The sequence below is a fragment of the Zalophus californianus genome, chromosome 1, assembly GCF_009762305.2.
Source record: "Zalophus californianus isolate mZalCal1 chromosome 1, mZalCal1.pri.v2, whole genome shotgun sequence".
NCBI classification, from domain to species: Eukaryota; Metazoa; Chordata; class Mammalia; order Carnivora; family Otariidae; genus Zalophus; species Zalophus californianus.
The window spans coordinates 121,442,632-121,514,720 of record NC_045595.1 but is presented as its reverse complement, the minus strand read 5'-3'; the positions used below and the strand labels follow the sequence as shown (position 1 = coordinate 121,514,720).

The 72,089-nt window shown below is 37.2% G+C and overlaps 1 long non-coding RNA gene across 1 annotated transcript; it reads left to right on the top strand.

Annotated features, from left to right (window-relative positions):
* Positions 1-39,808: 39,808 nt before the first annotated feature.
* On the top strand, positions 39,809-71,841 carry LOC113917960. Its single transcript, XR_003518399.2, has 3 exons — positions 39,809-39,920; positions 69,252-69,430; positions 69,535-71,841. It is a non-coding gene; the product is annotated as an uncharacterized LOC113917960 (long non-coding RNA).
* The last annotated feature ends 248 nt before the right edge of the window (positions 71,842-72,089 follow it).

Below are 72,089 nucleotides of genomic sequence, written 5' to 3'. Positions count from 1 at the left end.
TTATCTAGTAATAGAAAAGTACCCTATTTAAATTTTCATTGCTTTGTTTACTGTTAAGCATGAATAATTTTTTCATGTTTATTGGCTGAGATTCTGCTTTTGTGAATTGCCTATTCATGCCCTTTGCCTATTTTTCTACTGGCCATTAATCTTCTTTTTCAGACCGATTCTTTTTTTTTTTTAAGATTATTTATTTATTTATTTAACAGAGAGAGAGAGAGAGAGAGAGAGAGAGAGAGACAGGGAGAGAGGGAACACAAGCAGGGGGAGTGGGAGAAGGAGAAGCAGGCTTCCCGCCGAGCAGGGAGCCCGAAGCGGGGCTCGATCCCAGGACCCTGGGACCATGACCTGAGCCGAAGGCAGACGCTCAACGACTGAGCCACCCAGGGGCCCCTCAGACCGATTCTTAATAGCGTCTTACATATTGGGGTTATTGCTGGTCATTTTGTAAATTAATGATTTTTAAATTCATTTAAAAAAATTTGTGGCATCCGAAATTTCAAGTAAAAAATGGCACAAGTTTGTGTGGGGGGAAAAGGGTGGGGGTACATAAAGAAATAGGATGGGCCTTCGGGAAAATCCAAAGTATCCAAAATATTATTTGAAATAGTAGCTAAATTACAACATGAAAGAGTTAGGTTACACATAAAAATATATTTCCTAATAGTTAACAGTTTAAAGTGTTGGCCATGTTCTAGAACAGGATGCCAAGATCTTCTTCTGTGGGACTTTGCAAATGGGTTTCATACCTTTCTGTCTGGCTTGCATAATGTAAAGGGATGGGCCAGATGACTGCTCAAGATGTACCTTTGCCCAAAGTCCTTATTTTCTTTTATTTTCAGATAGAAACTTGAGATTTGTAAAAGCCCTAATTCAGGGTTCTTTTAAGTTAGTTTACTAACGCTATGTATACTGTCCTTCCTAAAAAATGAGAGATTCTAAGCTGTATTTCCAAGCTTTTAAGAACACATAAAAGTAGCTCTGTGTTCCACTTCTTCCTAATACATAAAGAATGACTATGAGTCATCTTCCTAAGCTTTAATTTCTTACTGCTCTCTTGTGGCCATTCAAATGAACTGTCCAGATTTTTTTTTTTCCTTAACAGATCCTATAATGCTAATAAAAAAAATTTTTATCAAGCAGAGTCATCAAAGTTTGTGTAACAAATTTAGAGTCTCTGACACTTGAACATCAAAGTCGCAAAATAATTCTTCATTTTATTACTAAATACTGGGATGGGGTTGCAGAATAGGAAAGGCCTGAAAATTTCTTCTTTTTATTTTAGTGAAACCAACCACATTGTGATTCATCTATGAAATCATCAAAAGACTAAAAATTGAAATAGTTCTGGCTATAACTAAAATAGTTATTTTACCGGAAGGTAAAATAATGCAATTCCCAGCTCCTTCCTTTCCTGTGGCTTGGGAAAGGAGGGAGGGTCTTAGAAGGATCTAGGTTCAGCCATTATAATATGAAACAGTCTCTTTTTTAGGACCAAATAACGCATGGTTGGCTAAACATTAGAGCACAAATAATGTATAGCTAAGCACTACAATTATTCTGTTACATTTTGGCCACGTAATACTGCCCACGAATAGACAGGGCCCAGGAATGGCCGTGTCAACAATCTTAAGAAGACAAGATGAATTGAAATGCTTTATTTGTCCGGGCTGGAGCATCAGTCAGCAAGTTATGATGTTGCCTGACAAACCTCTACTTCATTTGTCTTCGAGTCCTGTGACCACGTCTATTCAAACATGGTAGGTTCTAAGTGAGATTAGTTGCAACTCTGCCATAATTAGCATATATATATATATATATATATATATATATATATATATATATATTGATAGGCATACCTCATGTTATTGCACTTCACAGATACCATGTTTTTCCAAATTGAAGGTTTGTGGCAACCCTGCATCTAGTCAGTCTTTGGGTGGCATTTTTCCCCACAGCATTTGTTTACCTCGTGTCTCTGTCACACTTTGGTTATCTTCCAGTGTTTCCAACTTTTCCATTATTATTATATTTGTTATGGTGATATGTGATCAGTGATCTTTAATGTTACTATTGGAATTGTTTTGGGGTGCCATGAACTGCACCAATACAATATAGCAAACTTAATCCATAAATACTGTGTGTGTTTTCACTGTTCCACCAACTGGCCATTTCCCTATCTCCTTCTGCTCGGACCTCCCTATTCCTTGAGACACAACAATATTGAAATTAGATCAGTTAATAAGCCTACAATGGCCTCTAAGTGTTCAAGTGAAAGGAAAAGTCACATGTCTCTCACTTTAAGTCAAAAGCTACAAATGACTGAGCTAGTGAGGAAGGCATGTCAAAAGCCAAGACAGCCTATAAGCTAAGCCTTTGCATCAAACAGCCAAGTTGTGAGTACAAAGGAAAAGTTCCTTGAGGAAACTGTGCAGTGGACACACAAAAGATGAGAAAACAAAATAGCCTTATTGCTCAGATGGAGAAAGTTTGAGTGGTCTGGACAGAAGATCCAACCAGCCACAACATTCCTTTAAGTCAAAGCCTGATCCAGAGCAAGGCCTTAACTCTCTTCAATTCTGTGAAGGTTGAGAGAGGTGAGGAAGCTTCAGAAGGAAAGGCAGAAGATAGCAGAGGTTGGTTCATGAGGTTGGAGGAAAGAAGCCATCTCCATAACATAAAAGTGCAGGTGAAGCAGCAGGTGTTGATGTAGAAGCTGCAGCAAATTATCCAGAAGATCTAGCTAAGATAATTCATGAAGGTGGCCACACTAAACAACAGACTTTCAGTGTAGATGAAGCAGCCTTATACTGGAAGAAGATACCATCTAGGACTTTCATGGCTAGTCAGGAGAAGTCATTGCCTGGCTTCAAAGTTTCAAAGGACAGGCTGACTCTCTTGCTAAGGGCTAATGCTGCTGAAGCTAATGGTCCTTTCCCATTCTGAAAATCCTAGGGCCCTTAAGAATCATGCTAAATTTTCTCCGCCTATGTTCTATAAATGGAACCTCAAAGCCTGGATGACAGCATGTCCCTTTACAACATGATTTACTGAATACTTTAAGCCCACAACATGATTTACTGAATACTTTAAGCCCACTGTACAGAAAAAAATGTTCCTTTCAAAATATTACCACTCGTTGAGAAAGCACCTGGTCATCTAAGAGCTCTGATGGAGATGTACAATGAGATTAATCTTGTTTTCATGACTGCTAATACAATATCCATTCTATAGCCCAAGTATCAAGGATTCATTTTGACTTCCAACACTTATTAAGAAATACATTTCATAAGGCTATAGCTGCCATAGATAGTGATACCTCTGATGGATCTGGGCAAAGTAAATTGAAGACCTTCTAGAAAGGATTCACCATTCTAGATGCTATTAAGAACTTTTGTGCTTTACAGAAAGAGGTCAGATTATCAACACAAACAGGAGTTTGGGAGAAGTTGATTCTTTTTTTTTTTTTTAAGATTTATTTATTGTTTTTTTGAGAGAGAGAGAATGTGAGCATGAGTCAGGGGAGGGGCAGAGGGAGAGAATCTTCAAGCAGACTCCCCACTGAGAGCAGAGCCCAATGTGGGGCTCAAGCTCACAACCCTGAGATCATGACTTGAGCCAAAATCAAGAGTCAGATGTTTAACCAACTGAGCCACCCAGGCGACCCATGGAAGAAGTTGATTCTAACCCTCATGGATGACTTGGAGGGGTTCAAGACTTCTGTGGAGGAAGTAACTGCAGATGTGCTGAAAATAGCCAGGTAGAGTTAGAAGTGGAGCCTGAAGATGGGACTGAATTACTGCAATCTCATGATAAAATCTGAACGGATGAGGAATTGTTTCTTATGGATGAGCAAAGAAAATGGTTTCTTGAGACAGATGTTACTCCTGGTGAAGATGCTATGAAGATTGTAGAAATGCACAGCAAACTATTTAGAATATTGTCCAAATTTAGTTGATAAAGGAGTGGCAGGGTTTGAGAGGATTGACTTTTAATTTTGGAAGCTCTACTATGGGTAAAGTACTATCAAACAGCATCACATGCTACAGAAAAATTGTTCATGAGAGGAAGAATTAATTGATGTGGCAAACTTCGTTGTTGTTTTATCTTAAGAAATTGCCACAGGCACCACCAGCCTTCAGCAACCAACACCCTGACCAGTCATCTCCAAAGAACAAAGCAAGACCCTCCACCAGAAAAAAGGATGATGACTCATTGAAAGCGTAGATGATAGTTAGAATTTTTTAGCAATAAATTATTTTTAAATTAAGGTATGTCCAATGTTTTAGAGCTGAACTCAGAGTGTCCAGGGTTATGTGACTTCAACCAAAATATATTGGAGCAGCATCTCTATGACAGGTCCTAGGAATACCAACAATAATCACCTTCCCCAAAGACATAGTCTCATAGAGTTTACAGTCTACTGTATGAAACAGACAGGATCCATGAAGGATTATAAAACTATAAGCACGATAAATTCTACATAACAAAGAAATATGAAGAGTTTATCTGGTCAGTACAGTTAGATGAGGTTTTCTTGAGGATGTGATGATGCAACTAAGATGTCAAGATGAATAGGAACTAATGAGGCAAAGAAGAGAGAATATGCAGAAGGACCGGTGTGTGCAAAGGCCCTACAGTGGGGGGAGGGGAGCAGGAAACTCTTAATGAAATGAAACAATAGTCAGTGACTTGGCAGTAAGAAAGCAAGAGGAAGGGTGAGATGATTTAAAGCTGCTGAGGTATTGTTTTGTGGGCTCATTGAAGGGGTAAGTTTGTCTTTATTACAAAAGTGTAAGAAAGACATCAAGATGCTCTAAGCAGATAATGTTAGCATGTCCTTGTGTTTGAATAGATTGTTCTACTTGATGTGCTGAGAGTGGAGAGACAAGATGAGAACAGAGCACTTTGAAAGCTATTGCAATAGTCCAGGTAGGAGATAACAGTGGCATTGATGGGCTATAAGGAATACCTGCATCAAAAGATATGGGAGGTATAATCTTCAGGACTTAGCAATAGATTGGCTATTGGAGGTGAGGGTGACAGAAGTCTTCTGGATGATTCCTTGGCATCTAGCTTCAATAATACATTGACTTCTGGTTATATTTATTAATACCAGAATACCAGAAGGTGACCAATTGGGGGAGAAATACTGAATTTAAGTTGTATGTGAAATACACAAGTAGAGATGGCAGGAAGATAGGTGGACATGTCAGTGGAGAATCCAGGGGTGGGGAATCTGTCATGAAAATATATATTTGAGTGAACTTGGTATTCTAGTGTGTGAATTTGATGAGATTTCTGAGAATAGAAAACTAATAAAAAGAATGGAAATGGTAAGTGAAACTTGAAGAACTTAAACATCTATTTATTAAGTAAAAAATAAAGGAGAGAGAGAGAGAGTCTACATAGGTGAGCAATAAAAATTATTGGAGAGGATAGAGTAAAATAATGATAACGGGGGTGCCACATGGAAGATTAGGGCTAACAAAGAAAAAAAATGGTTAACATATCAAGCAGCTTAGGTAACAATAAATAATAACAGCTAACATCTGTAGCATTTAATATGTGTCAGACATTTTCTCCGGGTTTTACATATATTAACTCCTTGAATACTTACACCTGTACTATGACTGAGATGCTATTATCATCCCCATTTTATGGATGAAGAACCTGAAGCACAGAGAGGTGAAGTCCCTTGCTTGAGACCACACTAGTAAATAGAGGAGTCAGTAGTCAATCCAGGGCAGTCTGACCTCGGGGTTCTCTACTTTTTTGCCATTATGCTGTTCTGCCTCTCCACAAGTCAAAGATAGAGAAAAGGTGTCTTTGACTTGAGTGACGGGGAGGTCAGTCATGACCTTAGCACAAAATGTTTGACTGGAATGATAGGTCCAGGCCAATAGTCATACTGCAGTGGATTGTAGAGCTGGGCCAGGGGAGAGGTGAAGAAATGGACGCTGCATTTAGATACAGCTAGATAAACAGCTGTTGAGAAGCATGGCTCTGAGAAATAGAGTTTGAATCAGTCCCCAGATAGAAGCATGCAAGAGGCCAAGCAACATTGGAAGACTCCAGAGACTAGGGGTCGTCTCTTTCTAGGCATGAAACAGGTGTTCTGAAATGCACAGTCTCTTAGTTCTATTTTAGAGTGAGACAAAAATCACTGGGTTACCTCTGATATTACATTTCTGAGGTTAAAAACTATTTTTTTGCGGGATGCCTGGGTGACGCAGTTGGTTCAGCATCTGACTCTTCGTTTCAGCTCAGGTTGCAATCTCAGGGTTGTGGGATTGAGCCTCATGATGGGCTCCATGCTCTGTGGAGTCTGCTTCAGATTCTCTCTCCCTTTCCCTCTGCCCCTCTTTCTCGTGCTCTCTCTTGAATAAACAAATAAACTTTTTAAAAAACTGTTTTATTCATCTTATTACTCCTATTCCCAAACTCCCACACTTATTACAGTGCTTTATATGTAACAGAGAGAAATGGGGGTCTGGGGAAAGTCACTTTGGAATTAAGGAATGCTCCCTTGTTCTCTATTGGCTATGACTTTAGACAAATCCAAATCTCTTGGTTCTTTAGTTGTAAAAGAGGAAAAAACAGCCTCCTCTCAGTATAGTCGGTAAGGTTAAGAACAAAAATACTTTGCTTACGACACAATTCTATACAAATGTTAGATGCTACTATAATAAACTGTTATTGAAAGAAGGGAGGAAGGAGAGGGGAAGAGAGTGACCCTGGTTTAAGAGTTCCACCATACTAGAAGAAATCTAAGCCTACAAAGAATGTGGGCACACAGTAGATGTCAATAACTACTTGTTGGTGAATTAACTGATTTTTCCATTTGGGGAGGGCTAGAAACAACAGCATGCATCCACGGGGATCGGAGAGAGATCACCCTGACCTTTGCCTGAATACCATTCACATGCGCACAACAGCCAACAGGGCGGGAGGGGGAGGAATGTCAGTCTAGCAGTGGTGATAGAACAGGCATTTAACATAAATATTTGTTGATTGATTGATTGAACTGGGCATATCATCAACATTGCAGCACAAAATGTTTCGACAAGAGATCTTGTGAGATTTTATAGGAATAAGCTTGCCAGCATTATGGCAGGCAGACATTTCCTGAACAGTCACACCGCAACCCCCCCCCCCCCCCCAGTGAATTGCCCACCAGTGCCAATTAAATGGAGTTGTAGTTAAACCTTCAGGGTGGTAGAAAATGATCTTTAGGACAGCTTAGGATTCACTGGGGAGTAGCCAGTTCTACAATGCTATCGTTTCACACATAATTTGAGCAAAAGGTGAAGGAACATGAGAAAAAGTTGATTGATGTCTTCACAGACTAGAGATGCTTCATCAAGAGCAAGTCTGAGGTTTAAGTTTTTAGAAACAATGAGACTCATAGCTCTTTCAGACATTATGCAAGGTCCTCTGAAGTTTTTCTTCAAGTGCACACAACTCATTAACCTATTTTTTGAAGTATTAACTTCTCAAATAAACAAAACAAACAAATAAGAGCAACAAGAACAAGAACAAACATAGCAAATGAACCAAAGGGAAGAAAAATGCAATTAGGAAAGAGTCTGTGTCTGTGTTTAGGTCTTCAGGACCTGACCATGTTCATGCATAACTATTGAGAATTTTCCTCATTAGATCTTTAGAGGAGTCATCATTCCACATGCTTTTGCACCCTAGAACATGACCAGATCTCCCTGACCGCGTTCCTGATGTCTCCAAGTGTGAAATCACAGGGATGCCTGGCAGGATCAGGCTCTAGAACAGGTCAAAGTAAACCGCGGGGCTTCTGTGCAGTTGCTGGTAGAGGTAACATTAAAGGAGGGCTGTTTTTTTTTCCCCTTTCTCTTAGATACACACATGCTGTATTGGCAGGGACCTTTGAGATACTGCTTTTTGGAGCCCAGAGTCTCACGCTGTGCAAATTTCACATTGCAATGGGACTTTTTCTCTTAGCACATAAATAGTCCACTAAATTAATTTAAGTCTGGAGGCCTGAAATGAAGAGCTGGATATAGTCACATAGCACCAGTTGAATGTAGGACTAAATATTGTTTGAAATATAACTGTGATGAGTTTTAGAAAGAAAATTTTAAAGAACTGGTATGTTACTGATATGTGGGTAGTCAAGCCCCTAAATGCCTTTGCAAAAAATCCTTGACTATACCCAGCGACCCCCATAAAGACAACATCCATATCTCTTCTTGCAGGTAACAGACACTGACCTGGGACTTCCATGTGCTGGAAGTTACTGGTGGAATCGCTGCTTCTTCTTAACTAGAGCTGTTAAATCCAGCTCTTTAGGACCCACAAGCTTTCAGGACAACTCCGTCCTCTTCTAACAATACTGCCCTTTGCTTTGCTCAGTCCTGAGACTTTCTCTTTGGCTACAGTCTCCCGTTTGCCCCCATCTAGCTTGGCAGTATTAAATTTAGCTTGCTCTTCCCCTCTTGCTATCTTCTTATTTTTTTTCTTAACATATATTATATTATTTATTTCAGAGGTACAGATCTGTGATTCAATAATCCTGCACAATTCACAGCGCTCGAAGAATGAAGGGGGGGGGAATCGGAGGGGGAGACGAACCAGGAGAGACTATGGACTGAAAAACAAACTGAGGGTTCTAGAGGGGAGGGGGGTGGGAGGATGGGTTAGCCTGGTGATGGGTATTAAAGAGGGCATGTACTGAATGGAGCACTGGGTGTTATATGCAAACAATGAATCACGGAACACTACATCAAAAACTTATGATGTAATGTATGGTGATTAACATAACAATAAAAAATTTAGCTTGCTCTTATTTAACTCCCACCTGATGATTCCACGTTCTCCGTATAAATCTGTGCTTCTTTAGAGGAAAGAGGAAACCACCCCTACTTCCATTTTTAAAACCAGATAACTAGATGATCTATCACATGCATATCCAACTATTAATGTCAGCTTTGGCATAAACTGTGTCATTTCTTTTCCACTCAAAAAAACAAAAAAAATGAGGCACCAGATGGTTAAGTATCTGCCTTTGACTCATGGCATGATCACCAGGTCCTGGGATTGAGCCCCACATCGGGCTCCCAGCTCAGCAGGGAGTCTGCTTCTCCCTTTGCCCTTCCCTCCTGCTCGTTCTCTCTCTCTCAAATGAATAAATAAAATCTTTAAAAAATATAAATTAAAAAGAACAAAAAGTCACCTGAATGAAAAATGATAAGAAAATGGCACGAGCAATCTTATAACCCAGAAGGCATTGAAACTGCTTTAATTAATAAAGAAACAAAAACACTAGTAAGCACTGGTATTTTAGTATCAGTAATCACTGGTGACACACTTCACAACTGATTGCCACTGTGGCTGAGTACAGTTTCCTAAGACAGTTGCTGGAGAGGGAGGTTTGAATCAGAATGGGAAGTTAGACCAGCTGATAGCTTAGTGTCTCTGTGCTCACCACCTTCTTGTGGTTCTCGCCTAGGAAGCCTCAAGGAGCCAGACTAAGGGGCAAAAGCAAGAGCTCTATATGTATGGGCTGTACAAGAAGAATCAGGCAAGACAGGGAAACAAGAATTTAGGCAGACTCTGACATTTCCATGCCTGGCCTGGGGTCGTTTATTTTAGCTCATTGCTCTCAAACTATTATTAAATTATTTTCCTAAATAAAAATGTGCTCTAGTGAATAACATTAATCTATTCATCCTGATTATAATTGTGCCAAGTACTCTAAATTGCCACTAAATACTTTTGTAGTACTTTTACTCTTATTCCAAACTATACATATATCCAAATATTAAATGACTATTTAATAAATATTTAGAGCATCTAGTACATTTTAAATTGTACCCAAGTTCTACAGATGCAGCAGTGAAGAGAACTGGTCTCTGTCATCACAGAGTTTACATTTTTTAATGGGGAAATAAATAATATAAAAAGCAATTGTAACAAAGTTTTATAAGTGTAATAGAGGGTAAATATCAGGCAAAAGAGGCAAATAGCAGAAGGCACCAAATCCTATCACCAAGAGAGAGTCCCATGACTACCTGGAAGATGCGATAACCAAGCTGCCATCTGAGAGATGACTAGGAATTAAGCAAGTAAAGCGTCAGAGGGTAAGATAGAGAGTTCCAGTCAAATGGAATGCCATATGCAAAGCCTCAAGACAAGGGAGAGATGGTGCATGCAAGGAACCAGAAGAGAGGATGTGTGCCTGGAGTCAAAAGTTCAACACGGGGAGTGGCAAGATTAAGTAACAATCTGAGATGTAAGACTTCTAAGACATGCTAAGAATTTGCATTTTATCCTGATGTCAATGGGAAGCAGGTGAAAACTTATACATGTGGTAAGATTAGATTTATATTTTAGAAAGATCTGTTGGACTTCACGTGGAGAATGCAGGGATTCCTCACTTTTCACATTCTCATAAGTGGAGCTCTTGGGTGTGAGACTCAGATAAATTTTTAGATAAATCTCCACTCTCCAAACTTTTGCCAATCCCTGAAACCAGACAGATTCAGAAAACCTAATGTCTTTCTCTATCTGAGCTCTTGCTGTCTAAACTGGAGAATCAAATCTATTCAGAAAATAGAGAATGTTTGTAAAGTTAAGTGGGGCGATAATGGAGACTGGAAACATAATAAAGGTAGTAAAAGGGTAATAACCTGAGGAACTGAGAGATATTTAAAAAGCATCACTAAGCCATCGGGGTAGATTTGATATAGGGGGGCAAGTCCAGGGGACAGAGGCGGAATGAAGGATGATGCACAGTCATGACTATGGTGATAAACACCATGGGGTTTCTACAACTATGATAGGAAACAAATGAGTATGAGTGGTTTTCACTGAAATGGAGTTTGGGGATTGTGAGATGTAGACGATTATAAATTCTGTTTGGAACCTACTGAATTTAAGGTGTAAGAGGGAAATTGAAGTGGAACTGTCCAGTAAGCAGTTAGATGTTTGAGTCCGAAGCTAAGGAAAGGCATCTGAAGACACAGAATTCCTAGTTTATTGGCTTATAGACAGTGTGGTGGAGACTTCTAGTTGTCTACTAAAACCCATCCTCCCACGCCCTGTTTTCCCTGATATTATGCCCACTTAAAGTCCGCATTTTCCAGCTGTCACCATGGAGCTGTGTGGTCATTTGACCACATTCTTACCGGCAGAGTGTGAATAGATGTAATGTATGCAACGTCAGGCCATTTGTTTAAAGAGTAGTCCCTGCTCCTGACCCTCCTTGTTTCCTTTCCCCCAACTGAAGACCCTAAACTTAGTAGGGACCTAGCTTCAAGCAGCAGACAATGACTATCCAGATGGTGCAGGGATGCAGAGCAGCAGAATAAGAGAAGCAGGGTCTCTAAGTGACCACGTAGAGCAAAGCTGCCCTCCTAGACCATGCACATCTTGGCTCTTTGGTGAGAGAGAGACAAACCTCATTCTTTAGGTCACTCCTTTTTTCCCCCAGTAGCTTAACCTTCACCCTAAAGAATAGAAATGGGAATCCTGTGAGAGTATATTAGATATACCAGGGAAAAGTATGTAGAGTAAGAAAAGAAACACTCTATGATCAAACCTTACAGAACACCAACATTGAAAAGTAGACAGACTAGAATCCTGAAAAGGAGGGTGATCAAGTTTAACTTAAGATATAGGAGGACATCAAGGTGTACGTCTCTTCATAAAAGCTTGGGAAAGAGTGTTTCAGGAAGAAGAGAGCAGTCACTGGTGTCAAGTGATACCAATAGAGCAACAACATAAAAACCGGGGGGTAGAACTCTGGGGACTTAGCGTCAAGGAGACTACTGATGACCTCAGTGAGAATAGGTTCAGAGGAGTGGTGGTGTGAAGAAATGGCAGAGAGATGAAGAAATGGAGACTATAAACCCTGGCAGGATTTTAAAGAAAGTTGGTGTGGCAGGAAAGAGAGAGATGGAGCCACAATTCGAGATAGAAATGGGATGAGCAACTAATTGCTAATATTTTCTGAGAGCTTAGGGGGCGCCAGGTAATATCCTCACTCTTTACACATACTTTCCCATTCACACTCACACTCACTCACAGCTACCCTACTTAATCAGACTACTATTTACAGAAAACCAAGGCCAAAAAAATGTCAAATAACTGCCCGAGGCCCCACTAAGTTTTGGAGCACCCTTCATCATCCTCTGCTACAACTGCTGGTCAAGCAGCCCAGGCATCTTATATGCTTCTTTTTTTCTGTGCCTAACACTTGGATGCTTCCTGCTTTAAGTATTCTTCCCGATGGTAAGCTGAATTTTAAAATTAGGCCCAACAAAATGGCTAACATCAAGGCAAAACAAATCAGTTGCTCCCCCTCAATGAAAGCCCAGAACATTTCTGCTTGCCTTAGTCTCTGAGTGCTGGCTGGTTAAAGAAGATGTTTTCCGATGTCCTGCATTGATAATAATCATCATCATTTGTGAATCACAACATGAATTTAGAGTTGGTTTGGGGGTTCATTTGACACTGCTCGCCCTGGATTCCGACATTAATAAGCTTGCTTGTTTGTTTGAAGTAAGTACCAAGGGATCTAAAAAAAAGAACTAGAAAAATGGAGAAAAGGGAGTTCTTGGAAGCAGTGAGGGCCTCCTTGCTGTTGGAGAGACCATGAATTTACTGTGGCATTTATCTGCAGAGTTATGTGATTTCCTCCACCTTATGGTCAGCCGCTGAGGTGAATATGCTGGGAAGGGTGGTGGCTATCTTCTAGGCTTGGGCTTCTGCCAGTAGATGATGGAAAAACAATGAGCAAAGAAGTTAGGATATTAAAAACAGAGTAGTTGAAATGATGGGTCATGGAACTTAAGCTGTGTAGGAAAGGATATGGGAGAGCTGATCAAGAGAATGAAGCAGGGTTAAGGGTTTTGAATGTAAGCTTCATGACAGTAGGCATCTTTGACTTCTTGCTTTACTCCAGGAAATCCAGTGTCTCGAACAATATAAGGTACCGAGAGGGCTCTCATCACTATTTGTTAAGTGGCTAACCAATGAGACTGAAGATTAAAGTATCAGAAATGATTAAGCAACACTCAGAAAATAAGAGTTCCAGGTCAAATAATTATATAGTCCGAATTTACAATTTAAGAGCTAGAGTAGTTTCAGGTAAAGATCAAGTTTCCAGCTTTACAACTTGGTGGTGGGCCCCAGAGGGCTCTGCATGGGAAGATAAGTCACTGGAGGTGAGGCCAACATGCAGAGAGCTCAGGGTTTCTTTGGGTTGAACACACGTCTTTCCAGGCCCTCAGAATGATAACAGAACCCCTGGAAGGGAAGAGAATTGCAAGCCCAGGTGTCAAGGCAATCAGTAAGTGAGAGGGAAAGATTAGAAGGTCTGAAGCCAATGCACTGTAAAAAACAGAATGGTATACAAGTCACAGATGAAAATTCCAGCTAGCTTCACTTAATAATAATAATGGTTAATGTGTTCCATTCACCTGGCTAAAGTGGCTGACAATGGATACTTTATAGTTTGATTTACCTGTTTTCATGGTCTAAAATGAAATATTGATTGCCCGTCTGGAAAATTATTTCATTCTGTGCCATATGACATGAATCTTGCTTTTTTCCCCCTCATATGCCAAAATTGGATGAATCTATAAAGGCAAATTTATTTGATGCTAATGACCTATCAATCAATTAAAAAAAAACCTCAAGCCAGTTTATGAACATGGATATTGTCTAATCTTTGAGTTTTTGATATTTGTCTGATGTGTTCACAAATCTTATTCACTATTCTTTCTAGATGAGAATGTTCTATTTATTCTTTATTTTCTTTGCAATGGCATGCATAATTTCTCTGCAATGGCATTCATGTCAAATATCTTGTGTTGGTCATTTTATTTTTTACTGTTGTATAGTTTTACTTGATGTAGTTTGAAATTAACTTGGTTTAAATTTGACAATAAAATATTTCCTTTTTAAATGATAATTCTATTTTGACGATATTATGTAAGTTGCTAAATATTTTGTTGCGTGTCTCGCAACTCAAATTTATCTCAGTTTTTTTTTATAATGTCCAGAAACTGATAAAGATCGTAAGTTCCTTTGCTTGCCTATCTGGAAGAGAAAATGGAAAATTGAGGCAATCACACCAATAATTTAGGTATGTAAATCACTTGGCTATTTCATTCAAAAGTAGTTTTTTTTTTTCCACCTGAGTTATCTGTATATTTAATTCTCCTCATTCCTCTCCTTTCACAGAGAGACAGTGTATGAACCAGAAGTTAAAGAAAAAGTTTCTATTACGTTGGTTAAAGAATGGGTGGAAACGTTCTAACGTTTGTGCTGTGATGTGTAGAATGTTTCAGAGCCAAGAAAATATTAACAGAGAATTCTTTACCTTGATTCTCAGTAGCGAGAATTTAAGAACAGAATCCAACCAGTGAGTAAACCATTTTGGAGAGTGTTTTCCTGCTGAACTCTCGATTCCTCCATCGTTGTGAAGCTGAAAGTCACCAGAAACTCTCTGATAGCTTGTTCCACTATTCTCTATGTTCTTTTCTTTTCATTATTTCAACTATGCTAGTCAAATGAGTTTCCATGGCCCTGTCCTCAAAAATTGTACAGGGCATGATGGCTTGTTTTGCTTGGCAAAATTCTCTAGAACGTGATTCATTGTCTGCAGGTGATTCATGGTTAGGAAATTAATTCTGAACTCTGCCAGTGATTGCGGTTGATTAAAGTCCAGAAGTCCCTGCCGTCTATTCACTAGCACTCTTTGTCAACTGGAATATTTCTATAATAAAAAGGGCCGAAAGTAGATGTGCTTGATGCATGGAATTTACATGCGTGTTTGCATCTTTTGAAAGAGCTACTCAAGCCTACACAATTTTAACACTTGGCATGAAAATCATTCTAAAAGTGTCTGACTGAATGAATCACATTTTACAAATAAATATCTGTCAAATGGTGCAATTACTTCAGATCCAGTCATTAAGCAATAAAATAAAGCAGTAAATAGGATACATCTGCTGCAAAGTGCTATAGAAATGCGAGTTTCCTTCTCAAGTTACTTGTCTTTTAATATTTTAGCCTAATTGGTGGAATGATTCACTAGAAACATCAAGCATTCAATGTAATCATGGCACCAAAAAAGGAGGGAAAAAAAGGCTTTCTAAACCAGTCAATAGGACAAGAAAAAAACACCCACTTAAATGAGCACAGAAAGCAAAAAAAGGCCGATGGGACCTAAAGCATTCCTGCTGTGTGCCATCACGGGGAGGGCTGTGAAGCCAAGGACCACACATCCTTTGAGAAGTAGTTAACTGCATGCAAGTTGCCATCTAGTTTCCTTCCGTATCAAAACAGTTGTATACATGCAAATAAAGTAAATCTAAGGAGATTATTATCTTTGTAAGCCAACTGAAATGCAAGTGCTTGGTTTTTGTTAGATGAAGAAAGTAAATAAATAAACAGGGATGATACTAGATTTGCAATTCTCTACCACTCTAAGTTTATCAGTGGTTCAGGGTTCACATTCAAAGTCAGGCCAGGCAATGGTTAGGTAATTGTAATTATGATCTATTGACATATGGATGGACATCATGAAATATTAGGTCTTCTTTCTCCAGTCGTTCTCCTTTCTCTATGAATTATTATGAAAAGAGACAAAAAAATAGGAAACCCTGAAAATTCAGTTTGGTGAAATAGTTAAACTGTTTGTTGGGATTTGATTATAAAAAGTATGTTTTTGTTGTAACTTCAGAAAAAATAAACAGAAGAAATTAAAATTCATACCTAATCCTATCATTCAAATAACTAATGTTACTGCCTAAGCATCTTGGGGATTTTCTACATTTTTCATTGTATATTCTTATGCCTGGACCTAAAGAGGTTGTCTTTGTTTCTATTCTCTCTCGTGTACCTCTGTCACTACCATAAAAAGTACATGCTCAGGCTAGCCCGCTGTTCTAAAGAGGATGAGAAACATGTGGAGCAGAGCTGTTCCAGTCAATCCACAAGCCTACAGTGATGCACAAATGCATGAGTGATAATTAATGACTGTTGTTTTGGGTGATTTGTTATGCAGCAATAACTAAAGATGCAATAAGCATATATAAATGTGTATGAGTGTATATATATGTGTGTGTGTGTGTGTGTGTGTGTGTGTGTGTATTTAAATAACATATTTAACAAAATCAAAAGCATAATGTCCTTTAATCTGTTGTTGTTTTTTTTCTTCAGTTAATATATGTCCACCCTTATCTCACGTATATGTGAGGTCTCTGAATGCACATACTGCTGTATGCCAGTGACTGGCCAGGATCTGGCCCACAGTTAAGAACTAAACAAATATGCAGAGACTAAATTAAAATGTTTAATATCATCATTTTAATGGCTGCATTTTATTCCATGGTATATAGGCATATATCATGATATTTCCAACCAGTCCTTTATTTTAATTTTTGTTAAAATTCTTTTACAGACTTAGAGTTTAGAGCACATTTTGTTTATTTTCTTAGGAAAAATTCTTAGAGGCAGAATTTGGGGGCCAAATATATAGAAAGGACAGCTGTTTAAACAAAACCTTTTTTTTTTTATCAGCATTTTAGCAATCATAATTTGGCAAAAGCTTCCCCCCCTTTTACATCTAACTTATTTGATTCATCATGTGTCCTTTCTAGATGAAGGTGAGGAAAAAAGTGGTTTTGGATTGTGCTTGGTGCAAGCCAAGTTTGTAAGTGCACATGGTTTCCCCTTAAAAAAAAACAAAACTGTAACCACTTCCTGTATTTTATCATTTTCTCTTTTCTGCTTTTGAGGCTTCCTTTCATGTCTGGTCAGTAAAGGTCTATGAAGTTTCTATTACATGTGGGGCGCTTCACCCACCAAACTCTTCTTCAAAGGTGCTGCTCCCTGGCTCAGTTCGTCCCCAAGCAAATACATGGTGTAGCAGAGTGCAGAGACTATTAAATACAGAGGTTGAAAATTCTGAAGATAGAACTTCTCACAGCCAGGAGAGTGGCCAGCTTACCTGCTTTGTGGGCACAATGCCGTTGTCTAGTTTGAAAGGACGTTTCAGTTTGGACAGGTTTTGTAGCAAAGGCCAGGAACTTGATGAGAGGGACAGAGAACTTATTAGCAACCCTAAGAGAGGATAGGCACACTATCGCGGAGAGACTTACACCCACACCATTATACTGAACATAGCCTTTTACATGGGCCATAATTATGTCTGAACCTCTTCCTTCCTCATCTCTAACAATCATTCTACAAAGCAGACTTCACAGTGAACAAAGGCACTTGCTCCCCCACTTTCTGTGTAGTACCTATTCAAAGTATAATAGGCTTGTCAATCCAGGGTAATGTTATTCCCATATCTTGCTAAGCACTATATTTATTATAAAACATAAATGATCGTAGGCTGACAGATGTGTTTTTAGTACAGACATGAGATTTTTAACTATGCCTGATTTGTTTTAATTGATGTGTATTTCTATAGTTTGAAAAACTTTTGTTGGTTGTTTTCTAAATGTCACTAATTTCTATTTTAATGCTGATATTATGTTCCATTCAGGGCTGTAGCTAAGGAAATATAATCAGAAGAATTTAATTCTATCTTGAAATAGGTATGTGGTTTGTAAAGATCAAAAGGGAAAAAAAAGAGGGGGTAGGTTTTTTTTAGTTTCAAATAACTGTAATTTTGGCTCATTCTTGATATGAGAATTGTCTTGGGCTAATTTGAATATAAACTCTTTCAACAGGGTTGAGACATTTTCTCCAGGATCAGAATTTGATTCTGCACTAACAGTAAAAGCTGAAAGGATTTCTAACTATGCCCTACCCCCAACACACACCTACAAAGAAGGTCATGGCTTGTCACTCTTGTATGAAGTTGTGTTCCTTGTAAGCAGTCTAATTCAAACCAAAATTACAGTTGGAAGTACCATATTTCATTAAAGATTTTATGATTTATCCACAAACTTCAATTTAATAATAAAAAAAGCCACTGGATTTTGAACAAATTAGAAGGGGAAAATGAAAACTAATACTCTCTATTTATGTTAGAAAGATTGGAGACATGATTCAGAGCCTACCCTCATCCCCTCCCCCACAAAAAAGATCAGATTTATACATACATTCAAAATAATATGAATAATTGAGCAATTATTCAGATATTTGGTCTGATACATTCAGACATATTACATAAAAGTGTTTTGGTACTTTTGGGCTTGAATCATTGAGGTAATTGAACCAATTCACTATTTCACTTGGCCTCTGTAAGTGTAGTAGTACCTTAATTATAGTCTAATTTACAGGATTTCTGTTCCTCCACAGATACTTTAAGAATACTGGATTTCAAAACAAGAGACCTGGGCTCGATTCCCTTTCACCCTTATTAGCCTGGTGACCTTGGACAAGCCACTTTCCCTCATTGGATCTGTTTCTTGATCTAGAACAAGACTATACTGCATACCTTACATATTTCATGAAGTTGCGAAAAGGCTAAATAACATAATAGGAAGAACTACCATTTATTGGTTATATGTGATTTCATTTCATTTTCACAATAATCACAATTGTGCAGAATAACTGATGTTTAGAGAAATTAAGAACTTTGCCAAAATCACGCAGCCAGGACTGCACAGACAGACTCAAACCCCAGACTTGGATTCTAATGTACTTGTTATATGGTCTCTATAGTGAGACAAACTCCTGCACATACATGAAGGATTATTTTTCATACGATTCCAGTAAGTGCAGTGAACCAGGCAACCTACAATGAGTTGGAAAAACTTCCGTACTGATGGGTATTTAAAATTTATAAATTTTTCACCTTTCTTCAGCAATGATTCTAGGACACTTGAACAAATGGCTCTTAATGGTGTCGCTGTTGGGGTTGTAGCCATATGTTCATGAAGGACATGTGAAACCTGTTAGCTTTGGCACCATCATCAATAATAACTTTGCCATTTCCCTCAGCTTGGGAAGCAATCCCTGGGGTTGGATTTGCTAACACCAGCATGAGGTCCCTTATCTAATCAGAGCTAGACCTAGCCATATTTCAGTGCATTTGACAAGGAATGATGTAATGGTCTTAGTTGAAAATGAGATATGCATTTGACATTTGAATGTCACACAGTAATATGATTGTCAACTGAATTGCCAATAATAGGTTTAGTAAAAGCATACTTAAAATAGGGTAATGGTTTTACTCTAGAGCTTTTTTCTCCTGGTCACCATGTTACGTACCCACACACATGTATGTATGTGTTGACACACTTATATACTCACTTATCTATGAAATAATAATGATATGCCTGTGAAAACAACCAGGTTGTGTCTGTTTTAAATATGGAGAAGTCGCTATTTTTCCACATCCAAGATTTTCCCACATACTGATGAAAAAATAAGAAATCTTCCTGTTTGGATTCCAGTGGTGAGAATTTCCCCATATGTTCACCATCTCTTTACCCTTTAGATATTCTGAAGGCAACAAAATAGTACATTCCATCCTCTGTAAATTTCCACCAAGCTTTCTCATCACAGATAAGGATTTTAGGTTAATTAACCAGAATCCTACACAAAATGTATACAGAATAGGCTAACTACCATTTGCATAGCTTAAAAAGAAGAAATATTTGCAACTGACAAAGAGAATATTTGACCTTTCTAGAAATAATAGATAAGGTATAATTTATAGCACAATTCCATGAAATATAGAAATGCTACATATAGGCTAATTTTACATTAAACTATTGCTAGGAAAACTGCAAACAGAGGTCAATCTTTGACAGATCTAAAAATACAACCATGTGGATCAAATTTTCCAGTCACAACTTCATCTCTGTAGATTTTCTTTCATTTGTAAAAATCTTGCTGTTTCTGCAGAGGACCTGATTAGACTGTCCACTTTAGTGCTGAGCAATGTATTTCTGAAAATGAGCTTTAGCCTGCAACAATGCAGTCTATTTGCTGTGTGTTTTTTTAATCTATCCAAGACCAGCTTTTAGGCCTTACATTTCAGATTTGACAATTTGCCTTCGGCATAAACTTTCAGTGGCAGCAACTTGAATTTTCACATGAATAAATAGTATTCCGGTTAAGAACTATATCTATATAGCCATGTCATTGGAACATACATTTTTAAACCTCTTCTAATGATTAACATACATTTCCATGCATTGCTTTCACTGAGTTTTGGCTTGTGCCTCAGTAAAAGGGAATAATATTACCCACTTTCACCTCAACTCATATAGTAATGCTTTACAACAACTGAGCTAGAAGAAGATGAAACAGATCTTGGAATATTTTACAGAAATCTCTTAGACAAGCTCGTTTTATCAAGGACTCAGTTTTTCACTAGGACCTCAATCACAGATGAAAAGACTTTGTTTTTTCTAAGTTTTGTTTTCCCAGTTTAGCAATTTAATTCTCTAGTAATGCTAAGACACTATTGGAGAAAGGCCTTGACTAAATAATATATGTTTTGTCCCATATCATTAAACAATGAAATGTCTGAAATAAGTATATCTTCTAGATCATTGAAGCTTATTCCATTAAGTGGGCTTAATTTTTTATGTTAAAAATTTGTTCACGTTTTGGTAGAATTTTCCCTTAAAATTTCTAATTCAATGGAGGCCAAATGTAATAGATGCTCATTGTAGTGTCTCCCTGGCCTATAATTTCCAAATCTGGGCATGGCCTTAATATACAGGTTGGTCCCTTGGAGACCATTTTGATTCTATGCGAACTGATTGGCTCACTGTTCAACACTTAAACTAAGTAATTCGAGTTCTTATCCATGATTTTCAAATAGGACTAAGACAAGGTGTAGTCTCTGTAATTTAGAGTGATGGTAGTAGCTGCAAGAAGTAATGCCAAAATACTGCTGGCAGCCATGTTATCCACAACAGTGAGGAAGCCAGTCTTCAGCAGGAGAAGATAACGCTGAGAGAAGCCACAGTAAAAAGAAGATGGAAAGAAAGATTCCTGGACAAGACCAGTCATTTTGTCCACTTTTCTCTGAGGCTTAGCTATACCTCTGTCTTTCATGAGGTTGGAAAAATAGACTTGCATGTTTCCTTTATTGTCTAAGCTGGTTCCATTTGAATTTCTGTCACTTGAAACCAAACAATCCTGATGCCATTATCACACATCTATGTTGTCCACAGATGATTCAGGCAAACTTCTGAACTCCATCACAGAACACATTAAAGGACTTTTATGTGAACCTTAATCAATGTAATTTTCTGAAGCAACGGGAACAAAGGAATTTTTTCCTGAACAATGGCAATGGAATTGATCTTCTTTGACATAGTATACTGAACACACTTCCATATTTTCTTTCTTTCTTTTTTTTAAAGATTTATTTATTTAAGAGAAAGCATGTGCACAGGGGGGGGAGGGGCAGCGGGAGCAGGTGAGAGAGAATCTCAAGCAGACTCCCCACTGATTGTGGAGTCCCACACGGGGCTCTATCCCAAGACCCTGAGATCATGACCTGAACTGAAATCAAGAGTCATATGCTTTCCTTTCTTGATTAAAACTCTTCAGAAAGTAGGGATAGAGGGTACATACCTCAATATCATAAAAGCCATCTATGAAAAATCCACAGCAAGTATCATTCTCAATGGAGAAAAACAGAACTTTTCCCCTAAGGTCAGGAACACAGCAGGGATGTCCACTATCACCACTGCTATTCGGCATAGAACTAGAAGTCCTAGCCTCAGCAATCAGACAGCAAAAAGAAATAAAAGGCATCTGAATCAGCAAAGATGAAGTCAAACTCTCACTCCTTGCAGATGATATGATACTTTATGTGGAAAACCCAAAAGACCCCACCCCAAAACTCCTAGTACTCATAGAGGAGTTCAGTAAAGTGGCAGGATATAAAATCAATGCACAAAAATCAGCTGCATTTGTATACACCAACAATAAGACAGGAGAAAGAGAAATTAAGGAGTCAATCCCATTTACAATTGCACCCAAAGTCATAAGATACCTAGGAATAAATCTAACCAAAGAGGCAAAGAATCTGTACTCAGAAAACTATAAAACACTCCTGAAAGAAATTGAGGAAGACACAAAGAAATGGAAAAACGTTCCATGCTCATGGATCAGAAGAACAAATATTTGAAAATGTCTATGTTACCTAGAGCAATCTACACATTTAATGCCATCCCTAAAAAAATAACATCAATTTTTTTCAAATAAATGGAACAAATAATCCTAAATTTTGTATGGAACCAGAAAAGACCCTGAATAGCCAGAGGAATGTTGAAAAAGAAAAGCAAAGCCGGTGGCATCACAATTCTGGACTTCGAGCTCTATTACAAAGCTGTCATCATCAAGACAGTATGGTACTGACACAAAAACAGACACATAGATCAGTGGAACAGGAAAGAGAACCCAGAAATGGATCCTCAACTCTATGGTCAACTAATCTTTGACAACACAGGAAAGAATGTCCAATGGAAAAAAGGCAGTCTCTTCAACAAATGGTGCTGGGAAAATTGGACAGCCACATGCAGAAGAATGAAACTGGACCATTTCCTTACCCTACACACAAAAATAGACTCAAAATGGATGAAAGACCTAAATGTGAGACAGGAGTCCCTCAAAATCCTAGAGGAGAACATAGGCAGCAACCTCTTTGACCTCAGCCGCAGCAACTTCTTCCTAGAAACATCGCCAAAGGCAAGGGAAGCAAGGGCAAAAATGAACCATTGGGACTTCCTCAGGATAAAAACCTTTTGCACAGCAAAGGGAAACAGTCAACAAAGCCAAGAGACAACTGACAGAATGGGAGAAAATATTTGCAAATGACATATCAGATAAAGGGATAGTATCCAAAATCTATAAAGAACTTATCCAACTCAACACCCAAAGAACAGATAATCCAATCAGGAAATGGGCAGAAGACGTGAACAGACATTTTTCCAAAGAAGACATCCAAATGGCCAACAGACATGTGAAAAAGTGCTCAACATCACTTGGCATCAGGGAAATCCAAATCAAAACCTCAATGAGATACCACCTCACACCAGTCAGAATGGCTAAAATTAACAAGTCAGGAAATGACAGATGTTGGTGAAGATGCGGAGAAAGGGGAACCCTCCTACCCTGTTGGTGGGAATGCAAGCTGGTGCAGCCACTCTGGAAAACAGTATGGAGGTTCTTCAAAAAGTTGAAAATAGTGCTACCCTACGACCTAGCAATTGCACTACTGGGTATTTACCCCAAAGATAAATGTACTGATCTGAAGGGGCACATGCACCCCAATGTTTATAGCAACAATGTCCACAATAGCCAAACTATGGAAAGAGCCCAGATGTCCATCGACAGATGAATGGATAAAGAAGATGTGGTATATATATACAATGGAATATTATGCAGCCATAAAAAAAAAATGAAATCTTGCCATTTGCAACGATGTGGAAGGAAGTAGAGGGTATTATGCTAAGCAAAATAAGTCAATCAGAGAAAGACAAGTATCATATGATCTCACTGATATGAGGAATTTGAGAAACAAGACAGAGGATCATAGGAGAAGGGAGGGGAAAAATGAAACAAGATGAAACCAGAGAGGGAGACAAACCATAAGAGACTCTTAATCTCAGGAAACAAACTGAGGGTTGCTGGAGAGGAGGGGGGTGGGGGGGATGGGGTGGCTGGGTGATGGACATTGGGGAGGCTATGTACTATGGTGAGCGCTGTGAATTGTGTAAGACTGATGAATCACAGACCTGTACCCCTGAAACAAATCCTACATTATATGTTAATGAAAAAAATAAAAATAAACAGGGAATGTTTAAAAAAATAAAATAAAATAAGAAAAAAGATTCATATGCTTAACTGACTGAGCCACCTAGGTGCCCCTACACCTCCATATTTTCTTGATGATGTGGAGCTTGTATACTAAAATGAACTTTAGTTAGTGTACTCTTATAATTCAGTGACACATTCAAGAGCTTTTTGAAATAGGAGAGGTTGTTTATATGCACACTAAATGGCCCCAGACAGCTGTGCTTTGTAAGGTATTAAATCTGATTTACAGAAAGTCTCTGTCATTCCTTCACTGACTTATTGTTGGCTCTCATTTCCTGCTGTTAGAAAGAGGTGGTTTGAGAAACAACACAGCCATTGGAAGAGGGATCTAGGTTGGAAAGAATGTGTACTCTTACTTAGTAGCTGTTTGACCTTGGGTGGTTTCTTTCAATGCCTGAACTTATCTCTCTTCTTACAAAAGGAGAGATTGGCTTAATAGTAACCTTTTTCTAAAGAATAAATCAGATAATATATGTAAAACGCATATTAAGAATTTTATAAGTGTTAGGTCATTTCTGGCAACCACTTCTCCCCACTTCTAATTTACTACTTCTAACCTGTCCTGGGCTAGGAAAACAAATCAGAAGATATGGAACCTGAAGGTTTGGTTGTGATTAAAGATGACTCCGTTTTTAAAATCACTTTCAAGATTAATTAAAATTTATCGGTTAAAACCACTTAATTATATTGAGTTCTCTATGCTTAGACAAATGCTTCCCCACCTGACCCCAAAGGATACCTATTTGTTCATTCTACCCTTAGACAGCTATGATTATTAGAAAGTTCTACTTACATGGAGATCATTGCACACTAGAATTGGTTCCACCTATCATTGCCATACAGGTGGAGTTGTGTGTATTTCTATGTAATGATTATTCAAACATTTGAAGGATACTGTCTTATTCTCAAACCTTCTTTAATGTAGATTAGAAATATCTACTCATTTTCTTTTGTCTTCTTTAATCATCTTCTCAGTATTAACCAGTTTATCACTTTTGAACTAATGTTCAGAATGTATTTCCTGAGTCATTTGGAATAGAATCATATTTCTCTCTGGGCAGCCTCAGATCTCATTTTTGACAACTAAACTAAGCAGGTAGCTCTCAAACAGAGAGATGGTTGTATTCTGAATGAGATCATTATTAGTGAACCTAAGCTAGAGCTTAACACTAAGCTTCCCAGGGATCATTTAGGAGACTTTGTTCACTATCAATAAAAACTTGATGTCTTTTAATTTTTCCACAAATATATATGTACACACCAATTATAAAATCCCTTATCTAATCCAGTTTTGAAACTAGATATTTGTTCTTTTATGTGATTTTCCAAGATTACCACATGGTTTTGTCATCTCAGATATAAGGAGTGTTATAGTACATTGAGCTGGACTTACTTCACACATGTAGGATGTGATGTGTTCCTATAATCATTATTATCATTTTGATCTATGCTGATCTATTCAATTCTTATTCTGTATATTTCAGTCTGGAAAAACTTTTACCTTCAGGGAACTGCTTTCTCTATGTCATTTACAAAAATTGCTCCAAGTAAAGATCCAGTATTTTCTTGACTGCCTTTATTTCAATATGAGTGAAAACTAAAAAACTAGATTTGATACCTTTTCTCTGTGTGTGTGTATGTTTGCATTAAGGGTCAGGTCATTTAAGACTTTAACCCAAATGACCAGTGTGAGGTTTTAGGCCAACTGTAGAAGTTTAGAGGGAACAGTCCCCACAAGAGTGCACCTTCAGGTTTGATCATTTGCTAGAACTCACTGAAAGTGATTATACTCATGGGTAATGATTTATTACAGGGAGAGGATATAGATTTAAAATCAACCAAGGGAAGGAGGGCATAGGGCAGAGTCCAGGAAAGGAGCCAAACATGGAGCTTGCATTGTCTTCTTCCTAGATGCATTACTTTTCTGGCATTAATGTTTGACAATATACATGGATTGATGACGCATGGTATATTTCCAGCCAGGGAAGCTCACTAGACAGAAGATCTGCCAGGGTCTTGATCTTGGACTTTCCAGACTCCAGAAATGTGAAGAGTAAATGTTTGTTGTTTAGGCTATCCAGTATATGGCATTCTGTTATAGTAGTCCAAGCTGACTAATATATTTATCATTTTTCTCTATAGAATATAATACATAATAGGTACTCAATAAATATTATTGGAGTAAATAATATACATAGAAAAATTCCTGTTTTTACTAGGATATTACTACTTTTTTTTTTATATTGAGCTTTCCTTATGTGCCTTTATCATTACTTAGAAACTCTGAGCTCCTTTCACATGAAACTTGATTTCCATCTTCTCCTGTGGAATCAGAATCCCAGAGTCCTGACTAGCAACAATAGCTGAAGCTGATGAGTGGCCATCCCTTTCAGACTGGACAACACCTCCAAGATCATCACATGATATTTTCTGCTATCTATTCACTTTGTGGTGGTCATTTCTTCCTGATAAGAATGGGTTAGTGACCCCCTCCTATGAGAAGAGATTCTGACCTATTTTCAGGTTTCAGAGATAGCCTCACTGGAGTAATAACCAATCATAGTCCATTTAGAATAACAAAATGGGAAAAGGAAATGCATTTTTAAAAAGACATAAAATTGTGCTTAAGAATAAACTCAATAATATATTGAGAGTATCTATATAAATGTAAAATTTTATTGAGAAACTGGGTTAGGTTGATTTTTATATAGATATATGTCATGTTCCTGAATGCAAATATAAGATGTGAGTCTCCCCAACTAAATGTACAAATTTAAAACAATTCCAATAAAATGGATCCCAAAACTCCTATGGAAGAATAAATAAGTGAAAAGAAGCAACATAAAAGTTATAAAAGAATAAGTAACAAATGGAGCTGTCAAAATTAGATATCACATTATTAAAGCTATAATAATGACTTTGGCATGGTACTAGTCTCAGGACAGATAAATTAGTGGAAGGGAGTAAAAAACTGAGAAAGTGACACACATTCAACACTTTACTCAACCCAACTGTTTCTGGTCAGTGAATATCATATGATGAAAAGTTGAAATTCATGCCATATTTGAATGAACATAAGCATACTATTTTGCATATAAGTTAAATAAGAGGGATGAATAAGTAGCCTAAGATGGCCAGAGAGAACATGTGCTTACTAACATGATAAAGAATCCATTTTAGTCAATGGGGAGGAATGGCTTAATCAATGGGAAGGAGGAATGGCATAATTTGTTGATTAACTCGGAAATATAAACCTTTATGTTCACCTCACAAGATTCATTTAAAAATGGCAGATGGATTCAAGTGTTAAAAAAATAGTTTTAAACTCATAAAATCAGTAAAAAAAGTATAGATGACAATCTCTGATTTCTTGTAGAAACAAAAAGTAAACAATCAAAAATAAAATGTTAATAAATTCAAAAGCATAAACATGAAAAGCTATTCTCATAAAATAAAATAGCAATGGTGAACTAGTAAAAATAATTGAAAAATAAAGTAAAAATGAAGAGCAACTGTTCTTATTTATGAAGAATTATATAAATTTGTGTGGTACATTATAAAAGGAAAATTGTAAAAAGAAAATAACAATCAATTCACTATATAAGTTACAAAAAGTATAAGAAAATGTCCACATCATGAAATATCAAAGAAATGCATATGAAAATATTAATTTAAAAAGACTTTTCATATGCAACACTGGCAAAGATGAAAAAATGATACTATTCAGTATTGGCAAGGGTGGTGGGAAATGAGGACGGTCATAAATTGTTTTTAGAAATGTAAGATAACACAGCTTTTTAGAGGGTAATATGGATATGATGTAACAAAAGCCTTACAAATATTCACACATTTGAGCCAGCAAGTTCACTTGGAGGAATGTATTCTAAGAAAACAATTTGAGATATTAAAAAAGATTTATGCTCATTTTGTTCTTTGCAACATTGTTTATGCTGCCATAAAAATATTCAGCAATAGAAGTATGGTTAAATAAATTATGGTCAGTGAACAATTCAATACAACCATGAGAAAGTGAGTTGAACAAGTAGAGTATAACCAAAGTTTTATAAATAAATACATCTAGTTGACCCTTTTTTAAAAAGATTTTATTTATTTATTTGAGAGAGAATGAGAGAGAGAGAGAGAGAGAGGGCATGAGAGGGGGAGGGTCAGAGGGAGAAGCAGGCTCCCTGTTTAGCAGGGAGCCTGTTGCAGGACTCGATCCCGGGACTCCAGGATCATGATCTGAGCTGAAAGCAGTCTCTTAACCAACTGAGCCACCCCGGAGCCTCTCTAGTTGACCCTTGAACACCACAGGGGCTAGGGGTGCTGACCCCTGTACAGTCCAAAGTCCATGTGTAACTTTTCACTCCCCAAAAACTTAAGCTCTAATAGCCTACTATTGACTGGAAACCTTACCAATAACATAAACAGTTGATTAACACATGTTTTGTATGTTATATGCATTATACACTGTATTCTTATAATAAAGTAAGCTAGAGAAAAGCAAGTGTTATTAAAAAAATCAAAAAGAAGAGAAAATACAGTACTGTACTATGTTTATTGAAAAGATCTGCATATAAGTAGATCCACACAGTTCACACCTGTGTTGTTCAAAGGTCAATTGTGTTACTAGCAGAAAATATACAAAATATTAACAGTAATATGTAGCATTTTTCTACTTTAGCATATTTTTCAAATTTTTACATTTTTTCTATTATTTATTTTTAACTGTAACAAATAATACATAAATAAATATGTTCTGATGCAGAAAATCACCCCAAAAAACCAATGAAGTGAAATTACCCTACATCCTCACTTAATCCCATTTGTTTCTCTAGAAATAACTATGTATTTGTGTGTGTGTGTGTGTGTGTATGTATCTCTACAGACTTTTTATAAGAAATATGTGTTATTATTGCAATCAGAGGTAAAGGCTGTTTTAGTGAGTGTTGATCCAAACAGGAGAAAATAATCTTTCTCCTTTACTCATAGGTCTAAATATTAAAGGCAACAACTATGGCAAACTATATAATAATATAGGGAAAGATATTTTGTATTATACTCAGATAAATCCCTAGCTTTGACTGTCCCCATCTCGCCACTCCTTAAAATAGACCTTCATGAATGTCACTAAACATTCTGAGTCTACTGAAATGTTCTAGCAGAGGTAGAGAACATTACATTTCCAAAAATGACCATACACTTTATCAGGGAGAAGATGTATTCTCAATCTGCGGGCTTTTGCCTTGAACACAAGAAACTTTTTACATAAATTATCACTCATTTTTAAACAGAAGAAACATATTGCGTGCTCACTCTCACCTTGTAAGAAGCACAAGCAATGGACAGACAGGTGCAGATCAATGATGGATTATCTTGAGTGCTGTCTGACGCAACTGCACCACAGGCACTTACTAACACCACATGTTCACAAGGTTTTTTTGTAAATTAAAGAATGAGTGAGAAATGAGGGTATTACTATAATGAAAAGGCAACCAACTATGCTTTTAAATTGACCCTTAAAAATGGCTACCTCGCCACAGGGAGTATTTGAACTATGCGCTCAGAGGGGAAGCACATGACTCAGCATTTAATTAAAAAAAATAAATAATGTAATTAACTTGAATGTTTTTGATAGTGAGAGGAGAAAGCAGAATCACTTACTTGTTTAACCTTTACTAGTTGAGTGTTTTCTATGGAAAATGCATCATGTTAGGTTCTGGAGGTCTGGTGGGAAGATGGAAAGTTCTTTGCCCTCGTGGAGTTTGTAGCTTAGAAGGGGATATAGGTTTAAAGATTTCCACAAAATTTTGCTGTGGTAAATGCTTTGACAGGGGTTCTGGATGCCATGGAAAGACAAGAAAAATCAAATGGTGCCCAGAGGAAGTGATATCTAAGGTAAAAAATTACAGGATGAGTAAGAAGCTGGTAGACTGGTGAGGTTGGGACAGAGAAGATTGTTGGTTGAAGAGAGGATGCTCCAGAGAGAGGAAATATCCCCTATTCCCAGAGGTGAGCAGAAACCCGCCACATTGTGAGAACTGAAGACAATTCTCTGTGGCAGCAGGGGTCAGGGTTATGATTGTAGAGGTAAGCAGGGCAGATGATTGGTGGCCTTACACACCCATGTAAAGCAATCAGAACTTAATCCTGTGGGCAGTGTGGTGCTGCAGGAAGGGCCAATGACAGATCAGAGTTGGAATTCGAGAGTTCACTGTGATGGCAGAGGGCAGCTAGGAGGCTGTTGCTGTCCTCCAAGAGGGAGACCACGTGGCCTACAGGCAGAAGAGGCAGAGCAGATGGAGAGAAGCAGAAAGATTTCAAAGGTATAATGTGCGAAGAGAGTTAACCGTGGATTGCTGAGGAAATAATGCTGGACTCAAAGGAAAAATCCAGGGTTCTGGTTTTGGCGTGTAGGAGTGAGCAGAAAACAAAACAAAACAAAACATAATACATGGGCACAGCTATGATGATTTGAAATTGGTTGAATTGAATTTGAAGAGCTTCTAAGATTTCCAATTAGAGATCTACAGAAAGCAATTGTATCTAGAGAGTTGGGAATCAGGGGCATTCTAAAAGACAGTTGAAGAAATAAGCAGAGGTAAGAAAAAAAGAGAAAATTGTAGGTCATATACTTTTTTAAAAAACAGGCTTTTCTTCTCTAATCCAGAGTATGTGTGTTATAAACAAGAGAAACTAAATAAATATATTCTTTTTTTTATTATGTTATGTTGAAGCATAATTTACATACAATAAAATTCACCAAATTTGGGTGTACAATTTGATGATTTTGACAAATGTATACAATTGTGTAACCATCACCACAATCTTGATATAGAATATGTCCATCACTCCCAAAAGTTCCCACACAGCCCTTTGTTCTCATATCAACCCCACCCCAGTCCCTGACTACCACTGATCTGCTCTGTGTCATTCTGTTTTGTCTTTTATAGAATTCATATAAGTAATATCATACAATATGTATATGGTTTATTTCAATCTGTTTTTGAGATTTGTCCATGTTGTCGTGTGTATAGGAAGTTTATTCCTTTTTATTCCTGGGTAGTATTCCACTCTAAGGATATACCAGAGTTTGGACATGTGGATCGTTTCCAGTTTTTTACTATTACACATAAGGTTGCTATGAACTTTGAGAATAAGCTTTTCTGTGAACATGTTTTCATTGCTTTTGGCTAAATATGTAGGAACAGGATTGTTGGGTACTATGGTAAATGTATTTTAACTTTACACAAAACTGCCAAACTGTTTTCCATTTTAAATGTGCATTTTGCATTCCTATCAGCCCTGTATGAATGTTCTAGTTGGTCCACATACTTCCTGACATATACCTTTAAATTTTAGCCATTCTAGTGTGTGATATTTCACTTTGGTTTTCATTTGAATTTCCCTAATGACTAATAATCCTAATCAACTTTTTGTGTACTTTTTAGCCATTTATAAACTTCTTTTGGCAAAGTTTCTATTCAAACCTTTTGCCAATTTTATTCATCTTTCTTTGTCTTCTTGTTGAATTGTAAGAATTTTTACATATTTTCAACATAGAACCTTTAAAAAATTTTTTTAAAATATTGTATTTATTTATTTGACAGAGAGAGAGAGAGAGAGAGAGACAGAACACAAGCAGGGGGAGTGGCAGGCAGAGGGAGAGGGAGAAGCAGGCTCTCCGCTGAGCAGAGTCTGACATAGGGCTCGATCCCAGGACCCTGAGATCATGACCGGAGCTGAAGGCGGATGCTTAACCGACCGAGCCACCCAGGCGCCCCTATATAGACCTTTATTAAAAAAAACCTGCAAATATTTTCACCCATTCTGTGGCATGCGTTTTCATTTTCTGAACAGTGTCTTTTGAAGTGCAGACATATTTTATTTTTATCAAATCAAAATAAATTCATTTTATTCATTTTCTTTAATGGCTTATACTTGTGTTCCATCCAAGAAATATTTGCCTAGCTCAAGTTCACAATGGTTATTAACCATTTTAAGCAAACGTTTCTGTATAGTGTGAAATAAAGGTCTGGGTTTATTTTTTTCCCCATGTGGATATCTAATTTTTATAGCACAATTTGTTTAAAATACCATCATTTTTCCAACTGAGTTACCTTAGTGCCTTTGTCAGAAAGCACTGGACAGTGTATGCATGTATCCATTTCTGAACTTTATTTGTGTGTCATTGCACCAATACTTTATTACTGTAGCTTTTTTTTCCTTTCAAAATTTTATTTATTTATTTATTTGACACAGAGAGAGGGGGCACAAGCAGGGGGAGCCACACAGAGAGAGGCAGAAGCAGGGTCCCCGCTGAGCAGGGAGGCTGACACGGGGCTGGATCCCAGAACCCTGGGATCATGACCTGAGTCAAAGGCAGACGCTTAACCAACTGAGCCACCCAGGCGCCCCATTACTGTAGTTTCTCAATAAACCTTGATATCAGGTAATACAGGTCCTCAAACTGGATTGTTCTTTTGGTTGTTCTACATCTTTTTTTTTTTAATCTTTTAACTTTTTATTGTTATGTTAATCACCATATATTACATAATTTGTTTTGGTGTAGTGTTCCACGATTCATTGTTTGTTCATAACACCCAGTGCTCCATGCAGAATGTGCCATCTTTAATACCCATCACCAGGCTAACCCATCCCCCTACACTCCTCCCCTCTAGAACCCTCAGTTTGTTTTTCAGAGTCCATCATTTCTCCTGGTTCGTCTCCCCCTCTGACTTGCTCCCCTTCATTCTTCCTCTCCTGCTATCTTCTTCTTTTTCTTTTTTCTTAAAATATGTTGTGTTATTTGTTTCAGAAGTACAGATCTGCATCTTTTGATGTTCCATATATATTTTGAAATCAGCTTATAAATTTTTAACAAGGAAAAATGTGCTGCTGGGATTTTACTTGGGATTCTATGGTACCTATAGTTCAATTTGTGATAATTGCTATCTTAACAGTATTCAGTCTTCTGATCCATAAGCAGGGTACATAGCTCCATTTTTTTAAACTCCTCCTTAATTTGTCTCAGGACTATTTTATAGATTTCAGTGTACATATTTTCATTATTTTGATTTATATATCCCTAAACTTTCTGATTATTTGATAATATTTAAATGACATGATCTTTTAAATTTTCATTTCTAAATGTTTATTGTTTATAAAATGTGGTATCCTTTCATATATTGACCTTGATTCCCAGAAGCTTGCTAAACTCACTTATTAGGTTTTGTTTTTTTTTAAGATTTTATTTATTTATTGGACAGAGAGTGAGAGCGAGAGAGCAAGCACACAAGCAGGTAAAGCGGCAGAGGGAAAGGGAGACGCAAACTCCCTGCTCAGAAGGAGAGAGGGAGAAGCAGCCTCCCCGCTTTGCAGGGATCCTGACCCGGAGCTTGATCCCATGACTCCGGGATCATGACCTGAGCCAAAGGCAGATGCTTAACCAACTGAGCCACACAGGCACCCCTGACTTACTAGTTTTAATAGCATTTTTGCAGATTCTTTAAGGTTGTCTATGTAGACTATTTTAAACTGTATACCTTGTTTTCTTCCGTTGCCTTAATATGTTGGCTAGAGTCTGCAATACAACATTGAATAAAAGGAACAAAGGAAATATTTGCCTTCTTTTCAATATTTGCATGATGAGAGCAATAGGTCGATTCCTTTTATCAGGTTGAGGAAGTTGTCTTCTATTCTTAGTTTCCTGAGAGTTTTTATCATAAATAACTTGGGTTTTATCAAACATAAAAATATCTTATCATTTTTCTCTATTAGTTAAGTCGATCACATGGGTTGTCTTTTGTATTCTATAAATACAATGAATCACTTTGATTTTAAAATAGTAAAACAACCTTGCATTGTTTAGTTAAAACCCGCATGGTCACAATCTATTATCTTTTGTATATACTCCTGGATTCTCTTTGCTAAAATTTTGTTAGGATGTTCACGAGGCTTTTTGGTCCCTAATTTTCTTATATTGTCTTTGTTTTGATACCAGATTGATATTGGTCACATAAAAAGAGGTGAGAAGTATTTCCTCCTCTTCAATTTTCTGGAAGAGATTTTATAAAATTGATAGTCTTTCTTCTTTATATTTTTGGTAGCATTTACCAGTAATGTTATCTGATGTTGGAGTTTTGTTTCCTTTTTTGAGGGAGGGTTTTTAACTATGTTTTCAATGAAACAAATGTAGAGCTATTCAGGTTTTCTGCTCCTTCTTCAATGGCCTTTTGCAATTTGCATTTTAAAGGAATTTCTTTTTTTTAAAGATTTTATTTATTTGTTTGAGAGAGAGAGAGTGGGAAGGAGAGGGAGAGAGAATCTGAAGGCCACTCCACACTGCACGCAGAGCCTGACGCAAGATCATGACCTAAGCTGAAATCAAGAGTCTGACACTCAACCGGCTGACCACCCAGGTGCCCCTAAAAGAATTTCTTTATTTCATCAAACTTCTAAAATTTATTGGCACAAAGTGGTTCATATTTTTTCATTATTTTTAGAGTGTCGGTAGAATCTATCATGATGTCCTCCCTGTCATTCCTGATACTGATAATTTGTGTATTCTCTTTTTTTCTGATTAGTATGGCAAGAGGTTTGCCAATTTTTTCTTTTGAAAGGCATAAATTTTGGTTTTATTTATTTCTCTATTCTTTTTTCTGCTCTTTCACTGATTTCTGCTCTTATTTTTCTCATCCCTTTCTTCATGTTTACTTTGTGCTGAATTTACTCTTCTGTATTTAGTTTCGTAAGGTGCAAGCACAGATCATTTTTTATAGATCTTTATTTAAATTGGAAGCATTTAGAATGGTAAATTTTCCTCTAAGCAATGCTTCATGTAAAATGAGCCACTTGGTAGTGGTATTCAAGTCTATAATGTTACTAATTTTTTTGTCCACTTCTTTAATTACTCAGAAAGAGTGTTGAACTCCCCAACCATAGCAATAGATTTCCTATTTATCTTGTCACGCTTTTCCCCTCAGTTATTGCTTCATGTATTTTGAAGCTTTTTTATTAGGTGCATACACATTTAGAAAGTTGTTTTGTTTTTGTCCTCTTGACGAACTGTTCCTTTAGCAGTAATCTTCCTTATTCTGAGGTCTATTTTGTTTGATATTAGTATGGTCACTTCAGATTTTTTTTTTTTTTTGAAGACTTGGGTTTTTATTTTTTTATTTTTATTTTTTTAAAGATTTTATTTATTTATTTATCTGACAGATAGAGAGACAGCGAGAGAGGGAACACAAGCAGGGGGAGTGGGAGAGGGAGAAGCAGGCTCCCCGTGGAGCAGGGAGCCCAATGCGGGGCTCGATCCCAGGGCCCTGGGGTCATGACCTGAGCCGAAGGCAGACGCTTAACGACTGAGCCACCCAGGCGCCCCCAGGTTTTTTTTTTATTTGTGTTTTCATGATCTATCTTTTCTCATCTTTTAACTTTTAACATTGCTGTATTTATATTTTTGATGGTTAATTTTATGTGTCAACTTGATGGAACCACAGGGTGCCCAGATATTTGGTTGAACATTAGTCTGAGTATGTCTGTAAGGGTGTTTCTGGATGAGACTAACATTTGAATTGGTACACTGAGTAAATAGGGTTGGGCCTCATCCAATCAATTGTAAATGTAAATAGAGTAAAAAGGAGAAATAAGGAAGAATTCACTCTTCTCTGCCTGTTTTTGAGCTGGAACACTGGTTTTGTCTTGCACTTGAACTGGTTGTTGTACCATCAGTTTTGATTCTCAGGACTTCAGACTTGGATTGAAAACTCGACTACCATCTCTCCTGGGTCTCCAGCTTGCAGATGGCAGACTGAGACTTCCTTGCCTGCATAATCATGTGAGTCATTTCAATATGTATATATATTGTATATGTACATATATGTATATATATGTAAAGAGATCTATTTTATATACATATGTATATATATAATCTGTATTTGTATGTCTGTATATATCCCATTGGTCTGTTTCCCTGTTGAATCCTGATTAACATAATAACCTGAATTTCTTGTAGACAGCATATTGTTGGTCTTGGTTTTTTTTTAAGATTTTATTTATTTGTTTGAGAGAGACAGAGCATGAGCAGGGGGTGGGGGTGGGGGTGGGGGTGGGGTGGGGTGAGTCAAAAAGAGAAGCAGACTCCCTGCAGAGCAGGGAGCCCAATGTGGGACTCCATCTCATGGCCTGAGCTGAAGGCAGATGCTTAACTGACAGCCACCCAGGTGTCCCTAGGTTTTGCTTTTAATGCAATTTAAACCTTTGCCTTTTTATTTTTGGCAATGAATTTTCTGTTTCCTTGTCTGAAAATATATTTTAGCTAGTAAGAAAGTTGACAATTTCCTTCCTTCCTTCCAGCCCCTTCCTTCCAGCCCCTTCCTTCCTTCCTTCCTTCTCTTAAAAAATTTACTTCATTATCTCTGGCTTGCATAGTTTCTGACAAAAAGTCTGAAAATATTTCTGCATTTGTTCATTAATATATGCAGTACTGCATCTTTTCAAACCATTTTAAAAACTTTATCACTGTTTTTTAGCAATTTGATGATGATGTGACTTGGCATGCTTTTATTAATGTTTATTTTGTTAGATATTCCTTATACTTCTTGTTTTGGTGGGCAGATTATTTGGATCAAATATCAAAAAAATTAGCATTATTCCTTCAAATATTTTTTCTATTCCTCTCTTTCACCTGTCTCAGGATCCAACTACATATTTATTAGACTGCTTGGTATTGTCTCATAGGTCACTGAGGCTTTCTTCATATTTTACAATTTTTTTTTCTGTATTGCATTTTGGATAGCTTCAACTGATATGTCTTAATAGTTTTTACTACTTTGATAATTTTTTTCAACAGTCTATTGCTCTATTTTTCTGTAGTGACTAATATGCTGACAATTTAACCCAAATCACTTTTCATTTAATGTTCATTTTTCATCTTCAGAAGTGGTCTTTTTCATATCTTTAATTTTTCTCTTCATCATACTTATGTGTTTTTTTACCTCCATGAACATATGGAGCATATTTATAACTACTTGAAATGTTTTTCTTGTAATTCCCTTATCTCTGTCATTTCTAGAACTATTTCTTTTTTTTTAAAGATTTTATTTATTTATTTATTTATTTGAGAGAGAGAATGAAAGAGAGAGAGAGAGCATGAGAGGGGGGAGGGTCAGAGGGAGAAGCAGACTCCCCGCCGAGCAGGGAGCCCGATGCGGGACTCGATCCCGGGACTCCAGGATCATGACCTGAGTGGAAGGCAGTCGCTTAACCAACTGAGCCACCCAGGTGCCCTAGGACTATTTCTATTGATTGATTTTTCTCCTGTTTAGAAGTGATATTTTCAGACTTATTTGCATGTCTAGTAATTTTTTTAATGGATGCCAGACATTGTGAATTTTCTATTATTGCTGGCTGGATTATACTGGATTCCTACAGATAGTGTTGGATTTTGTTTTGGTGTACAGTTAAGTTACTTGGAATCAGTTGGATCATTCTGAGACTTGCTTTTAGATTTTGCTAGAATGGAAGCAGAGGAGGATTTGATCTAGGGCTAGGTCAGCCCCACTACCAATACATGGCCTTTCTGGGGATTCATCCCTATTACTGTAATATAATGCCTTTCCATTCTGGCTGGTGGGAACGCAAACTACTCTCAGACTGATGTAAGCATCTCAGACTGGCTATTTCTCTGAACTTAAGATCATTTTCTCCCGATTTGGACTGATTAGTACTCAGCCAAAAACTGAAGGTTGCTTCTGCAGATCCTTGGAGCTCTCTCTCTGTGGAGCTCCCTGAAGCTCCCTCCTTTCTGGCATTCCACCCCTAAGTTCTAGATGCCTTGGCTTCTGGAACTGTTTTCTCCGTTTCCTCGACTCAGAGACTACAAGGTACTTTTCAGATTTTGCCTGCCTGATTTGCAGCCTGGAAACTGCCTCTAGGCATTAGACTGGTATGACTGTAGGGTTCAGTTTGTTTCCCTTTTCTCAGAGATTATAGGTCTGTGGTTTTTCAATGTCTGAAAAAATATATATATTTTCTCCCTGGTTTTTCCATTGTTTAAAATGGGAGGGTAAACTGAGTTTGTTGTTCGGTTTTGGGCTACAAGTATAACTCAATATACATTTTTTTATGATGGAAAATTAAATTTTCAAAAACAGATACTCATCTACAAAATGAATTACCCTAGGCAAGCTGCTTAACTGCTGGAAACCTTAGTTTCCTTGCACATCAAGAATTAATAACAATGTTCCCCTACTTGATGAGTGGACTGTAATTAGGATCCAGTGTGACAGAGGAAGTTCTTTGTAAACTGTAGAGCTCTATGCAAATAACAATGTTGAGGGTTGTGGTAGGGATGGGGGGATGGGAACTTTGTTGATTGCTTCAATTCCATAACTATTCAAATAATAAAACTGTGTTTTAGAAAGATTTAACTTCAAAAAATCCTGTGAATAATAATAACATGTACTCTCAGTCTTGTATGTAAGCAAACATCCTTATATCCAAGATGGTTTTAAGCAAGGAGAGAATATATTTACTCATTAACTGTGAAGGCCGGGTGGGGGCCGAGCCCAGCTAAATCCAGAGTGCTCCAATGCTGTCAGCATTCTCATTCTCTCTTTACGTCTCTGGCTTTCTTGCCTCTGCTGTTCTGCTTCCTTCTTAGACTTTCTCCAGGTGGCAGCAAGATGGTTGTTGACAATTCCACATCATAGTCCAACAGCTTGGACTTGGCAAAATGAGTAGACAGAATGAGTCTTTCAACAATTGCCCTGGCAGAAAATTTCCGAGTCTGATTTGGGTGATTTTCCCGTTTCTGAACCAGTCATTGTGACCAGGAAAAAGTGATATTCGAATTGGCCAGATCTCTGAAATCGGGGACATTTTATTAGATACTGGGGATTCAAAACTCAAGAGGATATGATCTTTGATCTTTCAGTTAATAAAGTATTTACAAGGCACGATGAGTCACAAAGGAAGTTATGGTTAGTTCTACTAAGTAATCAGAGAGAAGACCACAGTGTTTTCTGTTCTGGTACTTTCTTTAGTATCTTTGCTTATGCTGTGCTACTTTGCCATATGGATTAATACGAAAACAGGCAACAGGTAAGCAAGCAAGCTTTGACAAAAGAATCTTTATAGCAAAAGAAAACATACAAAATCACTACACTCCATAAATTACATGACTATAAGGGAAAAGCAAAAGCAGCATCAGCCCATCTCTGTCTTCTCTCTTCAAATATAACATACTTAATTGATGCTTTTTGAATACTCTCTGATGTTATTTTTGTTTGTGCTGTTTCTCCCATACTAGACAGTTAACTACTTGAAAGCAGAAAAAGACTTTGCCTTTTTATCTTTGCATTCTTATAAGTTCTTGACATAGTGCCACATCCATATTAGGAGCTCGATGAATTATTTGTTAAATAAATGAATGAGTAGATAGCTAATTATATAAGGTATGTGAAGTATCATTCTAAGTGCTTTACATGTATTTACTCATGGCATCCTCCCAGCAATCCTGTAAAATAGGTTTTACTTATTCCTCATTTTCCAAATGAGGAAATTAATACCCAGAGAGGTTGTTACTTACTTAAGAACTTGTAGGTAAGAATTGGATTTCAAACCCAGGCGACCTGATTTCAGACTGTTCTAGCTGCTCTTATGTTTAAAAAATAAACTTATTGAAATACTTTATTAGAGAATAGGAGACAAAAAAGAAAAAAAAAATGAACTTGTACATTTGAACAGCAACAGCAATTGGTCACCTGTGAAGGAAACAGGAAGATTACACTTTGTTAAGAAACTGTCAAAGCACAAGGGTGTTATCCATTAGCTGGATGAGTCGAATGATGATGCAAGGAAAAACTTGTAAGGCTGAGCTAAAGCAGTCATCTGAGTGGTTGTTAGTGTTACACAAGGGCTGAGAAATGATCCCCTTTTGTTCTTAGGTAGGCATGTAGAAATAAACAAAATTAAATGATAGTTTGTTTCAACTCTTGGTGATGCAAAGAAACCACATTCTGAGTTCAGTAGACAGCAAATTACTTGACTCATAGGATAAAGCTCCCAGAGGAAACTCAAGGTTTTAACAATAATAGCAACGAGACCACCACCAGCAGCATCAGGTAAGCAAGGGACCACCATTAGAGCAGTGTCCAACTCTGGCTTGCAACCATATTTGGAGTCCTCTCTTATTGTTTATCTCTTTGACTGTGGTTATTGCTTTGATCTTAACTTGTATGTCTCAATAACTTGGGTCAAGTCTAGTCAGTGATCATGGATGATTCTAGGAAAAATTGTAATTTGAATAGTTTCTCTGTGCTACTTCTTTAATCTCGTTTTCTTTGAGGATTGTCTTAGTATACTCTTGTCTCCCAAGTCACTGAAACCCAGACTTAAACTAGTTTAAACAATAATAATTTTATTCATGTTAGAGGAAGTTTAGAGGTAGGGCAATCTTCTGAGCTGCCAGTTAGCTCACAATGGTATCAGAGATCAATTTGTTTTTATCTCTTTGCTCAGATAGCCACTATATTAGTCAGCCTCTCAGGCGGATTCTCTCTTGGTCACAGAATGGCTGCCAGTAGCAATCGCCATCTGTATTCATGCAGAATGGGTGAAAAAGTCTGGCTACCTGTGACAACATCTTGAGAAATAAAAAGAACATATTATGTGGAAATAAATGACTACAGACCACAAAGTCTTTGATTCAGTAATGAACACAATTATAGTTAAATTCATGAACCATAAGTTGCAAAGCTACCCAACTAAAAACTTTAGTGAAGAAGTTTCTGACACAAGATTTTAGAAAATACAAAGCACTGGATCAGACATTAGTCTTTTCTTGGGGAGCTGGGGGTGAGGAGAGAGAATATTAGGAAAAATTTACATACCTGTTGCCATAAAATTTAAATATATCTATAGTTAATCTGTGTATAGTTATAAAAAAATTTCAGTCTATTTTGAGTGAATGAGTAGAGTTTTCTTGTGATATTCCAGGTTCATTTTAAAGTAATCTTCTAAATAGTGATTTGAGTCTTTGAGACATTAATTAGAATGTTGTTCAATTTGTTGCAGAGAATTGTGTTTGTTTCCTTAACGTCGTAAACACTTTGTTATTTGAGGTTAATTTTGCTCACCAGCCTTGTGATGCATAAATGATGACCACATTGCTCCGAATGACAAATCAGTAGGTCAGGGTTGAACATTTTCTTATTGAGTCGGGAACACGTTTTGACAGCATTTCTCTTCATGTAATGGAATGCACAACTAACAATTAAAATAAGTGATTCTAACATTTGTTTTAAAACACAATGCAAAATCTTATTTTTCCATACTTAGAAATCTTTAGCACATCCCTTCTCATGTATTATTAACTATACGCACACATGTGCACACACACACCACGCAATTTTATTAGTGTGAGATAAAAAATTGTTTTACCTATCTGATGTTATCTTTGGTTTCCAAAATCTTGGACTGAATGAGCTTGCTTTTACCTCTCAGAGTTGTATTAAATGTTAGAGATCATATAAGAAATGATGGTTGCAACATTCAAGGACCTTACCATCTATTTCAGAAGTAGAAGAGCAACTGATAAAATTGTAAAACTGTGAATAATTAATCCCACATTTTGTGCCGGAGATTACAGGTAACACTGTAATAAAGGAGTGGAGCTCAGTGCAATCTAGTGTCTCATTGTCTCTGAAACTCTCTCTAGTCCAGGAGTTTCAATAAAGGCCTGAAATGGAAATGACTAATCATGTGTATGTGGCATTAGCACCTGGATTCACAAATAAATAAAGGGACTTTTAAAATTGTATGTTGTGTATTTAACCAGAGTTAATATAAAATAGCGATGACTAGACTAAAATCTAAACAGTGGAGGGAAATATTCTGTCAACTCATTCTAAAGATACTGTGCATCAGTGAGAATTGTGGGTTTTATAAAATAAATATTATAAAATATATAAAATCTAAATGTGAAATAAATAAAAATATTTGATATTCCAAATTCTTTTTTTTTAAAGATTTTGTTTAGTTATTTGAGAGAGAGAGAGAGAGAGGTAGAGAGAGAAAGAGAGCAAGAGCAGGGGGGAGAGGGAGAAGCAGGCTCCCCGCTGAGCAGGGAGCCCGATGCGGGACTCAATCCCAGGACCCCGGGATCATGACCTGAGCCGAAGGCAGATGCTTAACTGACAGAGCCACCCAAGCACCCTGATATTCCAAATTCTTTATAATTTTGATTCTATATCAGTTAATGTATGTGATGTCATTTTTGTAGGAAAAAAAATTCATACTTCTAGAAGGGAAAAATCTGTTAGCTAAGAGTCATATACAAACTGTCAGTCAATGATGTCAGCTGTTCTTTAAGATCAGTAAGAAATAGAACACATCGTCCTTGCTCTCAGAAGTTTATAATCTAATCAGGGAGAAAACAATGAGGCATTTGAACTCACAGGAAAGCAGTAAAAAAAGGCAAATCACATCTTTATGTGAACAATTTTACTAATTCCAACATTTTTTTTTTAATCTAAAGTAATTCTGCCATGATTCGTTTTACTTGCCTAATTATAGACATAGGCTACACCAGGATAATCTTGAGCCTGGGGAGGATTTGATTTAATAGTTATTTTCTAATATTTATTTCCTCTCCTGAGTCTAAAAATTAATCCCACACCTAGGACTTAGGGAAACTTTAGAAGGCTTTCTATCGAAACTTCAGAGGAAATTCCTATATTTTATATCCTCTTTGCTCAGTCCCTGCTCTTACCATGAGCAAAGGTCAAATATAACTATTATAAACTTTTCATCAGGGTTTGTCCTGTCTTTGACATTTTATTTATTGTTTTAAAAGACTTATTTTTTTGAGAGAGAGAGAGAGAGAGGGAGAGAGTGTGTGAGCAAGGGGGAGGGGCAGAGAGAGTCCCAAGCAGGCTCCACTCTGAGCACCGAACCCCAGGTGGGGCTCGAACTCACAACCCTGAGAACAGGACCTGAGCTGAAACCAAGACTCAGGCACTTAACCAGCTATCCCACCCAGGGACCCCTCTCTTTGACATTTTAAATGTTGCTGTGAAGAGGTCTTGAAAGGCCTATAAAGAATATCTACCCTAGTCCTGCTACCTAGTCCTGCTATGGTCCCCCTGAAACTTTGAGTTGGCTTATAAACCACAGGAGAGGAGAAAAGGAGAAATAAGGGAAGTAAGCAAGCATGAATCAGGCAAGTGCTTTGAAAGGTGAAAGGGTCTATTTTTGTTCTATTTTGTTTTTAAGATGAGGTTAGGAGAAGAAAAGTCATTGGCTCTCCCGCCCAGATCCCAAGAAGGGCCAGAGCTCACGGTGGCCGTGGAGTGACAGTAAGGACTCCGAGGGCTCCCTCCTGGGCTCTAACCACTGCACCACCATTTCCTGCTTAGTTTTCAGAAGTACATTTTATCGATCCTACACTTGTTTGATATATAAAACAAATTTAATAAACTTAAGACCCCATAAAAAAATAAAATATGATTTATCAATCAGAAGAATTTCCTGACCCAGGGCACACCACGTTACCTTAGGAACATACCCCAAACCGCAGCATTTCTCTAATGGCGCCTCTTAAAAATTCCTGACCTCCCAGCACTTGTGCTCTCACAGATTTTTCCTGTTTCAGCAGTGTTCTTCTCCCATCAAACAGCTTTCAGGGCATTATTTATTTGGGTAAAAATAACAGGAGTGGAGATGAGGGACTCATCAATTCCCACTTAGACAGAAAAAATGACTGAAATTATCTGGCCGTAGAGTTACTTTCTTTTTCACTTCATAAAACATCCCAAACATTCATCATATATCCACTTTCCGAGTGCATTTCGACGTGACCACTCTGTTTGTCAGTTCAAAGAACTCCCAGGGCCCGGTCTCTGGCTAAAGCTGCTGCTGGCGCCTTCACTTTCGCTCCTGGTCTTCTGGCTCACGATGGCGAAGGCGATGGCGAAGCAGGCTTCCCCACAAGCTCCCACCCGTTTCTGGCTGCCCATGTCCCTGTTCCTCAGGTCAGAGCCCCGGGAAAGAACCGCTCAGAGGTAAAAGGGTGGGGGCCCAGGTGCCTCGTGGTGGGTTTTGGATACACTGGTGATGTACTTCCAGCCTGGTCTGAGCACCTTCCAAGGGGAAATCCGAACAAGATAGGCAACTGGACAGAATGGGGAAGGCACTGGGTTGGGAGTGACCTCAGTGTCCTGAGCAATTACTTAGCGTCTCTGACTCTCAATCCTTTCCTCTTACTAAAGGCAACAGCGATAGCACACAAGCCATAATTCCCACCCTGTTTATCTCGCTGACACAGTAGGGTGATCGAATTTCATCATGTATGGCAAAATCTTTTTAAACTCTTAAGCACGTCACAAATCATCAACTCTCATTAACACAGAAGCCCCAAACACTGGTGAATGGTTTGCCCTGGGACCTCGGCTTTGGGGGTAGCTTCGCTGAGTTCAGTTACGCCGGTCCCTTCCTGCCCCCCACAACTAGACCCTACCGCCAGCCACCTGCAAAGGCAGCATGTGATGTCTGTGCATATCTATGATAAGAAGGCTGTTACCTACCACCCCACAACACATTTCCCAATTAAAACAAAAACCCATCTGTTAACATTTCCCTCTTTCTTCCTCCTTTCATCTGTGGAGGTGACTGTGATAGTTCGGCTCCCAGTGGTGTAAAAAGAGTCATCCCAAGGTGTTTCTCTTGCAGGAAAAGAATCAAGACATCTGTGTATGACGCACTAAGGTAGTCATTGGCAACCTCCCTTCCATTTCCGGGTTGGCTCATTGTTTACCTAATTGCCAGTAATAATATTTCATTGTGTAAAGAATGTTGGCACCCGGGGCCCAGGTTGCAGTTTATTGATGGCTCAGAGTTTATGAATTGATGCCCTCAGCAGGTTGCTGCCCTGATGAATGGCAATTACTGGGCTCCCACAGAGGCAATTGTAGTCAGAGCATTTACTCCTTTCAAATAATTGCCCCTGAGAAGTTGAACAGGTAATTGTAACATCTGAAAACCATGCTTTTGGCTTCGAATCAAAGAGTATTAATCTCCATAACAGAGGTGTTTTGGAATGACCCAAAAGAGTTGTTAAAGAATGGTCTCCAGAGTGTTTAATTTTAAGATGAATTGGAGAAACCTTAGCAAGACCCCCCTCTTCCTAGGGAAAATTAAAATGTTATAAAGACACCCAGATTGTCGTTAGGGGTGCCCACCTTTTTGAAGTTGTGATACTCTATGGTGATTGGTTGATTTTAGACTTTATGCCTACCATTACTCCTCCTTAAAATTCTTTAAAGCACCTTGCTCCAGCCAGGCTAACCTGTGCATTAACCCCTGAAATGTCGTGTTCACTCTCACCCTAGAATAATTGTTCATACTACTTTCTAATGCCATTCAATAAATGTGTGTGATAAAAAAATGGCAGAAGGTAAAATTATTTGAAATATCATTTAATTGTATACTGTGATTTAGGTGCGTTTAATTAATTACTAAAGGCCTTTCAATACAGAGTGCTAAAATCTTGAAGTCACGCGTATGTCTTCTAGAGAATCCAAAGATTACCTTCTACTCTAGTTATTTCATTAGAGCTTCTACTCTGTTTATTTTGGTGTCATGGGAGAAATGGGAAATAGCCACATAATACAGTTTATTTGTTTAAACTTCAATTTGGGGGGAACTGTTGCACACAATGGGAAAGAAAAATAAAGATACTAATCCATGATGCTTTGGGTCGGGGTGGGGGTGGAGAGAGAAAGGAGTAGCCAAGAAGAATGTAAGTATAGAATCACACCCACAGCTTTGAAACTTTGTGTGAAATAAAAGGTCAGAAATCTTTGAGAGATGACACTGGAGGGGAGGAAGGAAATCAGAAAAAAGAAAAAAAAAATCCAAATTATACAAGGGTGTAGAAAAATCATATACTAGTGTTTAATTCTGGAATACTTGATGTTTAAACATTTATTCTTCTCAAATTGTTGGTAGTAAATCCAGTGTGGTGAAATCAGCCAGGTGTCTCTCCTTCAAGGCAATCTGCCCATCATTATTTGAAGTGCCAGGGGTTTAAAAAGTGTCTTAGCATCATCATATTTCGGAACTGGTAGGTAATGCCAAAAGGAGTGATTAGAACACTTCAGACTAAATTATGAATTGGTTCAGAAACATGCAACAATTAGAATAAAAGCTATAAAAAATTATTAGGGGAGTAAATACAGGATAAAATTATGAACATGGGTAAACTCAAATATGAAGTAATTCTATAAACACACACACACACACGTGAATGCACAACTAGAAGGATCTAAAGGATACCAAATTAAAGATATATTTATCCATAAAACCATAGGCATAAATTTCCTTAAACTTGATTTACCTTAAGACTTCAATTCTCAAGAGTTTCCATCTTATATAATCATGACCTTGTTCTACTAATTAGATTATCGGAACTAAGAGTTTTATAGGCTCATAGAACTAGACATGAATTTTAGAGACCATGTATTCCAGATGCCTGCCTTGAGGCAGATAAATATCTGAACCAAGGATGACAAATAGGTTTTAACTTAGAAACTAATTCCAATCCATTTGTGGTTGACTGGCTAGAGCAATGCATTGAGGTGAATTCTAAGGCTGAGTTTAGCTCCAACAGAAGGAGTACTGAGTCTGATTGATAATGGAGGGTCTAAAATGCTCAGGTCCAGGAATAAGAGTCCAGATACATATTGGGATGGAGGTTGGCTTTACTGCCATGCATTTGTCCTTCACAGTATAAACCATGCAGGTACAAAGAAGGGAGCATGCAGTATAGATAGTAAGTATTCTGGGGCATAATTACATAGTACAGAAATATTTAACCTACATTTTCTTTTACTAAAATTGTCGTTGACATATTAGGGGATTTTTTAATTGGCTTCTATATCTGGAGGAAATCGAAAAGGTTTCATTCCATAAGCTCCTTGCCCTTCATTCCTTAAGGTTTGGGAGTTCAAAACAAAGGGAGAGCACAGAGAATAAGAAACATGCTCTTCTTGTGAATGGTATGCCATGTCAATGGTTATTTTTGACCCCATGCCCTTGTCATTCAGGTGACTACAGTTACCTAAGGCCTCAGCCTAGTTCATAATTTTTTCCATAGCTAACTCGACCTAATGTTCAGTTAAGCCATGCAACCACAAATGGTAATTATAGTCATTTATCCTAACTGCAAACTATTTATACCTAATGATCTCACAGCATAATAAGAATTGTTCATACTAAAGATGTCCAGTTCTTTTTGTGGTATGCTTTATATGATCACAACAATGATCTCTGTTGTTTCCAGTCCCTTTTTCATAGAGGCTCATCTCTTTGGTATGATCTTCTTCCACAATTTAAAGCAATCAAAGGACGTTGAGGGGCTCCATTGAGTCTACTGACCCTGAACTATTCTCATTCTCTTCCAGTGGCCTGTTCATTCCTTCTCTGTGTTCTGTCTTTGTTCTTTTCCTTCCACCTTCACTCTAACACTTCTGTTCATAAATCCAGCAAACTCTTCAGTGATAATTACTTTTAACCAGTTAAGGTACTAGACATTGCAGTAGGCATGTTTTTATACTTTCTTTTGGTTCTTCACAGCAGTCCAAAGAATTCAACATTACCGTCCCTATTGTATGGTTGAGGAAATTGAGAATCAGAGATGTCAAATAATTTATTCAATATCACACAGTGAGGGAGTACCCAGATTGGGATTGGAGTTTAGCAATCCTCTTTCTTATGATACTCTTTCACTTACAAATTGCTGCTTAATATTGTGATATCTACAGTAGCACACAAGACATTATCCAAACTTTTAGGGAACTTAAAAATGAGAAAATTATCTAGTTCATTACATACTTGTTTCATGTCCTATATCTACCTAATCATATGTCTCCATTTTGTTCCTTATCACCAGCACCAAGAACCTGGTCCTGCCTTTACCACCTCATGGCTGGGATAAAAGTCTCTTCACGAATACCCTAAACTGTGTTGTATTCTTTCTTATATGTGATCTGCATGCAGATTTCTTTTTCTGCTCAGAAACCTAGAGTGCTATTTCACCTGGTTTGTCAGGAATCACTTAGGTGGGTATAATGGCAACTATGTAATTTATCACATGTATTGTTGATTTCTTTATAGCATACCCATTCATTTGGTAAGTAATTCTTGAGTATGTAGCCCTTATTAGGCTCTGTCAAAGATATAAAGTAGAATCATTTTTGGTAAAGATGCTGTTGGAGAAAAGAGAGGAACTTAGTCCCAGACACCAAGAACTACAATGTAGAATAAACCATAGTCCTACATTAAGAAAGGTGGAGATTAAGAGTTCATGAAAGAAAACAACTGGATCGATCAGAAATCATGAAGGAAGAGGTCTGAAGTAGACCTGAAGGGAATACGTTTCTGCCTTGTGAAAATGGTAGAAGAGGCTGAGAACACATTGTAAAGACACAGCCATTAGAGTTGTGTGGGGTGTTGGGGAAGGCCATGCAAGCCATGTGCTTGGAGTTGCTGGGTCATAGAGCACCTTCTGCTCAGACCACTGAGTCACTCTGGGTGGAGGCCAGTCTGCTCTTTGGCTTTGTAATACTCTTCATCTACCAAACTCTGCTTGTTCAGTTTCTGGGGTTCCCTCAAAAATTCTGTCTCTCTCACTCCCTTTTTAAAACCATACCTAAGGTCCTTTCCATACTCTGAAGAGTTTGATTCTATTTGGTCTCATCAATGTTGCTATCATTTCTGTGTGCCGGTTGTTTTCCCAATTGGAGCATAGTCTCTTCGAGGTAGAAATGCATTCTTTCTAATCTCACATAAAACAGAGCCTAGGGCTGTGCACACAGCAGGCAGTCAGTAAACACTGGATGATTTATTGTGTCTTTAGTTATGAATAAATGAAACTGTCCATAGACAATGTGGCTAAAAAATGTTAAATGGCTGTTTCAGATTTATCCCAAATTGCTAGCTATGGAAAAAACTAAACATCAATTTAAGAAAGGAGATGACCTTTCTTAAAAAATTCTTGGTATACCCTATTTCTGTAAGAGATATTTCTCCAATCAAAAACACTCATGTTGAACACGTATTATGGTATGTATCTGGCTTTGAAGATCTATCTTAAGAAAATAGGAAAAAGAACTCAGTCATTTCAGTTTTAAAGCAACATTTTTGATTTTATGTTGAAATGATTTATACCTCATTACCTACTTAGACTGAGTAATAAGCTTTCTAACCAGAATTATTTCCATAAATATAAAGAAGTCTATTTCATCTTTCCCCATTGAAATTCAACTTCATTTATTAATGCAGAATTATCACCAGAATAAAATTTAGAATCTAAAACTGCTGGTAATTTACACACATTTTTTATTGAAATCTGCCTATGGGATCACCTTGGCAGAATTAAACTTAACCAGTTAAAAGAATAACTTATGTGAGAACTATCAGGAAAGATGAGAACCCAAATTATATACATGCAACATGAACATATAGTGCCTGAGCTGACCCAGCAACTGAAGTTTCATGAGTCCTGATATCTGAGAAAATTAAATGAAGAACATTGCATTCTTTCTTTGATTTATACTTGGTCTGATATTGATTGTTTCGGCCTCTTGACTAAGAATGTGTGCAACTCGCCCAGAGAATAATTACCTCTGCTCCCCAATTTAGCAATCTGCTAAATCTTTTCTCATGTGAGAGAAAGTTTTACAAACTACATATTTAGTTTCCTGTTTTTCCTACTGTTATTTATAGTTTCATGCATATTTTCTGTGCTCCCAATTCAACTGTGTCTTCTCTTATGGCAAAACACAGCATTTTTCTTTGTATGCCTATTTGCTCTGTCACAGTGTTTTGAACAAGGTTTATTAGTTTTTGTAGAAAACAGTAGAGGATGAAATATAACAACTTAACTTATCTTTTAAAATGTATTTCTAATACAAGTGACAGCTGTTTTTTTTTTTTCATTTTTTTTTTTAACTACCAACTAAGTCAAGCATCTCAAACCATTGTCTATCTAGAAATGTGGCCCAGGACAAGATCAAACTACAGTACAATGGCACAAATTCTAGATCATACTAAAACTGCCTGCTACCAAACACACACTGTTCAGTTGCTGAAAATACACATCCAGCTATTGGATGTATGCCTGGATCAAAAATGCTCAATGAGTTGGGAATTATTCATTGTGGTTGAAGAATACTGCCTTTGGTTAAATAAGTTGGGTTTTATCTCTTGAGAACTCTACATATATACTCTTATTTTTTTGGTAGAGTGCTGTTCCCATGGTGCAACCACATGGATCAGATTAGAAGTGTGATACACTCTCAGACTTCCCCCCAAAACACAGTTAACCTTGAGCTAAAGCAATCTTGCTGAACCATTGATTGAGGTTCTTGGCACCGTGCTTTTATACCTTCCCTTTGACCTTGTAGTTTTATGGAAACTGCCTCTGCCCTCAAACTCTATTCTAGGACACTCATATTAATAGGAATATGTATTTTTCTTGCAGTCTGGTTGCCACATTTAGCTAAAAGAAATTTTTTTTAAAGATTTTATTTATTTATTTGACAGAGACACAGCGAGAGGGGGAACACATGCAGGGGGAGTGGGAGAGGGAGAAGCAGACTTCCCGCTGAGCAGGGAGTCCAACGCAGGGATCCCAGGACCCTGGGATTGTGAACTGAGCTGAAGGCAGAAGCTTAACAACTGAGCCACCCAGGTGCCCCCCACGTTTAGCCGAAATTAATTAAATACACAAAAAATCCCAGGTAGTCAAAGGTGCCTTAAAATATGCTTCAGGATGATACGAAACATATGTACATACAATTCAGTTTTCATCACAAACTTAGTGCCAAATAAAGCACATCTTTGTGGGAAATACTTCTTAGATGTTCTAACAAAAGAGTATGTTTTACATATAGAATTATGAACTTAACTCTATGTGGTGATGGGGACAACTCATTATGGAAATGATACAAGAGTTGGATATTAAAGAATAAGCAGGATTTTTTTCCAGGAGAGCGGGGCAGTTTAGGCATAGGGATGTGCATGAGCAAAATGAGCAAATGTTCAGACTATAAACTTAAAAGTCAAAAAGATTCCATTAATTACATTGTATAAACTATGGCCTAAGAGTTGAGGAAAAACAGTGGTGAATAAAAAGTGGTCCCCACCATTATAATCCAGTAGAAAAAGTGATTTAAATAACTCAGTTATAAAAACTAAAAATGGTATGAGTGAGCAGTCATCTAACAAGGGTGAAAATATTGTGGGACTGTAGAGAAGGGGAGAATAAGGTAGTGATACAAGAAGTGTTCTCAGATAAGATGGAATCTGAGCTAGCCCTTGAAAGATGAGTAAGAAGGTAAGAGGTCAAACCAGGGGAAATTCCAAGGCATTTCTGGGAGACGAGAGTGGGAGAGTGAACTGAAGCATATAGAGAATATTCCTAGACCGGCACAGATGCCATTGGGACAAGACAGTGGGGCTTTTTGGTTGCAAGTTGGGGATGGAGGGGGCAATGTCAGTAAAAACCTGAATGGTACTCTGAAGTTGAGTCTCAGAATTGTCTGAGTCATGGATTGAGGACCTTTGTCACTGGGATGAGAAGAGAGTGTTATGATTTGATCTGTGTCTTGAGTTCAATAAAGCCAAACTTCCAGAGATTTGAGCGTCATCCATGATGAATGATATAGCAAAATGATTGTGTTTAATGTGAGGAGACATGGCTGAAGATAAAGTTTGGGAAAGCCTTTCATACAAAGAGAGGGAAGAAGTAGAGAAAAGGGAGAAGATTAAGAAGACTGCAAGAAGACAGGAAGGAATATATTACACACCAAATTTTCATTCTTTGAAAATATATTCAGACACATGGAGAGGGATATTGGAACACTTTGGCCTGCTGGACTTCAGCAAAGACCTGACATATATGCTAAGCAATTCTTTGAAATGTTGGATGATGTAAGACCCTTTGCTCCCCTCTTTTTTATCCTCTCCTTCACCATGTCATCATCCAACCCAAAGTTCATTTATTCTATCAATCTATGGTCTCACCCTCTACAAACTCCCCATACATAATTTCAGAAAAACCATAAGGGATAATTCTGTACAACAGCTGTTCAAGGATGTCTGAATGGCTTGTCCTTGTCAATATGAAGGGCAAGAAATGACTAGAATTGTATTCTGAATAGTCCTAAAAGAAATTTCTTTTAGATCCACAAAAAGTATGATCTAAATCAATTCTTTTTTTTTTTTTTTAAGATTTATTTATTTATTTGACAGAGAGAGACACAGCGAGAGAGGGAACACAAGCAGGGGGAATGGGAGAGGGAGAAGCAGGCTTCCAGCTGAGCAGGGAGCCCGGATGCGGAGCTCAATCCCAGGACCCTGGGAGCTGAAGGCAGATGCTTAACAACTGAGCCAAAGGCAGATGCTTAACAACTGAGGGTAATTTAATGCCAAGCTAATAATTTAGAACCCTAATGTGTGAAGTCTTTTCTAGACATTTGTCCATTTATTGACATATGCTTTTATTCTTCTTACTATTAATTATTGTATTACTTACCATTTTTGTTCCCAACATTGGTAATTAACGCCCCCCTGACTGATCAGTGTTGCTTTATTATTACTAACTCTTATTACTATTTTTAAAAATAATTTTTGCTTCTGTTGAGTTTCTCCATTGCATGTTTGTGTCTATTTCATTAATTTCTGCTACTATATTATGATTTCTTCTACTTTCTTTGGCTTTTCTTTCTTTTTTTTAATTAATCTTTTTGAGATGACATTTAGACATTAATTTTTCAACCTTTCTTCTTTATTAATATATGTAATTGAGGGTACGTATTTCCTTCAAAGTGTGGTTTTAGCTGTTGCATTTCACAAGTTTTGATAGTTACAGTGTTACTACACTTTGAAAATACCATTCCTTTGGCTTCCGACCATCATCATTGGCCATCAGTGCTATTGTTGCTAATTTGTAGGGAATATGTCTATTTTCTTTGGATTACCTTAAAATATTCTCATTGTTTTGTTTTGAAGTTTCACTGTGATGGTCCTACATGTTGTATTTTCTGTAATTATTGTGTTTGGAGTTCATAGTACTTTTGACTCTGCTTAGAGACATTTTTGTTAGGATTTAGAAAATTCTCTTTTCTTCCTTTCTAGGACTCCAATTACAACTATGGTAATTTCCTCACTCCACCATGTCTTAAATGTCTTTTATGTTATTTTCTGCTTCTGGATTTTTTTGTTGTTGTTCTTTTTTTAAAAGATTTTATTTATTTATTTGAGAGAGAGAGGGTGGGGGAAGAGGAACAAGCAGACTCTGTGCTGAGCTCAGAGCCCAACATAGGGCCTGATCCCACGACCTGAGATCATGACCTAAGCCGAAATCAAGTCAGAGGCTTAACCGATTGAGCCACCCAGGCGCCCCTCTTTTTTTGTTTTTTAATACTTTTTTCTCTTCATGCTTTAGTCTGGATATAATTTTCTTTTTCTGATCTGTTTTCCAGTTCAGTAGTCCCCATCTCAGTTGTGTCAAATTAGATACTAACCTCCTCTATTGTGTTTTAATTGCAATTTTTTTATTTTTCACTTCTAGAATTTATAATTTATTATTTTTGGTTTTCAATTCTATGCTGAAATTCTCTTATTGTATTGTATAATTTTTTGAATATATTAATTATGGTTATTTTAAAGTTTGTGCTTGATAACTATTATATCTGGATTTTTTTGAAGTTTATTCCTCTTGTCTTCCCCCCCCCCTTATTTTTGGGTCATATGATCTTGCAGGCAGTTAAGGTAAGGACAGGTCATTTTAATCCTATTAGATGAGTAGTCATGCCAAGGCCAATCTAATTCCAATTTACCGCGACACCTAAAGTTGGTCCTCTGGGGTGCCCCAACTAACAGCCAGAGATATTTTCTAGCACTCCTTATTGGTAAGCCTAAAACTCCAATTTTTGCTACCCACTCTTTCCAGTCTATTCAGCCTCTCCATCTCTTAGCTTCTTGTGATCAGTGTACAGTGAGAAAAATCATCCAGGACATTGGACTCATCTTTTTACCCCTCTGCACTTCCTTTTTTTTTTTTGCACTTCTTTCATCTTGGAAATAATTTTGAATTTTTTATCCTTATTGCCTTAATAGCTATCCAATTCCTAAACACAAAAATTTATCTATCTATCTACCTAGAGAAAGAGAGGTGGAAATATATTTGTATGTATATGCATGTTTGTGTGTTGTCCAGTTTTTCTTTTCTTTTTTTTTCATGGAATGGTTTGTCTACTGTAGCTCGCCATTACCAGACTATTAAAATGCCTGATATAAACTCCTAAATATTCAGCTTGTTCAATTAAAAAAAAATTTGTAAGAATAATTTGCAAGAGGTTCTGACATCCAATGCCGACCTTGAAATTCTGTCAGAGAACTGGTTGCTAAAAACAGAAATCAAAAAAGAAGGTAAGGGAGAAAAGAAGAAGGCAAAGAATTTTGCAAGAGAAAGTGGAGGCAGAGAAAGGAAGAAGAAAAAGAGGAGATACCATGGCAGAGTTGAGACAACAGATCATTACAGGTCTCCAGATAGGTTTCTTTTTTTTTTTTTTTTTTTTTTTTTTTAAAGATTTTATTTATTTATTTGAGAGAGAGAGAATGAGAGATAGAGAGCACGAGAGGGAAGAGGGTCAGAGGGAGAAGCAGACTCCCTGCTGAGCAGGGAGCCCGATGTGGGACTCGATCCCGGGACTCCAGGATCATGACCTGAGCTGAAGGCAGTCGCTTAACCAACTGAGCCACCCAGGCGCCCTCCAGATAGGTTTCATTCTGAGGCTGCATTTGTTTGTTTTTTTGTTTTGTTGTGTTTTATTTACATTACATATCTTTTTTGTCCCTGTCACTTCTTGTCACTTCAATGAACCCATCCAAGAAGTTCATGGCCAACCCAGTCACTGGATGCAACCCACTGTCCTTCATTTAGACTCTTTGTTGGACTGTAGATCTAGGGCATATATTACCAGCACTTCTTGTACATACTCCAGCTGGAAATGGGAGTGAATGCTCTCCTTTTTCCTTCCTCCACCTCTGACCCTCCTTCAGGCCTTTCTTGGTGTTCCTGGCCATCTGCCTGACATCCAGAGTTGCCTGCATTCTGACAAGACAGCGTGGCTCACCTAGCTTCAGAACAACATCTAGAGGTGCCAACACAAAGTAGACCAGATACACTATCCAAAATACCCCTCCATGGTTATTCCAAACCAGGACTAAGCCAGGAGTTGTTCCAAAAATATATCACTATATTTTGGCCCGAGTGTCACTTCCCCACTTGGCAAGCTAGGGCTAGAGAAATTGGAACAGAGATTTCCTGTTAGCCTGTCTTATATTCTCTCCTCTCAGATATACATCTTTTACTTGTCCCATCTCTAATAGGACACAGTTGCCTCAGCTTTTACAATTATTTATAGCATATCAGAAAGAAGCAGCAGCTCTACATTTTCTCTCTGACCTTCTCCAAAAGAATTTCAGCCAAACTGTTCCCTTTACACTAAACAAATGTTTTTGAGAGAATAAATGATCAGCCAAATGAATATTTGCTGTATATTTGTACTTTCATACTGTGGTTCACTAACTATGTGTATTTTCTCTTTTTCTTGGCTCAGTGCAATTGTACCCATCCTTTGGGGTCGTCTCAAGTCTCAAATTTCAAAGCCTCTTCTTCCTATCCCAGTCTGCTGAAAATCAACTATTAAAGCAGTTACTTTTTTGTTAATCATTGTGGCTAATCAAAAAACTTACTTTAATTAGTGCCAAACCATTTTATTTAAAGATACCTTGTCTCCAGAAATAGATGAGAAGCTCCTTTGGAGTAGGAAAAACATCCTCCCCTTATAAAACCTATGTTGGCCTCGTGCCTATAATTTACAAAGGATTATCATCTGTTTAATATTGTCTTTCATATCCTCAAAACCAGAGTAGGGCAGAATAGTGGCTTTATTTCAATTTTCAAAGTGATGAAATTGAAGTACAGGGAGAATAAGTGATTTCTTCAAGGTCATATCCTTGATAAATGAAGTCAGGATACAACTAAATATTCTTACTTCAAAGCCAGTGACCCTTCTACTGTAGCATACTCTTTTCCACTTTTTAAAACCCCCTTCAGCATCCAACAAAGTCTTTCATGAGTTATAAGGGCTCAACAAAGAATGAGTGGATAAATGAATATACTTTTTTCAACTCACCATTCATACATCTATTTAGAAATATACCTAGTTGATATTTGCTTCAGAGTAAAAGAAGAATTCTTCTGAGAGGATGTACATATATAAAGACATGAGCATTAATTGTTGAATGCATATATATAAACATATGAGCATTAATCATTGTAAGAAATAACCAGCAACAACTAAAATCTCAGTGCAAAAGATGGATTCCATGGTGTTGTCAATATTTCTAAGTTTTGAATCAGACTTGGGTAAATGGGTTCATTTACAAACAAACCACTTTCTGATCTTGTGCCTTAACTTTTATTTTATTTGGATACTCTAATAGGCCCTGCCTTGTGCATGGGCACACTTGTCGACATCCAGAACACACACAGATAACACAGTCAAACCAATGGCTTGATCATCCTCCCTGACCCAGCTCTCTTAGAGATGCTTTGAGGCATTTTGAGTAAGTTCATACTGCTTGAAAAGAAAAAAAAGTTGTTTTTGCAGCCTGAGACCAGATCTTCCAGGAACTGGAGAAGCCAGTTCCTGGAAGGTTTTGAAAATGTTAGACCATCTGTACATTGCCTTTCTGACATGTTGGTAGAGATTGCAAAGTATTATCACCACCACTAATTTACTTTTCTAACAAAGAGAGGGTATACTTAAAAATGTGGAAAAAAGAGAAAGAAATCCTAATGATAGGTTCTTGAACGTTATCAGCATTACTGTAAATTAGCTTTTGTGTTAGAACAGCCTGTTTGGTGCCAGGAACACTTCTAAAGCTTTACAATACAAAACGGTGAGGTTTTAACACAATTTCGTCTAGACAGAACTGGTGTGACAATACAATCAAATCATTACTGTAAAGTTAAAAAAAAATAAAAGATGCAAAATTACTTTTAATTATTTCTTGGTGCCAGATCCCACCCCTCTAAATGAAGCGATTTTTCACTGTTATTTCTTCTGTTCCAGAAGATTTTTTTCAAGTAACTACCCTGGCCACAGGCAGTGATTTAAAATACTAGGGTTGAAGCTACAGTTTTTACTTGTGCCTTAATTCAGATTGGCCATCAGCTCTTCAGCTCAGCTCTACCATTGCCAGTTGTTTAATATACCTGTGTTGGGGAATTTAGACCTGCAACCCTGCCAAGACCAGGACCAATTGTTTCATAAGTTGGCAGGCTGGAGCTCTGCTGCAAGTCAGGACAGTGTCCTAGCAACCAAGTGACTCACCTCTTAAATTATCTCATTATTCTCTTACCCTAAAGTGGGAGAAAGCTCATAATTTCCTTCCAATATATTTTCCTGCCACAGTGTAGTTTCTCTTTTAATTATATGCAGGAAAAGACGTTTTCATTATGGTGGTGGCTTTCTTTTCTGTACCATTTAGGGCCTTTTAAAATAGAATACATTCCTCAATGAGTATATATGTATAAATATATCCACACACGCACACACACACACACACACACATACACATATAAATTAAAACTTCATCTGTTGCTTCCTTTAATCTCTATTTTTTAAAAAATATACATTTTTTTTGTTAGTTTAGGACCGGTTCCAACTTCCAATCCCCAATTTAGATTACATGCTCTGAAACTAACTCCAAACATTTACTGAGTTTGAAGGTCACAGTGCTATTGATTGATTTCTACTTATAATGTATGTTGTCCTAACATGAGTTGTGCTTTTTTCTATAACTTTGGGCTAAGTCCAAAAATGCAAGGATCAAAGCATCTGGACTTGTTGCTTTCATGTTTGGCATATAAAGGGGCTGGCAGTCACCAATGTGGTCTTGGCTGGGCCCTACTTGTTTTCATTCTCTGATGTGAAACAGTTGGGAATCACAGACCCTCCAACAACTAGAGTGGACTCAATAAAAATTGGCTTAATAATCTGCCAAGCATTTGGAAGTGCCAGTCTCCACAGTTTTTCGGCAGTTATTGGCCATGACATGTTTCTTTCTTTCTTTTTTTTTTTAAGGAAAGAATTTGCTGTGAAATTAGTTTTGAGATCAACATTTGAAATAGGTAAACTATTCATCTCAGTAAACTGACTTTATCATCTTTGATCTCATCTAGTTCATTATTTTACATGTTCTATTTTTCTGATGTGATGATTTCTTTTATCCTTTTGTTAGTCTGTTTCTCATGAAAATCAAACATGGAATACAACAAATAATGGAGAGGCTTAAACATTTGACCATTCTATTGAAAGTCCACTAATTTCAGAAAGTTATCTAGTCATCTTAAACTTTCCAGTTCCTTAGATGTAAGATATCCCCTATTAAATAATTGAAGTTTGATTCCAGTAAAAAAAATATTGAACATATTTGTAAAGCACTATGAAATGTTAACATTTATTTTGATTAGGGTGTGGAATTTTCCAAATGGATTTTTTTCCCACTAAACTCCAGGGCAATGCTATTCTTTGCATTGAATTTTATTGCTATGAATATATTTAAAAAGGTGGAATTGTTAGCGAAGGCTTATAAATATTTTCATTATTTACAAATTTCATTGGTTTTCAAGATAGTTTTTCAACTCATCACCATTTTTACCTTTCTTTACTGCCTTATTTTCCACCAGAAAAATAGTTGTAGTTAACATACATTTGCTGTGGGTTGTTAAGATCTTCCAAAAGAAGGCTGTGCCGGGGTAAATTTACTAGCATTCGGGATGTTGGAGGGGGGGGAAGAGAGCAAAATTGGGAGAGTATATTAATATTTTTGTAATTAAATTAGAGTCTTAATTTGAATTTGAACTTCTACGCAAGCCATTGCAATTGGAAAAAAAGGAAACAATAATAAGCTTAACAACTGGAAAGGAAAAATGTTATCATTATTTGTTAATCATATGTTTATTTAAAAATTTAAGAAAATGGGGGCACCTAGGTGGCCCATTCAGTTAAGCATCTGCCTTTGACTTAGGTAAAGATCCTGGGGTCTTGGGATAGAGCCCCCCATCAGGCTCCCTGCTCAGCGGGGAGCCTGCTTCTCCCTCTCCCTCTGCCTTTCCCCTTGCTTGTGTTCTCTGTCTCTCTCTCTGCCAAATAAATAAATAAAAATCTTTAAAAAAATTTATGAAAATGAATGAAACAGCTTCACAAGCAATAAATGCATTTGTTAAGCTTGTTGAGGAAATGTTAATATTCTGAAATCATGCTAGCCAGCTGCAGTGGCATGGTAAAAGAGAAAATGTACACTCCTTTTACAATAACAATAATAGCAACCCAAAGTGACATATAGAAGAATAAATAAATAGGAGATGCATAAGATCCGTAAGAAAAAAATCATAAGATGCTACTGAGGAAACAAATAAGATTTAAATAAATGGAAATGTGTGTAATGCTTTCGAACAGGGAGACACAGTATCTTGAATATTGTTCCTTAATTAATTTGTAACTTTCCTGTTAAATGCATAAGAAAAGAATAATTTTTGGAAGTAGCCAAGCTGTTTCTAAAGCTCATGTGGAAAAATAAACAAGCAAGAGGAGGAGGAACCATTCAGAAAAATGAAAATAACGAGAGGCCACGCCCAATGTTAAACCACATTATAATGCTGTAATAATTAAAACAGTGTGATGCTGGTGCATGACTAGACAGATTGATTAATGGAACAGACATAAAAGGCCAAGAATAGACTCAGATATGGATATGCATTTGGTATACAAAGGTGGCATTACAAATTAGTAAGGAGAAAGGGTTTATCCAATAACTATGTTGGAACAATTGGGTAAACACCTAGGAGAAAGTGAAGTTGAATCCCTACCTCACATGCTACATCAAAATGAATTCCAAAATGGGTTAAACACTTAAGTCCATAGGAAAATGTTTTTATAATCCGAGTGGAGAAGGCCTTTTCAAGTCAGATGTGAATCTAGAAGCCATTAAAAAAAGAAAAAGACAAATTCAGCTGCATAAATGGAAAAGAATTCTGCATAGATTAAATAAAAAATTAAGAGGTAAAATACAGATTAAAAGCTAAGAATTTATAAATTATATAAAAATAAAGGAATTGTGGGGCACCTGGGTGGCTCAGCAGTTAAGCATGGTACTCTTGATTTTGGCTCAGATCATGGTCTCAAGATGGTGAGCTCAAGTCCGGAGCACTCCTTGTTGGGGGGTCCATGCTCAGAGGGGAGTCTGCTTCTCTCCCTCTCCCTCTGCCCCTCCATGTGCTCACATGCTCTCTTTCTCTCTCTCTCAAATAAATAAATAAGTCTTTAAAAATAAAGAAAGAAATTGTTTTTCTCACATATGAGTATTCTTTTGAATAATAAGGTAAAAATGAATGCAATGAAAGTAGGGCAAATTAAGTCAGAGGCTGTGGATAAGGGTAAATAAATGACTATTTAACAAATAAAAAGATTTCCAACCTTATTTACAATGACAGAAATTTAAATAATTAAAACTACATAGGGATCTGCCTTTTACTTTTCAGTTTGGAAAACAAAATCTCAAAGTTTGATCTATCACATTAATAAGAGTGTAGAGAAACCTGCTTTTTCATGAATTGATGTCAATAAACTGGAACAATTCTTATGGCAAGCAATTTGACAATAAGGAAAAAGGAAACTTATTAAATGTGTGCAGCCCTTTGAACAAGGAATTTTGCTTCGAAGGATTTTTTGCACAAATCTACATGTTCATGCACAGAATGACATTACCTCGCTAGTTACTGCAGAAGTGCGTTTCATGGCAACATTAAAACAACCTAACTGGACTTTAGTGGGAGGCAAGACATAAATTATACCATATCCACAAAGTAGAATATTATACTGCTGTTAAAAGGATGCAGTACAAATTAGGTATTTTATTTTTCTCACACAAAAGCCGTCTAGTGCTACCACACTGATACCATTTATGCTTGCAAACATCCAGGCTGCTGCTTTCTTTCATTAATTTTCACTGTGTGTGGGACCGCATGGGTGGCTAGATGGTTGGCATCTGCCTTCGGCTCAGGTCATGATCTCCAGGTCCTGGGATCAAGCCCCACATCAGGCTCCTGGCTGGCTCAGTGGGGAGCCTGCTTCTCCCTCTCCCTATGCCTCTCCCCCTGCTTGTGTGCTCTCTCTCTCTCTCTCTCTCTCTCAAATGAATAAATAAAATCTTTAAAAAATTTTTTCACTGTGTGGCTTACCACTTACTTATAGTGGATGGTTGTCCCCTTTCTTACATCTTAGTGATATTTCAGGCAGAGAGAAGTGAAACTATACATTCAACACCCTTCCAAAGAACATTCCCCGAAGACCTATCAGCATCTGCTTCCCTTTCATTGGCCAGAACTGTATTGAATAGCCGCTCAAATCACAAGACATCTTGGAAATATTGTGTTTTAGCTGGACACATATTTATCCAGAACAGAATGAGCTTCCATTATAAGGAAGGAGAGACTGTTGGAGATTGGGTAAGAAAAGTGTGCGTGTGTGTGTGCACGTGTCCAGACAGGCATGCACACGCATTTGTGCACACTTATGTATGTAGTGGATATGTATGAGGAGGAATAAGAAACAGTGTTTTAGCTTCCTCTTAGGAGGAAAATCTAAAATTCTAGGTAAGAGTTAAGATTTCCTTTTTACTGTATAATCTTTTATAACTTTTGAATTTTGTACTTCAGATATATTATTTAAAATATTTTAATGAAAAATGGTACCTCTTTTTAAAGTGCTTTTCAATAAAATTCTTCAAAATTTCAAATTCACGTAATTTTTTAATCAAGTGTTTTCATATTAAAAGTGTAGTAGTACCATACAATTTGTGCTGTTAAAGAAATCTATTAACCCCTTCATGGACAGAAGGATTTGGGCTAAAACTTCAGTTTTGTGGGTAGTATGGCTCAAAGGAGATTAATGGCAATTTCTCTAAGCTTCTGTTTTCTCATGTACAACATGGGGATAAGGTTATTTTTGGCACATTAAACCAGATAACGTATGTAAATGCATTTAGCATAATACCAGGTAGGGTAGGTGTTTCATAAATGGTGTCTGCTATTTCTATTATTATTATTATTATAATCACCGTTCCTGAGAACATTCATATGAGGCTGTGTATTTTCTCTCTAAATAGCATTAAAAAGAATGATGATATAAAGATTGGCCAGCTTAGAAATAGTTTGTCTTAACTGCAATCTGAAAGCATCATAGTTTCTGAGAGCATCATTGAGTTTTATATCATGTGATATAAAAGCAGTTAAGTCACTAGGCTTCTGTAAAACGAATATATCCTCTATGCTGAGTACTATTAATGTTAGGTTCTGGACACTGGAACAATCAGTCTTAAACACATTTCTGCCAGATTAAAAGGAACTTGAAGTTTCTGATTCAAGTACAAATATATAACACCCCAACTTTGATTGGCAATTTGTTGCAAAACTGACTTCCCAAAAAGTCAGGATGCCTCAAAATATAGAATTTGGTAGACCCAAATTCTAAATACCATTATTGGAATATGTCCCACAACTCAAATGCAAAAGATTGTGATTGAAAAAAACACTTCAGATTGTTAATAATTTTATAAAGAGGGATGTCTGGGTGGCTCGGTTAAGCATCTGCTTTTGGCTCAGTTCCTGATTTCAGGGTCCCAGGATCGAGTCCCACATTGGGCTCCCTGCTCAGTGGGGAGCCTTCTACTCCCTCTCCTGCTGCTGCTTGTACTCTCTCACTCTCTCTGTCAAATATATAAATAAAATCTTAAAAAAATAATTTTATAAATAAAAGACTAAATCCATTTATTAAGCAGTTGGCTTTCTTTTGAGATCTATTTCCCACAAAAGAAACAAAGATTTTCTATCACCTGGAAAAACATTTTTACCTATAAATGTGAGAGAAGAAAATCAGCTGGACAAGTAGGTACCAGGTGACCAGTGAAGCTCAGACCCTTTTGTCATCTCAGCTGCACACTACACCCATCAAATCTGTTCCTTTTAGGGAGTGGGAAGGAAGATGAAACATTCCATATTCTGGTTCTTAAAGGTTGCCTGCAAATAGTGGAAACTTTTAAAGTTAAACTTATGAAAACCAGGGGTCTGATCTACTGTTATAGTGTGCCTAGTTTAGTATTTATTTAACATAGTTAATTATTTAGTATCCCTTTCATTGGCCAGAATTTAACATATTTAACATAGTTGACTATTTCAGGATCTTACTGTTTTTCTTTTTTAATTAAATATATATTGAGCTTGAAAAGTGTCTAATATTGATTTAATTCTGCAAGTATATGATGTTTCAGGAATCTTTGTAAATCAACAACATATTCAAAATTCCCACTTTCTTCAGAAATTGGAAATAACATTTCTAATATATAAGCAAGGCAACTGAAAGAAATAAATTTGATTTACCCTAAGGCTCTTGAAATGCTAGAGTAACAGCCTTAAAAAGTAACCAAATTTTAGTCAGTTGTTTAGAAATGTTGTCTTTAACTCTTGGCCCAAATATGCAAGTCTTGCAGTTTTCCAAACCGTTAACTGTATCAGCAACACAGATACATGGGGAGGAATGTTGAAGCCACAAGGGGTTGAATATGTTTCTTTGTGTTCCCTTATCCCTGTCCTTCACTAGCATGGCTGTGTCTTATACATTTCCATCCTTAAGATGTTCAGTTAGCTTCCCCCTTCCTCATTCCAATGCTGCTGGGAAGGGCTCTGAAGAGGGAAGGGATTGTAGTAAGCGCATAAGAAGGAAGCAGCTAAATAACGATCATTGTAAGCCTTATGTATTTGTGTACTAATATTGCTGTTTCTACAGTAAACATTGTGGCATTCATTTCAGATTCTTTACGTAGGTAAAAATTTTAGGGTTGGAAGCATTTCTTTCATCATTCCTTCAAAGCACCAGCAAACTTTTCAGTTTTCACAATTTGCACATGTAATCCTTAAAACGAAAAGAGGTACCTCAGTGAGGGAGCATATGTGAGAAATAGGGAGGGGGCCGCAGAGGGAGAAGGGAAGAAAACAATGTTAAGTTATACAATTCTTGTATCCTTAAAGACAGCTTGGAGACATGGAAACCATATGTGAATTTTTAGCTAATAAAATAAAATGCCAAAATGTGGTGGCTAAAGCTATTGCACCCAAAATGTAATTGGACATATGCTCATTTACTTGCTTATAATCAAAACATTAAAAAAACTGTTTTGAACTCAGGCGAGGTGTAAGTATTGGACTAACTTAATTTATGCAGTTATCTCACATGGAAAGAATGCATTCGTGCCATGGTGTTATTATTCCATTAAGAAAAGTAAACAATGTATAAGCTGGAATAGATAATACTTAAGCAAAACCAAAAAGTTCCTATTGCCCATATTGAAAAGAGGAAAAAAACTTATTAATTTCACACAGAAACTATTTTCCAATGAATATGTTATTTGGCTCGTGTGCTTGCTGTAGATTTATCATGTTCACGTAAATGAATGTCAGTCTGTTTAGGTAATCAATGCAAATTTCATTTTGTTAGTCAAAAATAACAGCTTTTACAAGTCTGGTGAAATTGCCAGAATGTCAGGCTTTGGTTGCTAAACTCAGTTTATGTACTGCATGGATCTAAATTTCTCATGTGAACTCATTCAAGAATACCAAAATAGAATTGGGTTTTGCTTACCCAAAGCCCCTTTTTAGTCGGTCAATTTATTACTCTTTATTTACTTATTTGTTTGTTGGTTGATTAGTTAGTTGGTTTATTAAGCACTTACAAAAAAACACAATTATTAAAAAAATACGATCCTGAAATAGGTTATATACACAGGCATTAATTAAGGATTAAATAGAGTAGAAAAAGCAAAATAAAAATCAGATTTAAAAAAATTTAAGTAATTACGAGGGATGATAAGGAATTTGACTTAAGAATAAAGAACTGTTGACATGGTTTTATTATCTCAGAAAACATTTAAGTAGGAACTTTAGAGGAGACCAGATGACAGGATTAAATGGAAAAAAATTAAAACTCAAATTTCCTTCCTCAAAACAAGGTAACATAAGAAACTAAACAAACACATATGAAACATGTACAGATGTTTGTAAAGCAACTTTTCAACTCATGTGAAAACAGAACCCAAGCTGAGTAGCAATGTCAGGACTTAAGAGTACACCATGCTCACACACTTCTGTGATGTCATGTCATCAATATCTACATACATATACGCTTGTCCAAGAATTCACAAACCATCTCTCTGAATATAATCAATAACTCCTTGAAGACTTAGTCTATATTTATGATACAAAGAATTACCACACAGTGAAGTTTGTCAGCAGAAATAGTTTTGGAGACGGTTAATTGGAAGGTAGATTGATGAAAGGCCAGTGGTGAGGACATGTTCCGGGTGTGTGAGTGTAGAAGGACAATTGCAAGACTGGGGAAACAACGTAGGATCTAGAAAGAGGAACAGTGGGAAGCTAGAGGAAGATGTGCATGTTAGAAGATAATGTTGAAAATCAAAGAACATTTTAAGGTGTTCAAAAAAAAATGAAATTGTCTTGAATTGAAATCTGAAAATAAAGCTAGTTGATTCAATCCTTTAAATTCCATTTTGAAGCTTTCAAATACATTTTTCTTTACACAACTGGCTGGACATAAGGAATAAGCAGCATGGGGTTTATAGAAAGAAGACATGTAGAGGAGCTTATAGTTAATTGTACAGTTTGACATTCACAATGGACTGAGCAGGGACTTTGTGTGAAATGATGAAGGCATGTATTGGTTTGTGTCAAGTGTAATGGAGGAAAGGACCCTGTCTCCTACTGTGTAGCCATTGAATTAGAATTGTGTCCTCGTGGCATCTAAAGCACAGAAACTCAACTGCTGAAAAGTCAACTGATGGATTGGAAAAATAGGAATCAAAATACATGAAGAAAAAAGAATCATAAGATCATATCAATTTATAGCAAAGCTAAAGATGACAGAATAAGATTGAAAATGAAAAATAAGTTTGTTTAATTTTCCCTTTCTATAAAAGAAAATCATGTCCTTAGGAACAGAGGGGGAAAAGACCCCTATTCAATGTTGGAACCATCTCTAGAGAATCGGTGTCATCTCTCAATTTATACTGAAGGGGAGTAATCTTCCTAAATCAGTGACCAGTGACCAGTGTACCAACTTTAAAGCTCCAACAAGAAATTTTCAAACTGAGTCAATATTTTTCTTAAAGATGTTATTTATGTATTTGACAGAGAGAGACATAGCGAGAGAGGGAACACAAGCGGGGGGAGTGGGAGAGGGAGAAGCAGGCTTCCTGCAGAGCAGGGAGCCCGATGTGGGGCTCAATCCCAAGACCCTGGGACTATGATCTGAGCCAAAGGCAGACACTTAATGACTGAGCCACCCAGGAGCCCCTGAGTCAATGTTTTTAAGCCAAATTTACTGATTGTTGTTCAAATTGCCAAAAACAAACCTTGATTATAAATGACATATATTGAAATATATAAATAATATATACATATAAATTGCATTCTCCCATTTATTAAATGTTAATTATATGCCAGGCAATATGTCAAGTGACCGAATTATATCCTAGTAGTTAAGAAAATAGACTTTCAGGTCAAATGGCCTATGTGAAAATTCTAACTTTGTCATCACTAACTTTGTTACCTATAGCCAGGTGTCTTTTCTCTTAGTTCCCTCATCTTTATAATCTAAATAATAATATTTGCTTTATACCTCAAAGGATTTTTGTAAAAATTAATTGGAATATTACAATCAAAATGCTTAGAATGGTGGCCAACATATAATAAGCACTCAGTAATGAGTGGAGGATTGTCCAAGATCCTCCATTGTGAGGATCTTGGACACAGGATCCTCACAATGCTACAAAGATATGAAAATTGAAGCTCATCAGTTTTAAGAATTTCATGCAAGTTCATCCACCTAGTTAGTAGTCAGGCTGCAATTTTAACCCACGTATGTCTGGCTAGCCTGTCTTCCCAGTTCTTTACTCTTTCATATTCACAACCTGGACCTCTGCCTTCCCCTGCAATTGGCCTACCAGGTGTTGGTACACAGAAATGGGTCAGCCTCCCAGACTCCATCTCCCTCCTGCACAAAGGCTGTCAAACATTCCTTACTCTCCCCTGACCTCTGCAGAATTCAGTGAACCTAATCCACAGATCCAACAACTTAACTCATTAAAAAGAAGAGAGAGAGAGAGGAAAAAAAAAGTTCAAATTTCTTTAGAAAAACCAGAATGGTTCTTCAGTTTGTTTGTTTGCTTAGGATCAGGTAGCCTTCCAAGGAAAACAGTTCAGATTTTGGAGAGAAGTTGATTTTTGGTGTTAAAAAAAAAGGACATGATAACGGGACAGAGCTGGCTCCAGAGAGGGCAACAGCATATAAAATCATGAGACACTTCAACCATCCTGTTAAAGTTAGAAAAATCCATTACCAAGTTGTAGAAGGAAAACAACTTGCGGAAATATCATTGAGGGCCGACCGTTTCCAATCACTGGTACTCCATTCATTATATGCTTGAGTGGTTCCAGGAACAACAGAAGACCGTGCACTGTTACAATGCCAAGGACAAGAAAGGCAACTCAGCCTGTCGGGCTGACTTCCCCTCACAGCAATCCGAACATTTCAGGCTTCGCTTCCCTTGCCCAGATGAGTTAGTCACTAGGGAAGTGAAGCCATGGCCAAGGACTCCTTTCTCAGAGAAGACTCACTGCTCTCTCGTGAACCATTGCCTGCTTTCACATTCTTCAGGACTAGCACACGCAAACTCTATTTGGAAGGGACAAGAATGACATGTCAATCCATCTTCATTCTACCTTCCTTGGTTCTTTAAGAGCTTCCATCAGAGGACCACTATCTTTATACAGTATCACTAATTCTTAAACTATCCCTACAAAACTGTTGTGCTGTTTAGACAAGGAAACAGATGCTCATGATATTAAGTTTACACTTGATCTTAGCCCAAAGGCCGAGAAGCGATCATGATACTAAGTTTAAAAGAGCATATACTAGCAAGCAATAGAAACGGGACTTGTCCCCAGGCCTGTTGAGTTCTAAAACCCATGATCTTTCCACACAGCAGTTTAGCATACTTTGGTGGGATGAAAAAGGCAGTATCCATAGTACAGTGTAGGGGAAAAAGTAGAAGTTTTGTTTGAGCAAATCCAAAATTGATGCCATTGAAAAAGTGGAAAATTTCAGTGAGGAGAGTGTCTGGATAAGACAGAAAAAAAAAGTTTGTCTAGTAAATATTTTATCATAAAAGAATGGGTGGGGCAAGGGAAGATAGAATTTCAGCTTGCCTGGGGGTCCTATTTATTAGCTTTAAGCAGACATATGGTCAATGGCCAAAATGAATAAAATATGCAGACATAATGAAGCATTATTTTTAAATTTCCATTTGACATGCTGATTCATTTGTATTTAATTTAAACTTTTAGACTGAAATAGTTATTTTTGCTGAGCTTAAGCACACACATCCCAAACTTCCTAAATTTAGTAATACGTTTATGAGTTAAATCTTTCTAATGAGACCTTAAACTTGGTGGAGAATCTGTAAATATTAAGTCTGGGTATTGTTTTGAAGTGAAGACCTTGATATTAAGACAGTTTTATGTCTAATATTAAAACCACACATCCAAAAATAAGAGAGCTAGTTGCTTAGTCTTGAGATGGCATTATTTGATTCACATATTTGGCAATGATTGCTTAAATATGTTAGAGACTTTTGTAAAAAGAATTGGCAACTGCAGTTTATCACACAGGGATACCTTAAAAGTTCTCCCCCTACAGTATAGCCCAGAGCTTCTATTAGATGCTTATGTTCTTTATTTTTTGTTGTTTTTTTTTTCAGAGAGAGAGGTGGGGAAGGGGCAGAAGGAGAGGGAGAGAGAGAATCTTAAGCAGGCTCCCCACCCAGCATGAAGGTCGACAAGGGGCTTGATCTCACAACCCTGAGATCATGACCTGAGCTGAAATCGAGTCAGCCGCTTAACTTACTGAGCCACCCAGGTGCCCCTAGATGCCTATGTTCTTATCACTGGTTCTGGATTGAACCATGGTGAATTTGTCCCTTAGCCTTTTTGTTCTCTAAAAAAATTGTAACTTAGAATAATAAAATTGGCTTTATCGATTCACTTTCTATTTTCCACTCTTTTTAGGGTTTTGTCCTAATATCTCCAGCTCAAGAAAGAATAAATTTATGCAGGGCTTGAGTTAGAGAACAGCTGGTATTGAAAATGTTTCTCTTCTTTAAGCCCTCTCCCTTCCTTATCCAAACAGAGAAAAGACAGATCTGTTTTTTCCTACTCAAAAGGAGTGGAGTGAAATCCAAGTCCTCCAAAAAAGAGACGGAATGCTGTTCTACCTCACTACTCACTCCTACTTCAAACTTTAACTTTTGGACTCACATCATTTTTAGAATGTTAAACCATTTTTCAAAGACATTCGACTCCCAAGAGGTAGGTGAGGATTAGTTCCAGTTTAAGCAAAATTTAAACACACGAATTTTAAAAAAACAAAGCAAAACAAACAAGCTGGATACTCCTTTTCTCTTCCTTTTTAGACCATGAAGTTACAACATTGAAAACAACCCAGAATGTTGCAGCCTCACAATCTGCGCTCCTTCGACCCTCCAATCTTCCAAAAGGAGGTTTGGGAAGACACGAGCTGTTGAGAAGTTGCCAGTTAAGAAGTCAGTTTGGAAGCCACTTTAAACCAAAGTTGCGTAATCAGAACTGTTGGTCTTAAGTATGTGTTTGAGTAATGTATTAAATGGCATTAACATGGACAGTAAAAGTCTTGCATTATTTTCTTCCCTGGGGGCATATAATGCAAAACTTCATTGACTGGATCCAGTTTGGTAAATGGGGCAGAAAATGCCTGTAGAACTGATGTAATGTTATGAAGAAAGTGGAGCATAAGATGGCATATAAACTCCTAATGGTATTGTTTCCTAGATTCTCCTTGTGCAGCAAAGGGAATATTGCTGCTGCTTTTAAGGGACCAGGCTGATTACAATTAAGGCACCAATGTGTGCGTTTCCTGGCACACATATGACTATGGGGGCACAGATTAGAATTCATTTCATCAAGCTTTAATTTCATGTTCAGCCCCTTAAAAGTTCCATATCTTTTAAATATGCTGCCAGCAACCTGTTATCTGGTATAATGAAAAGCAATGTAACCACTCACCAAATAAAACCCCGTATAAAATCTCAACCTCAGTTTCACTTTTCAGGCCCTGGTTTCATTGCTTCAACCCACTCTTTCTCTCTGCCAGAGCCTCTAATGAGCAGCAACTCTGGCCAAACCCTGCCAAGTGTGAGCAGGTGGGTTTGATGGGATGTGAAATGTAGTTTGCCTCTAACAAGACTACCATTCGCTGGCAAGACCACATGGATCTTAGGCAGAGAGCGAGAAAATCTAATTAGATGTTTACAAATAAAAGTGAAAATAAATCATACTGTTTAATAATACTATATTATTCATTTGAAAAGTACTCATTATATGTCATAGCACCTTTAAAGAAATAGTTCTGGAAAGATTTCCTTTGTACTTGTTAAAGGTAAAATAAGTGGATTTCTAGAGAGAGGAACACATTTCTTTTCATCTTCACAAAGTCCAGAACAGCAGCAGCTGTTTGGATGATATAACCATTCATTCATTCATTCATTCATTCGCTTGGGAAAAAAACAACTAAGAAATTCCAAAATAATTATTTTTATTTATTTGTTAAACAAATCAGTGAATATAACTGTGGAGTTTGCCAAACGAAAGCAAGATTATTTTATTGTTACTTTGATTTGACTACCAGGTAATTTTCTAACAGAAAGAACTTGTATTTTCATAGCTAATACTATGTTTGGTTTAAATTATGCTCTATATGTTATGAGAAGAAAGAAATATGCTAAAGAAACTCAAGGCTGAATGTGAGAATCAAAACAGATGACGTGATATGGAAGGCATTTTGAAAGTGGTGAAACATTTCACAGACTTACAAGCTTATTATTATCTTTAGAGTTAAGATGGCGGAGGGGAGAGAGTAGACAGAGTGGGAAACCAAGTACAAGCTTTGCAACCAGCCAGGGCGTGGAGCTGTGCAGGTCAGTTACCCTCGAGAAGACTTAGTTTCTGTTTATTTAAAAATTCCCTGTAATAACCGCCCTATCCATCCACCACCCAAGCTCACTGTGAGAGTCAAATGTATGTAAAATCACTCTTTTGAACTGCAAAGCGCAATAAGTAATTTTGAAATCTGTGAACTGTGTTCTTGATCATAGTCACCATTTAGGAGAACTACAACACAATTTCAGAAATAAGGAAATTTCAGGAGCCCAGGTCATACAAATACAAATGCAGGAATTCAAGTGCTTCATTTATAAATGTGGTTAGTATTAGTAAGAGACTATCCAATTAAAGCCTTTGGACCTAGGAGTATAAATACAATTCACAGATTTCTTAATCGACTTGCTATATTGATAATAACCATATTCTTTTTTAAATTTATAGTTTTCCTTTTAATATATATAAAAGAATGTGTATAATGTATGCATTGTTAAGTAATATAAAATATAATAAATATGTTTTAAGCGCAAGAATGTACCCAACAATGATGAGCCTAAGAACTAGGACAGAGCTAAAAATGTGTATATTAAATAGAGTCATGGTAGAAATACGGGAGATACTTCCAAGGGTTTAACTGAAAAGAATTAATACTACACCAGCAATGACTAAGACTTTCCATATCTTTTCTTTCTGCAGTTGGCCCTTGAACAACATGGGTTTAAACTGTGTGGATCCCACTTTTACGCGGATTTTTTACAGTACATACTATAAATGTACTTTCTCTCCCTTATGATACCTTGATAACATTTTCTTTTCTCTAGACTACTTTATTGTTAGAATATAGTACATAATACATATAGCCTACAAAATGTGTGGTAATCGACTGTTCATACTATCAAGAAGGCTTCTGGTCAATGGTTGGTTATTAGTAGTTAAGTTTTGGGGGAGTCAAAAGTTACATGCAGATTTTCAGCTGGGTCAGCACCCCTAACCCCCACATTGTTCAAAGGTCAACTATCTTGTGTTGTCAAATTCTTGGTTTCTGCCAATTGAG